This window comes from Lithobates pipiens, unplaced genomic scaffold (assembly GCF_037356315.1).
Source record: "Lithobates pipiens isolate NorthernLeopardFrog02 unplaced genomic scaffold, aLitPip1_a1.2 Scaffold_22, whole genome shotgun sequence".
Classification (NCBI taxonomy): Eukaryota; Metazoa; Chordata; class Amphibia; order Anura; family Ranidae; genus Lithobates; species Lithobates pipiens.
This window is the reverse complement of record NW_027507784.1, coordinates 325,571,102-325,642,700: the sequence shown is the minus strand read 5'-3', so window position 1 is coordinate 325,642,700 and position 71,599 is coordinate 325,571,102. Positions and strand designations below refer to the sequence as shown.

The window sequence follows — 71,599 nt, the reverse complement described above, 5'->3', positions numbered from 1 at the left end:
CTATTGTAATTCTCGTGCCTAAGAGGATGAAGAAGATCAGCGCTTGAGAATATTTGGAAATGCCTTCAATTTTGGGGTTTAATAATGCAACATCTGGCGTTTGGGGGATCTGGGCACGTGTAAGTTTGCGTAGCAGAGCAAAGGTCTTATTCCAAAGGCCCCTCAAGCGTGGGCATGACCACCAGGTGTGGAGTAGGGTACCAATATGATTACATTGACGAAAACATGACGGAGATGCGTCAGGATAAATTTTTGCAATAAGGTAGGGAACTCTGTACCATCTAAGAAGAATTTTGAGACTAGCTTCAATCAGAGACACATTCATAATGCCCTTATAGGACCGTTGGAGGCAGGAGAACCCTTTGTCGCTCTCCCATTGCAAGTCTAGATCCTTCTCCCAAGCCTGGGCATAAGAAGGTTTCGACATAGCCGAGGCCAAGGATGAATAGATAATGGATATTCCTCCCCTCTGATCAACTACATCCGAACACCATGTTTCATAATTTGTAACTTTAAGGGGGATTGATTTATCCGGCCATAAAGAATGGAGGAAGTGTGAGATCTGTGAAAAGCGGAACCTCTCCTCATTTGGCATTTCCAGTTTTTTGCGGCAGTAGGAAAGGGAGAAGGGACCTGAGGGGGTGAAATAATTCCCTATTCTAAATAAGCCTTTATTGAGCCACCATTTGAAAGCAAAAATATTCAATCCAGGAGGGAATTTAGGGTTATGAAAGATATGCGTCAGTGGGCGCCATGGAAAGATCAGGGCTGAATTTTTATACAAAAGGTCACACAGGGACAAGGAGTGAGAGAGAGTGGGGGCTAAAATTGGAGGTCTCATTTTGGTTGGAACTCCGATGAGATAGTCTAACGTGTGTCTAGGGACTGCTTGTCTCTCCATAGCAACCCAGTCAGGTTTGGTACCCCTAGTATAGACAATGGAAAACTGGGCTAGCCTCGCTGCTTGATAGTACCACCATATATTAGGTAGGGCAAGTCCCCCTTGAGATTTAAGACGATATAAGATATGTTTAGAGCATCTCCTACCTTTGGAGCCCCAGATAAATTGTAATATGCTGGATTGGATTTTATGTAACTGCGATTTGCGAATTGGGATAGGGAGAGCCCTAAATAGGTATAGGATACGTGGGAGGAAAGTCATTTTTATAGAATTAATGCGTCCTAGCCAAGAAAGCTCGAATTCGGACCAGGAGGACAGGTCAGCAGTAAGTGATTTAAAGGCAGCTGGGAAGTTCGCAGAGAAAAGGGTTTCGAATTTCGGCGTGAGGTTAATTCCTAGGTATGGGAAATGTGACGTGCACCAATGAATTGGAAAGTGATTCTGAATATTCTGTAGTAACTCAGGAGGAACCGTGATATTTAAGGCTATGGATTTGGAGACATTAACATGGAGACCTGAAATTCTACTAAACTGGTCAAGCAGGGAAAGTATATTGGGCGTAGAGATTAGTGGGGACGTAACCAACATGAGGATATCATCCGCAAATAGTGCGCATTTGTGTTCTTGTCCTCCGCAAAGGACACCTTTAATGTTAGGGTTATGCCTGATCGCTATGGCCAATGTCTCAATGGCGATAGCGAAAAGGATGGGGGAAAGTGGGCAACCTTGTCTTGTCCCTTTTTCAATGGGGAAAGGGTCGGAATAACAGCCTTGCAAACGAACCCGGGCAAGGGGGTTCGAGTACAAAGCTCGCAAGATCCCCAAAAATCGTGGGCCAAAACCCCAGTGCTCCAGGACCTTAAAAAGATAGGGCCAGGTTACTGTGTCGAATGCCTTTTGTAGGTCAATGGAGAGGAGGTAGCCTGCTTGCTGAGGGCCACCGTCCCATTGTGAATTGAGGAGGGAAATAATATCAATTGCTCTCCGAATTTGGTCTGGTCCCTGTCTCCCCGGGATGAAGCCCACCTGGTCTTTGTGGATGTAAAGTGCTATATAAGAAGAGAGCCTATTGGCTAAAACTTTCGTCAAGATTTTGAGATCGTTATTTATTAAAGAGATCGGGCGATAATTAGATACTAAAGATGCATCTTTGCCCGGTTTGGGAATGACTGAGACATAGGCCAGGTTCAGGGCTCCATCCAGGGGAGATTCGGATCTAATATGGTTGAAAAATCGGACCATATATGGGATGAGTTGAGTTGAAAATTTTTTATAGTATGCTACCGAGAAGCCATCAGGGCCTGGAGCTGATTGTGTTTTAAGCTGTTTAATAACCTGAATAACTTCCGCCTCCGTAACCGGGCTATCCATGATATCAGAGTGTTCCTTAGAGAGTTTCGGAAGAGGAAGATTACTCAGAAAATCAACTATGTGAGTAGGAGAGTCAATAGTGTCATTTTTATAAAGTGAGGTGTAGTATTCCTGAAATGCTTTCATAATCTTGCACGGGTTTTGGGTGAGATCTCCAGTTGGCATGCGTATCCTAGGGAAGTGAACAGATCGAGGTTTAGGAGACAATTTCGCCGCCAGTTTAGTACCAATCTTATCTTTTTGGAAATAAAAACGGGCACCAGACCAGCGAAGCTGTTTTTCAGCCTCCGTGGTTAAAGCCAGATTTAAGGCTACTCGAGTGGATTCAAGGGATTCCAAACCTTGGTGGGGTTTCGTTTATGAGATTTACTGAGTGCTTGAAATGACCTTTGGAGGTCGGAAATAACCGCTGCCCTCTCTCTCTTTAGTCGTGAGGTGATCTGAATAATTTTCCCCCTAATCACCGCCTTATGGGCGGCCCAGAGGGTGTCTGGGGATATAGATGCAGTATTATTGATGCGGAAATATTCTAAAATTTCGTGCGCAAGGATTTCACATTGTGCCGGATCACTTAAAATGCTTTCATTAAGCCTCCAGGTGAAATGCTTGGGATAGTTATGAGAACGGAGTAGAAAAAGAACAACTAGGGAGTGATCGGAAAGGGAGGTGTCCCTGATGACTGCTTTCTGAGCCTCAGGAATGTTTTGTGATTGAATAAATATATGATCTATCCTAGAATAGAGGCGATGAGGGGCAGAGTAGTGTGTATAATCTTTAGATCTTGGGTTTAATTCCCTCCAAATGTCCACCAGGCCCAGGGCCCGAAGAGAAGAGGCTATTTTGGTACTTTGCTTTGGGGGCCTCCGTGTATTAGGGCTGCCAGAGCCTGATTTATCCAGAGAGTGATCGAAAGGAATATTCGTGTCACCACCCATAATAACTTTACCTTCCAGCTGAGGGCCGATGGAGGACATCATGGAGGCAAAAAAGGAAGCCTGGCCTTTATTAGGGGTGTAGTAAGAAACTACGGAGTAGTGTACGCCGTCTATCGTGCCTTTAACCAAAATATATCTGCCTAATTGATCCCTCACCACTTCTGAAGGGGAAAATTTTAGATGTTTTCTGAAACAGATGGCTACTCCCTTCGTCTTATTCTGTGCATTGGATAAAAAAAACTGAGGGTATGAGCCATGCATGAAGGGAGGGTTATAAGAAGATGGGAAATGGGTTTCCTGTAGAAGGAGTATGTCAAGTCCCTGGGAACTGTAGTGGTTGAACAATTTGCGCCGTTTCACAGGCGAGTTCATCCCTTGGACATTATGAGAGGCAATCTTTAGTGGGACCAGATTAGTAGTGTCAGAATGCATCGATCAGAAGGGGAGCAACACGCAACATCAACGTTATAGACCTTACCGAAACTAATAGTAGGGAACGGGAGAGCTCAAAAGGTGCAGACCTCGGGTGAACAGGGAACATCTGGTGGTCAGCAACCACAGTGCAGGGTGTCCCACCGACACGAAAGAAGAAGGAGAAGAGGAAGGAAAAAGAAACTATAAGAGAAAAAAAACATAGGTTAGTATTGACAGTCTGGTCATTCAAACAAATAGTAGAACAATGAAATCCTGCGAGAACAAGCATCGGGTATGAGTAACTCATTTCTGGATTAGCAAAAAAGTGAAAAAAGAGAAAAAAGAAAATCACAAAATTATGTGAAGCAAACAACAATAAAAGTAAATTAAATAGATGAAAAGATAAAAGAAAAGCAATAAGCACCAAAAATAAAAAAGGGTGCGGCTTAGGTGTTAACCAAGATCTCATGTGGGGTAGGACAGCCGCCGTCCTAGCCCCTAGGATCTCCCTGCCCTGGGGTCTACCCAAGGGAGGGTCAAAAGTGGTCTCCAGGTGGGCCCAGGAAAACAATCAGGGGCTCACTCTGAAGCACAGGGAGGCGAAGTGCAGCCGCTCCAGCCATTCCGCCTAAAACAGGGGGATATTGGAAGAGAGGGCCCTAAAACATGTTGAGAAAAAAAAACACACAAAATACAGAAACAAAAAGAAAATTCTGAGGATACTTAAATGAACCACCGGAAGAACTAGGGCTGAAAAATGAGTACGCCCTTTCATTAAAATCAAAAAGAAGAGTTTTTGAGTTCGCTTTAGGGTGGACGACCGTCTTTAGAGCGTTTTGCTTGCTGCTTTTGCCATAGAGGTTGGATGGGGCTAGAAGGAGGAGGACGTTTGGCCGACGTCGGGTTCCTTGTATCAGGTGTCGAAGCGGGAGAATGGGATATGAGGCCCAGTCGAAGAAAGAGGCGTTCCCCTTCCACTAAGTTGGAGAAGCTGTAAGGTTTGTTCTGAAATGAGAAGTTCAGGCGCAATGGAAAGGACCATCTGTAAGTAATTGATTTTTGCATCAGGACTTGTAAGAGGGGCTTGAGTGATCTCCGTTGCTGTATTGTGTACGGTGAAAGATCAGCAAAAAGTTGTATCGGATGACCCTGGATGGAAAGGTTTTCGGTGACTCTGGCTTTGCGCATGACCTCCTCCTTTACACCAAAAAAAATTTCACCACAATGTCCCTAGGAAGGCCATCTTGTCGTGGGGATTGAAGAGCCCGATGGGCTCGGTCCAGCTCCAGGCGGTGGTCAGGAATGTCAGGGATCAGAGTTTTGATGAACTCACGAACAGTCTTGTCTGTGTCTTTAAATGATTCCGGGAGGCCTCTGAGCCTAAAATTGTATCTGCGAGATCTATTCTCGAGGTCATCTATTTTTGAGTATGCAAAGTCCAGTTGTTCATGTAGGTCCTGAATCCTGTCAGTATTTTGATTAGCCACAGCTGCCATTTGGTCTGTTTTAAATTCAATAGCTTCAATTCTGGTTCCCAAATGGAGAAGATCAGCCTGAATGGTGGATGTAATTTGAGCAGCAGTTTGGGCCAATCCTCTGGCTAACATCTCAGAAAAGGTGTTCATCAGAGAAGATAGATCATGAGGGGAATGCTGGGCAGTATTAGGGCGAGTACTATGGTGATCAGGGGTATTGATGATGTCCTCCATGGGGGAGGTGGGGGGCCCATCCAGCACTCTACTCAAAAGCAACTCTGTGGACGCAGGGGACAGAAATGGCTGAGCCAGATTATCACTCACAGTCTGAGGATGATGTCCCTCCGTTAGTGTGTCCCAACCTTGCATCTCCGCGGCGGATTGGCCTGGATTCTGAGGTAGGCCTCGCGGGGAAATGGCGGCCGCCATCTTGGCACGTTCTGAGGCCTGAGCTCCGGGGTCGAGTTGACGGGATAAATCCCGTCTGGCGGAGCCGCCGGGCATACGATCGGGATCCCCGGAGCTTCGTGTGGACGGTGGAGCGATCCGGCCGGTTTTCTTCCGCTAATGTTCGCTCTGGCGGGCGTATCAGGCTGGAGCGGAGCGGAGCTCTCAGGGGAAGCGTCCGTCCATCGAGCTGCCGCGCATGCGCCTTCCTTCCCCATTTTTAATTAATTTTTAATCGGTCTTATAGGTTTTAGTATTTTTTCCTGGTACCTATTCGATTTTTAGTATGGTGGCCTATTCAGGCCTCCCATGCATTGTATATATATATATATATATATATATATATATATATATATATACGTTGAAAGAATTGATTTCTATATATATATACATCATCTTTATTTTTATATTTGTCTTTTTTTATATTTGTCCTTTTCATTCGGTTCATAGAATCTTACTCTATTTCTTGGATTATGAGATCTAAATTAATAAAGTGAATCAATAGCAACGAGACAAGCCTATGTATAAATACGTTAAAAGATGCCCACTATTGAAAAAATGGTTGTATCCATCATTGACGACGATCCTATGCCTTAGTATATGAACAGATCTCTACCACCAAAGTAATGGCTGCCCCCGAGATAGACCTGTAGTCTCCAAGAAAATGGCCGCCGGCGTAGTCCTGTACTTTAATCTATAGGGCCTGCCTCTATCTATGATGGGAGAGCATATACCAAATGGCGTGATGTTGGGTAAATAGTCTCTGTTGCAATTTCTACTATTATGGACTTGGCATCTCTGTTTGCCCATCGTTTTTATAGTAAGTTTATTTATTTAATTTTTTCTCCGTTTTCGCCCGCCCTGTCTACAACAAGCCTTGAGCGCGGCGTGATAGGTAAACAGAAGGCGGGACATATCCGCCTGGCCCTATTGGTCCGTTCACTCCCTCTGAAACATGCCCCGAACGCGACGTAATATGCTAATGAAGGGTGGAACATGCCCGCCCAGTGCTCTCAAAAACAGCTTCCGGCCGCCTTAGAAACATCCCAGTCGAAGTGATTGTGTGACGTAACGCGTAGGAAACCGGAAGTGACGTTTACACCCGAGCGAGACGCTCGTCGGTCTACTGTTAGCTGTGCGCTCTATCTGTATCCACTTGTGAGTAGATAATTATCTGTTTAAATAAAGTTGATGGTTTTACATACTACACTATGGTGGATGTTATTTATCTATCCCTTGAGTGCATACGCTGGTAACATTCACAAGGAAATCGGATGATTTGTGGTATCGTTAGAAGTTCCTCTCTCCAGTCATCCCCTTGCTTCAAGTGCTTCTTGCAAAAGGCTATTTCTTTGCTGCATACCTTGCAGCAGTGAGGTAATTATCTAGTGTGATCAGCACTTACATGAAAAATCACTGGAATGGAAGAGAGCTGGCTTGGCACATTGCACCTTACTATTTTGTGATATTGCATTCTAATATTTACGATTGGACTATGTATGGGACACTTTAATTAGACTCACTTGTTCGCTGCTATTGTTAAAAAAAACATTTTTTTTTGCTGCTGCTATTTTTTATATTTTATATTCTAGCTGTTACATGCACTCTATGTATAATAATTTCTACTATATGCACCTTATTTTGCCTATCGCAGTATCACTGTTGTTGACACTGGAGTTATGCACAGATGCACTTTGAATTATTTGATTTTATGCTATGCACAGATGCACTTTGGATGCAATTTTTGATTGTTTGATTAAGCACGATTGCGCCTCTTTGTTTTGACACTATTGATTAATTTCTATTTTTGCTAGCTTATTTGAATTTAGGAAGCGCAACACACCCCCCCTTTCTTTCATTTTCACATTATTGAGAGCCAACTCATAAAGTGTTTGCTGCTCCTGTCAGAATAGAATTGTGCCTTTTAATTAATTTTACACATAGCGCAGGAGCCCTTACATACATATCCAATTTATCAGTTAAACCACTTCAGCTCCGGAAGGTTTTACCCACTTCCTGACCAGGCCACAATTGCGCGGTCGTGCGACATTGTATCCAAATAAAATTGATGTTCTTTTTTTTTCCCCACAAATGGATCTCTCTTTTGGTGGCATTTGATCCTTCCAGCCACAGCGGTCACATGATTGGAATGCTCGTTTCCCCCTCCCAGCATTTATAACCTCTTAAAGGACTGGGAGGCGGCGGCAGAAAGGGGTTAAACAAGTTAAGATGTTCTGTAAATTACATTTTTTTTTGTGAAATATCTACTTCCTTCCCCAAACAAAAAGGTTTAACTTTTTATTTTTATTTCATAAATGGATAGGAGGATCTCCGTAAATAATATTGAGTGGTGGCACTGGATCTAACACAATGGCTGGAGTTCTCAATATATGATTTCCGGGATGGCTGAAAGGCACACCAGGAGGTCATAATGGTCTTGATGTGGTATCAGACACAGAAATACACCTGTGTCAAACAAAACATGAAATCCTCTTATCCGAGTATAACAAATCCTATCATGTACAATGAATACACGCCTTAAATCACTATGACCAGTCCAAGGTGATACTCCCAAGAGTACTCTCCTATTCCTCTGGACAAAGACTTTATACAGGTGTGTCAGACCGAGCTAAAGTTATTTAATTTAGGTCTGGACATAAAGATGTGTCTGCGTACAGAGAAACAGGACTATCACTTAGGATCGGTGATGGACATAGTGGGTTCTAAAGCCTAAACAATTCCCCCCCCCCGTACTTACCTTAACCCACATTTGATCCTGAACTGTGCACGTCTGCAGATCTTCTCTCCCCTCACTTCTGGGTCTTTCTGGCTTTGCTGAGGCACCAAGAGCCATTGGTCAATCAAAGCCATTGATGAGGGAGGTGGGGGGGGTGTTCAAGTCACGCTGTCTGTGTCAATGGATGCAGCAGATGGGCTCAGAAGTAAGCACGCACAAGTGCCCCTCATCCAGTCAGAGGATGGCATGTTACTCCAAAATATGTTTGGGAAGATCAGTAATGGGGTCTACAGGTCAGGCCAAAGTGGAGTATCAATAGGGTAAGTCACAATCAGGCAACACTTTTTATCATTCTTTATATGAAGGGTCACAAACGGCCACATCAATACCATACCATCAACAATAGAATGTTCACTGTGCTAACTGATGTAACCCTATTTTTTTTTTTTAATCCAGCATACCCAAGAGCTGATATATTCCTTACGTCACCCCCCACTGCCACCACCCAACAACTTGCTTACTGCTCAACAGATTCGTAAGGAGATATCCAACATTCAACTTCCTCCCCTACCCAACACATCAGGTCCAACACCACACTCAATACTCTCCTCCTTCTGCCCAGTTACCACCAATGAAGATGATAAACTCCTCTCCATGGCCCACCTCACCACCTGTGCCCTGGACCCTGTCCCCTCACAATTACTGCGACCACCTTCCCACTCTATCCTAACTCCCTAGCCCACATTTTCAACCTCTCCCTCTCCTCCGGCACTTTTGCTTCCCAGCTCAAACATGCACTGGTTACCCCCATACTTAAAAAACCTTCACTAGACCCCACCTGTTTGAATAACCTAAGAACTTAATAACTGAGGACCCATCTCCCTGCTCCCATTTGCCTCCAAGCTCATCTAATGCCTTGTCCATGACCGAAGGAGTTGATACCTCACGGACAACAAACTTCTCGAACCCGTAGAGTCTGGCTTCCGTCCACAACATTCTACTGAAACTGCTCTACTAAAACTCACCAATCACCTACTAACTGCTAAAACCAAAGGCCATTACTTCATGCTCATACTCTTAGACCTCTCTGTTGAGGAAGAGCAGGTGGTCAAATGTGTCAAAGGCAGCAAACTACACTCCCTTGGCCTCTGTGATTCTGCTTTATCCTGGTTCTCCTCCTACCTATCTCAGCGCACTTTCAGCGTCACTTATAACTCCATCTCCTCTACTCCTCTTCCTCTCTCTGTTGTGGTAACCCAAGGCTCTGTCCTTGGGCCCCATCTAGTCTTGCTCTATACTTCCTCCCTGGGCCAGTTGATAACCTCCCATGGCTTCCAATACCACCTCTACACTGATGACACCCAGATCTATCTCTCCACTTCTCAATTCACTCCCTCGATCTCCTCACGGATCTCAAACTTACTGAATGACATCTCGGTATGGATGTCACACCACTTTCTCAAACTCAATCTTTCTTAAACTGAGCTTGTTATATTTCCTCCTTCCCGGTTGCCCCCCCCCCCCCCCCCCCCCATGACTACCATTAAGATCAACAGCACAACCATTGGTCTCTCCACACATGTCAGGGTGCTGGGTGTGTAATCCTTGACTCTGACCTCTCCTTCAGCCCCCACATCAAATCACTGATTAAATCCTGCCGCCTTAACCTCCACAACATCTCCAGAATTCGACCCTTCCTGACTAATGACACCACAAAGCAACTCGTTCACTCCTTGATTATTTCCCACCTTGACTACTACAACTCTCTCCTTAATGGCCTACCCTTACGCAGGCTATCCCCCCTTCACTCTATTATGAATGCTGCTGCTAGACTAATACATCTCACTAACCGATCCACAACTGCTGCTCCTCTCTGCCAATCCCTTCACTGGCTTCCCCTACCCCACAGTGTAAAATTCAAAATGCTAACCACAACATACAAGACCATCCACAACATTGCCCCCAGGTACATCATGCTCGCTTTCGGGACTTCTCCAGAGCCTCGTCCATCCTCTGGAACTCCCTACCCCAGTATATCCGATCAGCCCCTAACCTGCCCACCTTTAGGAGATCCCTGAAAACTCACTTATTCAAGGAAGCCTATCCCACACCCACCTAACAACCCAATCAAAATCATTCCCGCATCTATTACCTTTTGTACCACAACCCCCTTCCTTTAGAATGTAAATTCTATGAGCAGGGCTCTCCTGTCCCTTCTGTATTGTACTGTAATTGTGCTGTCCCCCCTCTACATTGTAAAGCACTGCATAAACTGTTGGCACTATATAAATCGTGAATAATAATAATATGTTGGCACAATGGCACAGCTGGGCAAATGGGCGTATAGGTATGCCCCCTCTAAATTGCGGCATTGTGGGCGCACGAGCGTCGCATACTCCATGACTATGCCTGCGGGTTCCACTGACTCGATGTCCGCCAGGGGACCGCGATCATGTCATGGAGCAGCAGAATGGGGAGATGCCATTGTAAACAAGGCATTTCCCTGTTCTGCCTAACAACATGACAGAGATCTACTGCTCCCTATCATCGGGAGCAGTGATCGCTGTCATGTCAGTGTTAGCCAAACCCCCATTAGAACCACTCCCTAGGACACACTTAACCCCTTAATCGCCCCATAGTGTTTAACCCCTTCCCTGCCAGTGTCATTAACACAGTAATCAGTGCATTTTTATAGCACTGATGGCTGTATAAATGACAATGGTCCCAGAATAGTGTCAAAAGTGTCCGATGTGTCCGCCATAATATCGCAGTCACGAAAAAAATTGCAGATCGCTGCCATTACTAGTAAAAAAATAAAGAAAAAGTTTCAATAAAAATGCCATAAAACTATCCCCTATTTTGTAAACGCTATAACTTTTGTGCAAACCAATCAATATACGCTTATTGCAATTTTTTTTAACCAAAAATATGTAGAAGAATACATATCAACCTAAACTGAGGAAAAAAATAGTTTTTTTACATATTTTGTGGGGGATATTTACTATAGCAAAAAGTGACACATTTTTTAAACTCTTTTTTTTGTTTATAGCGCAAAAAATAAAAACTGCAGAGGTGATCAAATATCACCAAACGAAAGCTCTATTTATGGGAAAAAAAGGATGTCAATTTTGTTTGGGTGCAACGTCACACGACCGCGCAATTGTCAGTTAAAGTAACGCAATTGTGTGTAAAGTGCCGTGTCGCAAAAAGAGCTCTGGTTAGGAAGGGGGTAAATTCTTCCGGGGCTGAAGTGTTTAAAGATGGTGCAGCCATAAGCCCAAACAGAACAAAACATTACAGCTATAGCGCTAAAAATAGCAACTGCAAAGCGCCCTGAATGAGTCGCTCAATTCACTCAAATGTGAAAGCCAGAGGGAGCGGTGCGCTTGCAGGACGGTAAAAAAAAGTCCTACAAGCCACACCTTTGCAGCGCTATAGGAGCAATTCACCGCTCCTAAAGCTCCCCTTCCCATTGAAAACAATAGGGCAGCGCTGCAAACACGTCGGCAAAGCCACGCTTTGTGCGCGGGTTTAACCCTTTTTCGGCTGATAGTGGCCAAATAGCGCCGCTAAAACAACGGTAAGGCGGCGCCCTCCCGCCCCAGTGTGAAAGTAGCCTAACTCCTGCAAGGCTATTTATGGGATTTAGTCACGCTATATAGTGCTTAAGCCCACTTCTTTGTCTATCGTATGGTAATAATAGGCAAATCATTGCCTATTATTAGTGTCCACCTGTGTTATAGGTGGAGTCCTTTAGTTCTCTCATATAGCCATATGGTGTGACTAAATCCCCATATTTTTTGAAAATGTTCAGCTGTATTAAATAATGAGAATATAGGGGGAAAATACTGCACTAAACCCAAAGAACAAAACAATAATCAAATGTGAGCAACCAACACACAAACAAAGTTCAAACAATATGTGGAAAAAATAAGTGTAGGACAAAGATAAAGTACAAAAAAAGTACTAAATATATAGCACTGCGTGAAAAAATGCAAATCAAGCACAATAATAGAGGACAAAGGCCATGTGTGGAGTGTGTAGAAGAAAGAACAGTTCTAAATTCCATTTCCAAATGGAATCATTGGTGTAGGGTCCTGGTGGGCCGATGAATGTACTCGTAGATACTGCAGGGCAAACACACGAAAGAGGTGAGGTACTATTACCAGCTGTGATGAACCCACCTACCATATGGCAGTTGGTCGAATGAACTTACAAAGTATCCTTCTCAAAGTATCGATCGATGATCCCAGGGCCAGACAAAATCAACAACTGGCAGCCAGATGAGTCCACAACCCCTCCCAGGAGGTGAAGGGAAAGCACCAGATCAGCAGTATCAGAGTATAAAATAAAGAAAAAACATGCTCCATTTGGTGCGCATCAACCAAACATTGGTTTATTGGGCAATACAAAAAAACTTACACTGTAGTAAGTAAGATCTATTAAAAGTGATCACAAAATTGGAATAAAATAAGTAAAAGCAATGTGGAGGGCAAAAGCTGAACAATCTCACTACAGAAGTCTTCAACAGGGTCATCAACCTGCGCCCCCACACATTGCTGGATTATTTATAATCTTTACAAAAAATATAGGACCGCCCCCTTACTGGCGGGACGGTAAACGGCCCAGTCAGCATACATCCCAAAATCTATGTCCTAACCTGCAGAACACCCAATAAAACTAGACATAACTGAAGTTGCAGAAATTAAATGTCATTTTTTTCATGTGTGCACTGTAATATTTTGTTCTATTCTGTGTATACATGCACATTATGGCAAGAGCCCCCTTCAGCTGACTCCCATAAGGGAACTGCTGCTCCTTCATTGTATACAGAAAATAAACGATCAAAAAACAGCGCATCAAAGAAACTCGTGGTGTAATATGAAAAAAACACTTAAAAAGTCACTTTGTGACTTTGTGACTTTTTAAGTGTTTTTTCATATTACACCACGAGTTTCTTTGATGCGCTGTTTTTTGATCGTTTATTTTCTGTATTCATTTCCACCAAGTCCAAAGTGGGTTCGCAGCTGCACATGGAGACCAACTACAGGACATCTACCTAAATAACGAGTATCCTATTATATAGATAAGCGTTTTTTTACAAAGGGACCATTCATTTGTGCGCCAATTACCTTTTTTTGATTGATGTTGCTCCTTCATTGTCACTGCCACAGTTTAGTGGTGAGTCAGTAGCCAAGCTGTATTGATTAACAATTGTGGACTATTCTGTCTGGCCTAGGTGACAAAATTAAAAAGTCCAGCTGAACAGAATTACAAATCGCTTGTTGGCTAAGGCAATACCCATATTTAGATTCACTGGGGTTTCACACACTGCAAATATCCAACATTTTTTAATTATATTTAAAAATGATTCATGACACTGCCAGACTTAGTAAAGTATTAGAAGATCTTAGAGTCTTAGAACATCTTAAAACCTCTCAACATTTTTTTACGTTAACAAACTTTATTAAGGCTCTTTTGATTTCCCTGTTTGGTAGACTGTATATAAGAGGGTTTAGTACCGGTACAACGGTTGTAAACAAAACACTTAGCGCTTGTTCCAGCCCAACAAGGTGACTTGCTTGTGGCATCATGTACATCGACAAAACTGTCCCATAAAAAACACTGATGACGGAGAGATGAGATGAACATGTGTTTAAGGTTTTCCATCTTCCTTCCTTAGACTTTATGTGTAAGATGACGCGGATAATTTTCATGTAAGATATGACAGTGCATGAGAATGGACAAATACCAAATACAAATAATTCGATACACATCACTATATAAAACAATTCAGTGCCCGTACAGGCTATCTTTAGGAGAGCTTTGGGATCACAGAAGAATTGTTCAACTTTGGTTGACTCACAAAAGGACATTTGTGAGGCAGTTATCGTGAACAATAAGGAATTAAAGTATCCAGAAACCCAAATGGCAATTATGATCTTAATGCAGTTTTCTCCACTGAACACATAGTGATAATGTAAGGGCTTGCAAATAGCAACATATCGATCGTACGCCATTGTGAAGAGAAGGATATCTTCTGTGCTGGCACACCCCCCGTAGAAGTACAGCTGGGTGAAGCACTGGTTGAAGGACACTGTATTATGGTCAAATAGTAGCATGTCAAGAAGTTTGGGGACATTGACAGTGGTGTACAAAATATCGATAGTAGACAAGTTACAGAGAAATATATACAAAGGAGAGTGTAGGTGCTGGCTGTAATATATAACAATAATAATAGTACAATTCATCAAGACACCAGTAAGGTATAAAAGAGAAAACACAATGAAAAGCAAAAGTCTTTTTCCAGATACGAAGGGGAAAAAAAGAAGATGAAATTCTGAAGACGATGTATAGTTTTCCATTGGCCTTTTTTTCTTTTATTCCAAGAAAAAAAATTGTGATGTATTACATAAAGGTTTTTACAAAATTTAAACATTGGCAAGTAAATAGCAAAAGTGCTTTAAAACAAAAAAAGTAATGCTTTATACCTGAGCTGGAGTAATAGCCCTTGTACACACGGTCGGAGATTCCGACAGAATGTGTCCTATTGGACCGTTTTGTCGGATAATCCGACTGTGTGTGGTCTCCATCGGGCTGTTTCCGTCGGGGTATCCGATGGACCAAGTTTTCCAACTTGTCCGTAAAATTTTCAGACAAAATGCTCCGATCGGACATACTCCGATCATGTGTAGCCTACTCCGACGGACAAAGTGCCACGCATGCTCAGATCAAATTCCTAGACCAAAGCTATTGGCTACTAGCCTGAACATAGTCCCGTCGTAACGAAATAACATCATCACGTTATGTACAATCGGATATTCCTACGGATTTGGTTGTCAGAATGTCCGACCATGTGTACAAGGGCATAGAATTAACCCATGTGCATTAACTAGAGTCCATTGGGCAAAGCAGTAATGGAGAAGAATACAAGTTAACAATAAATATGGTCAAAATATTTTTTTTTTTTATATTTCACATTTTATTTTATTTTCCTCTTTTTAGCCAGCAGCTGGAACTCATTTCACATATTTTTTTGAATTGCATGACTGAAAAAAAAAATAGAACCTGTGACAGTGCTAAATAATTGAGGTTTAGATTACAGAAACAGATCTCCTCATATAGGGAAGTATAATTTTAATAATAAAAACAAAGTTAAGAATTAAAATGGAAGTAAACCCTTCCAAACAACTTTGACCTACAGGTAAGCCTAGATTAAGGCTTACCTGTAGGTCCAAGTAATATCTCCTAAACCTATATGGTTTAGGAGATATTTGCCCGAAAATGGGCACCGATGTCTACGGCGCATGCGCCGTAGACAGCGGCGCGCAGGCGCACTAAATGCGGCAAGTCCAAGAATGGATTTGCCAAATTTGTCTACTCCCGTGCGCATGCGCGGGAGTGACGTCATCGCGGCTCCGGCGAATGGCAGCGTCGGAGCTCCGAGACGCGACTCCCGTGCGCATGCGCGGGAGTGACGTCATCGCGGCTTCTCCGCTGTCATTCGTCGGAGCTGCGAGAGACGCCACAACCAAGATGGATGCGGCGGACTACAGGTGACAGCGGCGACTTCGCTGGCTCCTGTGTCAGGTAAGTGACACATAATGAGCTACTATGCGATGCACAGTAGTCCATTATGCTTTACCTTTGCAGGGAAAAAAAGAGGAAGTAAACCCATCAGGGTTTACTTCCTCTTTAAGAAAACAGCTACCATTATTTTTTTTAAACCAAAATCATTGTAACAGCTGTACCCTATATTTAATGTTTATTTGTAAATTATTATTTTTTTTAATTTTTGTAATTTAGGCAACATCATTTTTAAAACTTGTGAACAGAAATAAAATATGATTCTTACCATATCATTGTAGTTTCTCTCCTAATCTCTACTGTTTATGTTAGGCTTGCTGTTATACTACATGCTATACTGCAAGTTCCACATATTATAAAAATTTAATTTATCATTGTTTGGATTCCAAATCATATGCCACTGAAAGCAATGTGATTACTGATAGGTAGGAAAAAGGCTGTATCTGTATCAATTGGGTTGGCTACAAATGGCATGTTTTTTATTTTAATTTAAACTATTGCAAAGCATATGTTATATGTTATTAGTATTCTGTTAATGTTAGACTTTCTAGTTTGTTCTGAAATCTACATATGTAAAATACCGTAGATAAAAAGTTCTTAAAAGAAAATGAAGATTGAAATTCCACTAAACATGATATAAATGACTCTCTGATCGTTTATAATTTCTAATCATAAATGACTTTCTATCATTAATAAAAAAATATGCAACAGTATGATGCATAATATATTCAAAATAAATGAATTCCAAATACAAACAGTAAAGTGTAGGGAAATAGATTATTTTGATCTGTCCAGCAATTCTTACCAGCCATCACTTTTAGAATATTTTATTTATTTCAAATGTTCAAAAAAGTTATCAGGTCACATTATTTCTTACAGGATCAACAGGTATTGTTTCCACTATTTAAACAAAATATAACAAAACTCTTTCAATGGTATATTTAAAGCCCCGTACACACGAGCGGACTTTTCGACATCCAAAGTCTGACGGAATGATTCCGGCAGACCATTCGATCGTGTGTGGGCTGCAACGGACTTTTGATTCGCAAAAGTCTGACAGACTTTAGAAAATGGAACATGCTTCAAATTTTTCCGACGGAACTCCGCCGGACCCAGTTCCTACCGAAAAATTTGCTCGTGTGTATGCTATTCCGACGGACTAAAACCGACGCTAGGGCAGCTATTGGCTACTGGCTATGAACTTCCTTATTCGAGTCCAGTCGTACGTCATCACGTTCGAATCCGTCGGAGTTTGGTGTGATTGTGTGTGGCCAAGTCCGCTCATTCGGAAAGTCCGTCAGAACTCCGTCAGAACTCCGGCAGAACTCCGGCGGAACTCCTTCGGAAGTCTGTCGGACATAAGTCCGCTCGTGTGTACGGGGCTTAACAGAGCAAAAGGGAACGAATATGAGAAGTTCATGCTCTCAGGGGATCCAGGTATTGGACCTCAAAAACAAGGAAAATATACAAACAGCATATGATGGTATTCGCCATCCACCTGCAAGAGGGTGCACCCGGATATGATACCCTTCCTAAACTTTCATATCTAAACATCAAGATGAAATTGTAATATTTTGCACCTTACTGGCCCTTACGTCTGATGGGTGCATTACTTTTCCTTTTTTCAAGCATTTGTTCCTTTTTTGTACCTGGTGATCCTGCCTAGAACACAGTTCTTGTCCTAGGGCAGCGATGGCAAACTTTGGCACTCCAGATGTTTTGGAACTACAATTCCCATAATACTCATCTACACTCCAGAGTGCATGAGCATCATGGGAAATGTAGTTCCAAAACATCTGGGGTGCCAAGGTTCGCCATCACTATCCTAGGGTGACAACACTAGCTCACCGCATGGTGTCTATATGGAGGAAGTCATGGTTGTCACTAGGCTTGTCTTTTGCTTTGGACTACAAACTCATCTTCCTCTCTTCAGTTCCACTGCCTGGTGGGCAGAGTAATTTGATCAGGTTGTTTGAGATCAGCTCACAGGAAGTAACAAAGAAAGTTAACACAGCCACCACATCTAAGGACTGGTTATCTGCAATATATTACATTTTTATTCTTGGGTTTAGATATGTTTTAATAGTAGGTTGCTTAAAGTGAAAATAAACTCTGATGTAAAAACATATATTCTATTCAAGTATGTATTCCTGACTTAGAAAATGCCCTTCTATTGCCCTTAGATTTCTCCAAATCTGCCTTTTTTTTTTTGCTGCTGTGATCCAACTTCCTGTTAGAGGTTGGCTATGTTAATTTTCCATGGTGCCACTGTATGGAGAAATATGGCCACCCTCTCTTGCTCACTCCCAAGATGGACTAAGGACTATGGGATTTGTAGTGTGCATAAGAGCAGTCAATTACATCTTAAGAAAAGGTAACAGCATGTAGAGTGTACGGAAAAAGTATTCATACCCCTTGAAATTTTCCACATTTTATCATGCTACAATCAAAAATATAAATGTATTTTATTGGGATTTTATGTGATAGACCAACACAAAGTGGCTGATAATTGTGAAGTGGAATGTGTTAGAATGGCCCAGTCAAAGCCAAGACTTGAAAATTGCTGTTCACAGACGCTCTCCATCAATCTGACAGAGCTTGAGCTATTTTGCAAAGAAGAATGGGCAAAAATGTCCCTCTCTAGATGTGTAAAGCTGGTAGAGACATCCCCAAAAAGACTTGCAGCTGTAATTGCAGAGAAAGGGGGTTCTAGAAAGTATTGACTCCGGGGGGATGAATATAAACGCACCCCACACTTATCACATATTTATTTGTAAAACGTTTTGAAAACCATTTATAAATTTCTTTCCACTTCATAATGATGTGTCACTTTGTGTTGGTCTATCACATAAAATCCCAATAAAATACATTTACGTTTTTGGTTGTAACATGACAAAATGAGGAAACATTTAAGGGATATGAATACTTTTTCAAGACACTATACATTGCCCATGACTATAATGGTACATATCTCATCATGTATCTATGTAAAAAAAATGCACATGTATAAACGGGGCCTTTCTGTTAATCCCTCGATAGAAATCGGCGTGGTCTGAAAATATTAACATTTAAAAATGTAATTTCAAAAAGCTAAAATAAAATGAGAGGATGCTGTGATAAATTCTACCTCTATTTTGTTTTTAAGTCTAGATTGACAGCAGATTATAAAACGGAAAGAGATTTAAATCAGTTCCGATTTGAAATAATTTCAACTTACCAGGCAGAAAATTACCTTCACTGGGAAAAAAACTATAATTTAAAAAGTCAAGGGAAATAAACCTGACTTCCTATTAGCATCCAGATCCTGAATGCACCTATAAACCTTAACCCCTAATTGCTCCCTTACCTCTAATCTTACCATAATTCTTCAAAAACCCACCTACAAGACCCCCGGAGCATCCCCTCTTCCTTTTCTCTCTCCCTCTTCCCTACCCATTCCACTTTTTCTATATAATATCCAATTTTCGTGACAGACATCTCCTATATACCTCACTTATAATCCTATAATAATTTACATTCTGTTATAATATTGTAACAAGTTGCACACTAAACACTGGTTGACAACTACTACTATAATTTCCTTACCAATGGTAATTCTATATTTGCTGTTCCTTTATTGTTTAAATGTTACTCCATTAAAATTATAATGTAAAATGTATTTTAATGAAATAATGTATTTATAATGAAATAATGTAATTTCTAACCTGTAGGCAGCTCAAATTGTTGATAGGGAAGGATAAGTGATTGTAGTGATAGGGATCAGAAATTGGCATATACAATACAGTAGTGGAGATCTGTGTTCACTCTGAATACCCAATCATGTACAGGAGAATTAAACAATAAACCTAAAAAAATAAAAAAACAACGATCTTTGCCTCTCATTGGTTGACACAATGTCTGTTTCTTGCAAAATGACACTTGTGTTTCTTTATTTGCTGTTACTATAGCTGAGGCATATGCCACAAACCTGCGTTCTTCAGTTAATTTTAGTGTTTGTCCATCTGGCAAAGACAAATTACTTTCCTTCGCCTGTATAAAACCTCCTGTCTGACCTATGATCTGTTATGACTACAGAGATGAGCTAACAGGAGGGCAGCAGACAACGGAGTGTTACGTTGCAGTGTATGTGAATACAGTTGTGAGCACGAGATTTTATACTGCTCAAACCTCTAAGCCATTGTAATCTAACTAATTAAAACGTCGCCCTGGGGGAAATATAATTCCCTCACCTAACCATTTCAGCTAAAAATGCATCAGATAATATACAGTGCTCCTTTGTTCCTTATCTTGTTTAATATTATACAATGTATTGATTGTCTGATATTTCTGATATGTTGTATTCTTGGCTTTTAAAGTCTACTGTACTGAATATAAGAATATAAGAAATGATCCCAAAAGAGGTAAACCTAAACGTCAGGTATATATCAAACACCAATTTATACAGTTATTTTCCATCTTAAAAAGGAAATATATTTTAAGAACAACTAGTGGAAGTACCTAAAAACTGTTCTGCAGTTCCACAAAGGTCCTTCTAAGGACTGGTAAGGTATAGTGTACTACAGTATATAGGGTTGAGTGAGGTACAGTCTGCTAATCCTTAATGACTGGTATAGGTCCACAATATATAGGGTTGAGGTGCACTACTGCTGACTGCTGCCCTATTCTGCAGCAGTCCTTTATCAGTAAAGGGACTGAGGTACAATCTGCTAATCACAACCTACTAGTTCCACAAAGGTCCTTATAAGGACTGGTAAGGTATAGTGTACTACAGTATATAGGGTTGAGTGAGGTACAGTCTGCTAATCCTTAAGGACTGGTATAGGTCCACAATATATAGGGTTGAGGTGCACTACTGCTGACTGCTGCCCAATTCTGCAGCAGTCCTTTATCAGTATAGGGACTGAGGTACAGTCTGCTAATCACAACCTACCAGTTCCACAAAGGTCCTTCTAAGGACTGGTAAGGTATAGTGTACTACAGTACATATGGTTGAGTGAGGTACAGTCTGCTAATCCTTAAGGACTGGTATAGGTCCACAATATATAGGGTTGAGGTGCACTACTGCTGACTGTACCTCAATCCCTATACTGATAAAGGACTGCTGCAGAATAGGGCAGCAGTCTGCTAATCACAACCTACTAGTCCCACAAAGGTCCTTATAAGGACTGGTAAGGTATAGTGTACTACAGTATATAGGGTTGAGTGAGGTACAGTCTGCTATTCCTTAAGGACTGGTATAGGTCCACAATATATAGGGTTGAGGTGCACTACTGCTGACTGCTGCCCTATTCTGCAGCAGTCCTTTATCAGTATAGGGACTGAGAGTTTTGTCACAGGGTCATTTAAAAAATGACAGGCAGAGGAAGAGGCAGGCCCTTCCGCAGGGGTGGTAGGGGTAGGGCAGGAGCAACAGGCTTGAGCCAAAGTGGGAAATTGCAGAAGGTGCGTGCGATTACGTCAAAGGAAGCACCAGAATTGGTTGACTGGCTCACTCAGCCTTACTCTTCTGCACCCTCCTCATCCTCTCGATCTGCACCCTCTTCTTCACTCTCTGCTATGTGCACCCCCAAAGACACTACCACAAACAACACCACCACCGCAACTAATGCGTTGACTGCAAAGATTGCAGATGGCAACCCTATTGTCAGCAGCGGACACGTTAAAAAAGCCCACACTGCGGAGCCATGTGCCGGCGTCCTGGGAGCACCAGATGTGACAATACATGGTCGATGACTCGCTCCTGATACATTAGCAGTCTGCTTTGTCCCCCCTGTGCAATGTAAGTTATTCCTGCTTCTCCTCCCTTTCTGCTGGTCCATATCTCCCTCTGAACTCCCCTCCTCTTCCTCTCTTGTGGGCACCCACGTGACATCACTAGACACATCATCGACATCACCTTCCCCACCGCTATAAGTAGAGATCTCGGAGTAGGCAGCAACACCAGGGACCAACCTCCTCCTTGGGCTGATCTGGGTACTGTCGTCAGACTGCTGAGTGGCGGTTGTTGCTACCTCCTCTTCCTGATCCAATGCCGAGAGTGGCTACGCATCAGAAATGTCTTGATATGGATCGGAAAATAATTCCTGTGACTCAAGCGGAAGGTATGTGGTGGGGGTGGTGGTGAGCCCAACACTCACCTAGGGATGACCGCCTTAAGAAGGCACATGAGCTGCCATCACCGAGCCCAGTGGGAGCAACGGAACACACAAAGCCACACTCCAGGCTCTCACCGTCCAGCCTCGTCTTCTACTTCTCCTTCTCCTCTCTCCTCACAATTGTCCTCCACTCCACCTTCCATCACGCCAAGCTCACATTTTTCTGCAAAAAGGCAGGCTTCCGTGGGCCTAATGTTCAAGCGTAAAAAATGATGCCGCCGGATAACCCTCTTGCCCAACGGTTGATGGCTGGCTTGTCAGAACTGATAGCCCGCCAACTACTGCCATATAAACTGGTGGACTCGGAGGCCTTTCGAAAATTTGTGGCCATTGGATCACCACAATGGAAGGTCCCAGGAAGGAAGTATTTCTCAGAGAAGGGCATCCCAGAGCTATATGGCCATGTTCAGCGGCAAGTGAATGTATCTCTGGCACACAGTGTCGGTGCCAAGATACATCTGACCACAGACACGTGGTCTAGCAAACACGGGCAGGGAAGGTATATCACTTTTACTGCCCACTGGGTGAACCTTCTGACGGCCGTCAAGCATGTAACCTGTGGCACCCGTGTAAATTTGGTTTTACCGCCACGGATTGCATGCAGGCCTGTCTCTTCTTCTCCTCCTCCTCCTACTCCACCCTCCTCCCTCTCCTCCTCGGCTGACTCCTCCTTTTCCGCTGCGCCGCCCAAGCTCCCCAGAACCTATTCGACATGCCAGGTGAGACGTTGCCATGCCATGCTGCGTCTGTTGTGCCTGGAAGCCAAGAGCCACACTGGCCCGGCACTCCTTTCAGCTTTGCATTCACAGGCAGATCAGTGGCTAACACCGCTCAATTTGACAGTTGGTAAAGTGGTGTGTGACAACGGTGCCAATCTGCTTAGCGCATTGAAACAGGGCAAAATTACGCACGTGCCATGCATGGCACACGTCTTAAACTTGGTCGTGCAGCGATTCGTTGTCAAATACCCTGGGGTCCAGGACATCTTGCGGCAGGCAAGGAAAATCTCGGCCCATTTCAGAAGATCTTACACGGACATGGCTCGCCTTGCTGACATTCAGCGGCGACACAATCTGCCGGTCAGGCGTCTTATTTGAGATTGCCCAACGCGATGGAACTCAACCTTCTATATGCTTGATAGGCTGCTCCAGCAGAAACGTGCAGTTAACGTCTACCTGCATGAACTCTGTAGCAGAACAGGTTCTGGGGAGCTGGGTTTTTTTTCACCGTGCCAGTGGCTGCTCATGCGCGACTCATGCAGACTTCTGCGGCCATTTGAGGAGATCACCAAACTGGTCAGTCGCAGCCATGGTGCCATCAGTGACATGGTACCTTATGCCTTCTTTATGGAGCGTGCATTGCGTCATGTCATTGATAAAGCTGTGGAGGAGCAGGAGCGGGAAGATGAGGAAGTCGCAATGCTGGATGAATTCCCAGGGGGGCTACTCTATCTGAAACAAGTGAACAACAGGAGTCTGAGAGTCAGAGGAGGATGGTGCCGGGGCGGATGAGGAGGAGCAAGAAGAGCATGCTTTAAACCTTTCTGGGATCCCTGTTGTTGTGCGTGGATGGGGAGAGGAGAATGAAGAGGACGATATTATCCTGGATGATGAGCAGGAGCCAGGCCACCACACCGCTTCCAGTTTAGTGCAAATGGGGGCCTACATGCTCCAGTGTTTTAATAGGGACCCCCGTATAAAAAGCATAAGGGTCAAGGACCAGTACTGGGTGGCAACGTACTTAGACCCCAGGTACAAACACAAAATGGCGGAAATGTTACCGCTGTCACAGAGGGCTGTCAGAATGGAGCACTTCCAGGCCTTGCTTCGAGAAATGCTGCATTCTGCTTTTGCGTGCGCTGGCAGAGGAGCAATTCCCACTCCCAGAGAAAGAGTTGTGGGTACCATTCCAACAGCGCCTGCAAGAAGAGGCCGGTTTGAAGATGTGTTGGTGACTTCTGATATGAGGTCATTCTTTCAGCCGACCCATCGACAGGTGTCATCCGGATCCAGCATCAGGGAACGCCTAGACCGTCAGGTGTCCGACTACATCTGGTTAACGGCCGATGTGGACGCTCTGAGGAGTGATGAACCCCTGGACTACTGGGTGGGCAGGCTTGACCTCTGGCCAGAGCTTGTCCAATTTGCAATTGAACTGTTGGCTTGCCCCTCGTCCAGTGTCCTGTCCGAAAGGACGTTCAGCGCAGCAGGGGAGATCGTGACCGATAAGCGTACTCGCCTAGCTCACGACAGTGTTAACTACCTCACATTTCTAAAAATGAATGAGGCATGGATCTCGGAGGAATTCAACACATGTGACCAGTAGACCATGTATATGTCTAGAAACAATTTTTTTAATCGAGCACACAGACCTTATTTCTTCATTTGGCTCACTTCCTTGTCCAAAAAAAGCACACTGTACTATATGCCCGTACCCTCCTGTTTGAAGAGGTTGAGCGGTGTCATATTTCTACTGGGGCTGCTTATTATGAGGGGCTCCCACCATCCCTGTGCTGTGCTGACTTCCTCCTGGGGCTGCTTATTATGAGGGGCTCCCACCATCCCTGTGCTGTGCTGACTTCCTCCTGGGGCTGTACCTCTGCTGTGCATATTATGAGGGGCTCCCACCATCTCTGTGCTATGCTCATTATGAGGGGCTCCCACCATCCCTGTGCTATGCTCATTATGAGGGGCTCCCACCATCTCTGTGCTATGCTGACATCCTCCTGGGGCTGCTTTTTATGAGGGGCTCCCACCATCCCTGTGCTGACTTCCTCCTGGGGCTGCTTATTATGAGGGGCTCCCACCATCCGTGTGCTATGCTGACATCCTCCTGGGACTGCTTATTATGAGGGGCTCCCACCATCCCTGTGCTGTGCTGACTTCCTCCTGGGGCTGTACCTCTGCTGTGCATATTATGAGGGGCTCCCACCATCCCTGTGCTATGCTCATTATGAGGGGCTCCCACCATGCCTGTGCTATGCTCATTATGAGGGGCTCCCACCATCCCTGTGCTGTGCTGACTTCATCCTGGGGCTGCTTATTATGAGGGGCTCCCACCATCCCTGTGCTATGCTGACATCCTCCTGGGGCTGCTTATTATGAGGGGCTCCCACCATCCCTGTGCTGTGCTGACTTCCTCCTTGGGCTGTACCTCTGCTGTGCATATTATGAGGGGCTCCCACCATCCCTGTGCTATGCTCATTATGAGGGGCTCCCACCATCCCTGTGCTATGCTGACTTCCTCCTGGGGCTGCTTATTATGAGGGGCTCACACCATCCCTGTGCTATGCTGACTTACTCCTGGGGCTGTACCTCTGCTGTGCATATTATGAGGGGTTCCCAACATCCCTGTGCTATGCTCATTATGAGGGGCTCCCACCATCCCTGTGCTATGCTGACTTCCTCCTGGGGCTGCTTATTATGAGGGGCTCCCACCATCCCTGTGCTATGCTGACTTACTCCTGGGGCTGTACCTCTGCTGTGCATATTATGAGGGGCTCCCACCATCCCTGTGCTATGCTCATTATGAGGGGCTCCCACCATCCCTGTGCTATGCTGACTTGCTCCTGGGGCTGCTTATTATGAGGGGCTCCCACCATCCCTGTGCTATGCTGACTTACTCCTGGGGCTGTACCTCTGCTGTGCATATTATGAGGGGCTCCCACCATCCCTGTGCTATGCTCATTATGAGGGGCTCCCACCATCCCTGTGCTATGCTGACTTGCTCCTGGGGCTGCTTATTATGAGGGGCTCCCACCATCCCTGTGCTATGCTGACTTACTCCTGGGGCTGTACCTCTGCTGTGCATATTATGAGGGGCTCCCACCATCCCTGTGCTATGCTCATTATGAGGGGCTCCCACCATCCCTGTGCTATGCTGACTTCCTCCTGGGGCTGCTTATTATGAGGGGCTCCCACCATCCCTGTGCTATGCTCATTATGAAGGGCTCCCACCATCCCTGTGCTATGCTTACTTACTCCTGGGGCTGCTTACGGTGCAGGTGTCAGTGCTGTATATCACGGGGCTGGTGTCAGTGCTGTATATCACGGTGCTGGTGTCAGTGCTTTATGTAACGCTGCTGATGTCAGTGCTCTCTATCACGATGCTGGTGTCAGATCACTCTATCATGGTGCAGGTGTCATTGCTGTATGGCACGCTGCTGATGTCAGTGCTCTCTATCATGGTGCGGTTGATCATCTCCTGCACCCTCTTCTTTGCCTACCCTGACCTTCCCTCTCCTCCATTGCCTTTATGCGCTCCACAGTCCTGAATTGTCACAATTTCACATATAAAAAAAGAATGCTTGTAGTTGTCGATGCCAGATTCCCCTCATACATGTGTTATGTCATTGGCCATGTGGTGGGACTATGTTTGCACAGCTAGTAATTATTTTGTGGCTGCAAATTTGACCTGTAGGTTTGCGAAGTTCGCCTCCCATTGAAGTCAATGGGGCCCACCGCGAACGTTACGGCTCGCGAACTATCGGCCGAACTCGGGAGAACTCTTTCTTTCTTTGACGAACCACTGTGATTCCCTAAAAAGGTTCTGCTCTATCTCTTATTTATTTATGTTATTTATATATTTGTGTATTTATTACATGTAAATATATAGCATTGACAATTTACAACGTGCTTCACAGGTATATCTTACATTAACATCGTCCCTGCCCTCGAAGAGCTTACAATCTAAGGTCCCTAACTCACATTGCTACATGCCAACTTAGACAGAAACCAATTTACCAACTTAACGAAATATAAGTTATGAATACAGTGAATTATTACATTTAAAGGGTAAGTAGACCTTTACAGAAAAATCTGTAAGGTGAACTTACACATGACCCCTCACCTCGCCCAACCCCCCCCCCCCCCCAGTCCCGATGACCTGCATGGCTGTGATCGCTGTGCTGAGCCCCGGTATAGCCATCTAATGGCTCCGGAGCTTAGAAATCCCCGGAGCTTAATCTCTTAGGCCGCGTACACACAGGCGGATTGTCTGTCCAACTTAGTCCGCTGAACAGTGTTTCAGCGGACAATCCACTCGTGTGTGGGCTTCAGCGGACTTTTTCAGCGGACAGTCTGACGAACAAAGTCTTACGGAATTTCCGTAAGACAGTCCGTTCAAACTTGGTTTTGTCCGTCCAAACTTGGTTTCAGCGGACAGTCCGCTCGTGTGTAGGCAAGTTGGACGGACTAAGTATGGCGCATGCTCAGAAAGGGTTTACACGGCCGAAGGTTGCATTGCAGTGTATAGGACGTTGTTTTTCTAGTCCCGTCGTACGTGCTATACACGTCATCACGCGCGCTTTCAGCGGACTGTCTGCTCATCGTGTGTGGTCAAGTCCGTTCATGCAAATTTTGAACGGACTGTCTGTCGGATTGTCTGCCGAACTTAGTTGGGCAGACAATCTGCCCGTGTGTACGCGGCCTTAAACGTACCCCGTCAGTTGGTTCTCCCAAGCCAGGGATAGCCAATTCATGGTGGAGGATCTTCCTAAACAGCTATCCTCCCTGTATTCACTACTCTCTCCCTTATGCACACCTAGGATTGTCTCTCTTTATGACAAGTGGCACTCTGATCACAAATCTCTTTCAAAAGAGATTGCCTTTAGGATGATTGCCTTTTGCAATATGTCCGACCATGATTTCTGCTCAGGATCGATTCATTCAATTCAAATTTATTAATTAGGGTATATTATACCCTGCAATGGCTAGCTGCAATTTATCCTGGTAGATCTGATGTCTGTCGATGTGATTTTGACATTGGTTTCTATACCCATATGTTCTGGACCTGCCCTAGGCTCAAGCAATTTGGACAGGGGTTTTGACTACTACTAATGCAGTCAGTAAATGGACCCTTTAATTTTGTTGCTGTGTCTTATTGATCTAGAGGACACCACTAAATATGCACTGTGACAGCTGACAGCAGCCACTGATAGTAATTTTTGGGATCGTGGAATAAGATGTGTATATGTGAATACTGCTTTTCATTACGGTGAGCTGATCCATTAAAAGGAGGAGTATTCTGAGGAGATTGAGGATATATTTACAACGCTTTAATTAAGCTTCCATCTGGTAAGCGCACTCACTATAAGGTGACGGGCACTTGTGCGCATTTTCGAGTGTGTGTAACCACCGTGGTGTTTTTACATAGGATCGCAACTGTGGATTATCTATGGACTCTTTCATGAACTCTCTAATTATGAATTCATATTAATTGTAATTTTTTATCTATAAGTTTTGAATATATCAACTATTTATAATCTTCATTTTATTTTTTATTTTTATTTTATTTTGAATAGTTAACGTATAGATTATTTTCTTGTTGGCGCAGCTTTTTGTATTTCCTTACCACTAAATATACCAATTCGTTTTTTTTCTCCTTCTATTAAACGAGTGAAGAAATAACAGTCTACAGCATGACTTTGGAGGGTTGAGGCTTGCAAGAGTGGACCTTTCCAGAAGGTCAGCCCTAAAAGGCCACTTTTTAGTAGCTAGCAACAATTAGGAATTATGCCCTGTGAAAAAATGCACACAGTCCGTTATCACTGTAGTGCATGCGGACAAAGATAGGCTATAAGGTGGCTGGAGGACATTAGCAAATGCCAAATTCTTAAAGATACGTAGCAGTTTGGTAGCTGCTGGACATTAGGTAAGGATTTACATCTACCATGCCAGTAATAACTACAGGCTCCACATTTATCTTTCCTTGTGCACTTTCCCAATATCAGCAGCACTTCCTACGCTTTACCGATCACAACTAAAGCACATAGCCAATATGGCTGTCATGAGTCCACCCTTTTATTATTAGAGAGATGGCTTATCCAAAAGCCTCCTTATTGGTCAGCAGTAGACATGTGCATTCGTTTTCGTCCGAATGCATTTTCGTCCGAATTTCAGCTATTTTCGTTTTCGTTTTGACAAACGATAACGAAAGCACAAAATCCGAAAAACGAAAGATCCGACATAAATAAATGCTTTATTTTCGTTTTCATTGTTACAACAGTTCGATATAGATTAGGAGATTCGACATGACTCTGACAACAATCTGTGTCTATAGAACCTGTGTTCGAATGTGCCTAACCTTACCTCTATTAGTCCAAGATTATATAGAGAAAATATTCGACAGAGAAAAAAGATTTGACAGAGAGAAAAGATTCTGCAAGATACTGTCCTAAAAAGTGTTTGGGGACCCGGGTCCTGCCCCAGGGGACATGGATCAATGCAAAAAAAAGTTTTAAAAACGGCCGTTTTTCGGGAGCAGTGATTTTAATAATGATTAAAGTGAAACAATAAAAGTGTAATATTCCTTTAAATTTCGTAGGGGGGGGTTGTCTATAGTATGCCTGTGAAGGGGCGCATGTTTCTGGGGCTTAGAATTGTCCCTGCACAAAGTGTCATTTATGCAGGAAAAAAAGTCCTTTAAAATCACTCGCAGCTATAATGAATTGTCGGCTCCCGTAATACAGAGACCACTCATTGAAAGTCATTGATAGAAAAATAAATAAATAAATAAAAAAAAAAAAGCGTGGGGGTCCCCCAAATTCAATTACCAGGCCCTTCAGGTCTGGTATGGATATTAAGGGGAACCCTGCCTCAAATTTAAGAAAAAATTTGACGTGGGGTTCCCCCTAAATATCCATAACCAGACCCTTCAGGTCTGGTATGGATATTAAGGGGAACCCCGCGTCAAATTTAAAAAAAAATTGACGTGGGGTTCCCCCTAAAAATCCATACCAGACTCTTTATCCGAGCACGCAACCTGGCAGGCAGCAGGAAAAGAGGGGGGGACGAGAGAGTGGCCCCCCCTCCCTCCTGAACCGTACCAGGCCACATGCCCTCAACATTGGGAGGATGCTTTGGGGGTCTGTGACCCCTCAAAGCACCTTGTCCCCATGTTGATGAGGACAAGGGCCTCATCCCCACAACCCTGGCCGGTGGTTGTGGAGGTCTGCGGGCGGGGGGCTTATCAGAATCTGGAAGTCCCCTTTAACAAGGGGACCCCCAGATCCCGGCCCCCCCCCTGTTTGAAATGGTAAGGGGGTACAAAAGTACCCCTGCCATTTCACAAAGAAAGTGTAAAAAATTGTTAAATAAAACAAACACACTTTTGAAAAATTCCTTTATTAAAAATAAAAAAATAAAAAAAAGATTCCAGCGGCGGTAATCCACTCTTGCTATCCAGCGACGGACGGTCATCTCTCCAGCGATGTCTCATCTCATCCAGCGCAGCGAATCCATCCTTCTTCTGTCTCCGTGTAGGAGACACTGCAGGCATTCCGGCGGCTGACGTTTCTTATATACAGAGGGCGGGGCCACCCGTCACCTGACCCCGCCCCCCTTTGACGCAAGGGGAAACCCGGGGTTCCCTGTGACGTATGGGTGACCCCGCACCCCTCTGATGTAACACAGGCAGGTTTCCATTACATCAGAGGGGGGCGGGGTCACCTATACGTCACGGGGAACCCCGGGTTTCCCCTTGCGTCAGAGGGGGGCGGGGTCAGGTGACGGGTGGCCCCGCCATCCGTATATAAGAAACGTCAGCCGCCGGAATCCTTGCAGTGTCTCCTCCACGGAGACAGAAGAAGGATGGATCGCTGCGCTGGATGAGATGAGACATCGCTGGAGAGACGATTGTCCGTCGCTGGATAGCAAGAGTGGATTACCGCCGCTGGAATCTTTTTTTTATTTTTTTATTTTTAATAAAGGAATTTTTCAAAAGTGTGTTTGTTTTATTTAACCATTTTTCACACTTTCTTTGTGAAATGGTAGGGGTACTTTTGTACCCCCTTACCATTTCAAACAGGGGGGGGGCCGGGATCTGGGGATCCCCTTGTTAAAGGGGGCTTCCAGATTCTGATAAGCCCCCCGCCCGCAGACCTCCACAACCACCGGCCAGGGTTGTGGGGATGAGGCCCTTGTCCTCATCAACATGGGGACAAGGTGCTTTGAGGGGTCACAGACCCCCAAAGCATCCTCCCAATGTTGAGGGCATGTGGCCTGGTACGGTTCAGGAGGGAGGGGGGGCCGCTCTCTCGTCCCCCCCTCTTTTCCTGCGGCCTGCCAGGTTGCGTGCTCGGATAAAGGGTCTGGTATGGATTTTTAGGGGGAACCCCACGTCAATTTTTTTTTAAAATTTGACGCGGGGTTCCCCTTAATATCCATACCAGACCTGAAGGGTCTGGTTATGGATATTTAGGGGGAACCCCACGTCAAATTTTTTCTTAAATTTGAGGCAGGGTTCCCCTTAATATCCATACCAGACCTGAAGGGCCTGGTAATTGAATTTGGGGGACCCCCACGCTTTTTTATTTATTTATTTATTTATTTTTTTATCAATGACTTTCAATGAGTGTTCTCTGTATTACGGGAGCCGACAATTCATAATAGCTGCGAGTGATTTTAAAGGACTTTTTTTCCTGCATAAATGACACTTTGTGCAGGGACAGTTCTAAGCACGGGAAACATGCGCCCCTTCACAGGCATACTATAGACAACCCCCCCCTACGAAATTTAAAGGAATATTACACTTTTATTGTTTCACTTTAATCATTATTAAAATCACTGCTCCCGAAAAAACGGCCGTTTTTAAAACTTTTTTTTGCATTGATCCATGTCCCCTGGGGCAGGACCCAGGTCCCCAAACACTTTTTAGGACAGTAACTTGCAAATTAGCCTTTAAAATGAGCACTTTAGATTTTGAACGTTGGAGTCCCATAGACTTTAATAGGGTTCTAAAGTATGCTATATACTAGCTCCGTCGAATCTTCTTTATACATTCGACAGACACCATAAGCCTTCAAAGACCGATTCGACCGTGATTCATGTGGATTTTCGGACGAATGCAATTTTTGAACGAAAAACGAAATAAATAAAAACGAATTTCGGGAGTAACTAAATAAATTAAGTTTTCAGACGAAAACGAAATTCCGAAACGAAATATTTTACTCTGCACATGTCTAGTCAGCAGACCAAAGTTTAAAGGCCAGGCAGTGCATTATGGTTAGTATAAAGGATAAGGGATTTCTGCATTCATTTACTTTGTCCGTGGACCCATGTTAATAGCAAACCCAACTCTCATCTCTACTGTTAACTTTTTCAAAGCCCTTTTGACTTCTTTGTTTGGTAAACTGTATATTAAAGGGTTTATCACTGGTACAACTGCTGTAAACAAAACACTTAATCCTTGTTCTACATCAACAAGGTGGCTTGCTTGTGGCATCATGTACATTGACAAAGCTGTCCCATAAAAGACACTGATAACAGTGAGATGAGATGAGCATGTGTTGAAGGCTTTCCTTCTTCCATCCTTGGAGTTCATGCGTAAGATGACACGGATAATTTTTATGTAAGATATGACGGTACATAGAAATGGGCCAAGACAAAATACTAACAAATCTATACATATCATGAAGTAAAACAATTCAGTGCCCCCACGGGATATCTTTAGGAGAGCTTTGGCATCACAAAAGTATTGCTCAATTGTGCTTGACTTGCAAAAAGACATTTTTGAGGCAGCTATGATGACCAATAATGAGTTGAAGCATCCAGAAATCCAAATAGAAATGATAAGTTTTATGCAGTTTTTCCGACTGAACACAGAATGATAATGTAAGGGGTTACAAATAGCAACGTATCGATCGTACGCCATTGTGAAGAGAAGAATGTCTTCTGTGCTGGCACACCCCCAGTAGAAATAAAGTTGGGTGAAGCACTGTTTAAAGGACATGGTGTTATGGTCAAAAAGTAACATGTCAAGAAGTTTAGGGATGTTGACAGTGGTGTACAAGATATCTATGATAGACAGATTACAGAGAAATAGATATAAAGGAGAGTGAAGGTGTGGACTGTAGTATATAACAAAAATAATAGTACAATTTACCAGAACGCCGGTGATGTATAGAAAGGAAAACACAATAAAAAACATTACTCTGTTCTCAGATACCGAGGGAAAAAAAAGAAGATAGAATTGTACAGATGATGTATAGTTTTCCATTGGCTGGTGGCCTTTTGTCTAAGAAATAAAACAAAAAACAAAAAGCAAGCAGTTTTTTTAAATACAAAACTGGGCCAATTCTGGTAATTCTCATATATACATAGAAAAAACTTCTAGAAAATGACTTTGCTTTCAGAAAATATATAATGTTTTGGAATTCTAAGGCTATGGGAGAGAAAATGGTCATTGTTGCAATTTAGCAAATGCATATTTTCAGGAAACCATGCAGTTAATTCTACTTTTGTTTTTAATTTATTTATTGGAATTTTGTACATTTTTACAGTTAACAGCTCAGAGGCAGAACATAAGAGTGTCCATCAAAAGCAGAAAGTTGCACATAGAGGTCTATTACACGAGAGGTAAAGGAACACATGGCAAATGTCCAAATTCCAACTAGACATGTACCAGTAGATTATTGCTCCCAATACTCACAACGAGATAAGGGTCATGGTAAATTTTAATGAATTTTAGTGCACACGAACACAATATAAAACACTTATTTTTGGTAAAAATATAAAAGATAATGTTACGCCAAGTAAATTGATACCTAACATGTCATGCTTTAGAACAGTAGATTCAATTATCCATAGGTGATGGTTGAAAGGCCTTATAGGTTACCAGTTTAGTTAAATAGGAGGTGTGCCATTATTGGTCTTCACTAGCTGGTGATGGCCAGTACAGTATACAAATAACTGAAACCAGAAGTGACGAAATCTCCAACACTTCCAGTTTCAGACATAATTGAGAAGATCAGGGAATAGATGTTCCTCCTTCTTCTCTATGATCAGCTAGTGCCCCCAGTGGCCCCTGGCTTTTCTGTCCCACCAGAGAAATGGTGGCGCTGGCTGGAGGGGGGGACCACTTGCGTTACTTGTGTAAGTGATTGGGTGGCTGTATAGCCACTGGATCACTTTTATAAAGATAGAATTGTCGTGTGTTACAAATTACACCAGGATCATGGCTGCAGCTGTATCCATGATCCTGGTATAACTACTTCAACCCTCGACCTTTTATATACAGCCAAAGGGAGTGAAGTGATTACAAAGATATGCACAATGCAGTTTACTGTGCAGTGCATGTACATGTAGACCTACTAGACATAGTTTTTTTTTAGATAAGTGATAAGATAACTGCTACTTTGGATGTTTTCAAAAAGTTAACTGATTTTTTAATGGAGCTGGGAAATGTGTCCAATTACTGTAATTCAAAGTGAATAAAATAAAGGGGTTTTAAAGCTTAGTTTTTTATTTTCTAAATAGGTTCCTTTAAGCTAGTGCATTGTTGGTTCACTTACTTTTTCCTTCGATTTCCCTTCTAAATGTTTTTTTTCTTTGTCTGAATTTCTCAATTCCTGTTTCTCCTCAGTAAACTTCACACCATCATCCGAGCGGTGTTTAGTCAGCCAAATCAGCTTACTGAACAGCTTACTGAGGAGGAACAGGAAGTGAGACATTCAGACAAAGAAAACAAAGAAAAAAAAAATAGAAGGGAAATCGAAGGAAAAGGTAAGTGAACCAACAATGCACTAGCTTAAAGGAACCTATTTAGAAATTGAAAAATGAACCTTTTGTAGCCTTATGAGTTTATGTGAAATCTCCATTAATACCTGTACAACATTGTAATTAGAAATATATTTCCATTAGATTTAAATATATATTTAAAGTATTGAGTGTTTGTGTTGGTGTTACTGTAATTGGTTCAACTTCAAAGCTTGGCCTTTTGTTTTCCCTGATAACATCTCACCTGGGAAGTAAACAACAGCTTTTGTTGACTCATCCAATCAGGCTGTTCCCAATATACATTGACTAGGTACAGTGACCAATTAGGGAAAATTAGATTAGCCACACTACAGGAAGTAGGGGGGGATATAATGCTTTGTGAGCAAGCCAAGTCACGCTGGTGTGGGAGCACACGGCAGTCACCATGGGCTGACCTGAAGTTAACAGGTAATCTAACTCTGAACTTGCACCTTATATTGTATTGTAAATATGATTCTGTGAGTAATTTGTAAATATCATGTAAGCCAGGGGACCTACACTGTATATTGTGATGTAAATACTGTCTGGTGTGTAATTTGTATATATTATGTAACCCTATAAATAAATGTGTATTGCTGATTGAACTATCTCTTTTGTACAAGATCTCTCAGATCTAGATATGTATATGTCCATACTACTACAATGATTGAGGGGTATGCACATAATCATAAATGAGAGTCAACAAATGGCGACCGACGAAGGGACAGGAAAAATTGGTGGTCTCTTTCAGCAATATCTCAAGGGGTTGAAATATCTACAAAAGGCACACTATGAAAGGGTTTTTCATCTGAATGCTAAAAAGTAACATTGGGTGCTCTATGTGCTCAATATAGAAATAGGCTATAAAAATATAGCTGTGTTGTATCGTGTGTGATCATTAGGAAGCCTACTATTAGTATACTAAGGAACACATCACTTATGTTAAAAGCTAAATATAATATAGAATTTGTACATGAAGAGTCCAGATACATTAGAAGGAGATGAAAACAGCTGTTGCCCAATGTTTCTATGCATGAAGATTCAGTCGATTAAAAAAAAAAAAAAAAAAAGTTTGAAAGATGGTTTCTGCAGTGAATGAAGTGCATGTAACAGGAATTGAGAGTACAGCACAAAAGATGGATAGGGAGGACAGACAGTCTTTAGAAAATGTGCTACTTGTAGCTAACAATATTGGCAAACTATTGCCAGGAGTGCACATAACATTTCATGCAGATAATGTCTTGCAACGATGTAAATTGCTGGGAGTTGCCAACTCCAGAGATCAGGTTAAAGTTTTACTATTAACAGTTAACTTAGACACATGGTCTTCCTTACCAGACCATGTTAAAGAAGGAAGAGCAGATTACAATGAAACTGTAGATGAACTGCTAAAAATATTATATCCCTTTGACCTAGGCTTAATAGCAGCGTTTAGAACAAAACAGGAAAATAATGAGAATCCACTTCTTTATGCAAACAGGCTATGGTCAGCTTACTATGTAGGCAAACAGAGAAATGTAAACAGAGAGGACCCAGAGTACAAAACCCTCCTAATATCTAATGCCCATCCAAAATTTAAAATTCAATGTGGATTTTTTATAAATCCTCTTAAAGATTCATATCAAAGTATCATGGATTGTATGCACAATTATTTTCATGTAGCCAGAAGGTCTAATTCTGTGAAATCAAAGATTTATCACCAGCGTACAAACAAAAATACCTATTTAGCAAGTCACACTACAGGAGAATTGGCCACCTTTTCAAACAGAAAGAGACATCATTACAATTACAATGCCTCCAAAGATAAGATCTATAGGCATGGTTCCACAGTTACTAGTCAAAGGCAAATAGCCTCATGCTCCCCTTTGAATGTAAATACCATGGAAAGCGATCTCAGATTACAGCACAGAAGATCAGTTCTGAAAGAACTTACGTTAATAACCACAATTAAGTCTCTTGAAAATGAGATTGAGCTACTGAAGTCGCATATTCATAATTGGGAAAATACCAATAAAATAATGGAAACATCACAACATGTTCTTAAGGAAAAATATGAAGCATGCCATGCAGATGTGGTACAGTGTAATAAAGGACTGAAAGAAATAAAACAATCTTTTGATCAAATTGTTAAGACCCCACAGAAAACCGTCTATTCCATTCAAACAGAAAATACAGGAGGGAGGCCCAATCTATCTATATTATCTGCTAGGACTTCCTCTTACAGGGAACAAAACTTAAATATAAGCAATGTAGAAACAGTGAAAGAAGTACCAGATCTAATGTGTCATTCAGATGTCTATGATCTGAGTAATTTATTTTCACCAGATCCAAGTGCGGATGTCAGTGTCTATTTACCAATGTACACATAAGAATGATGTATTTTTTATTTTATTTTTATTTTTTGTTTTGCTTTAAATAGGTTAAATAAATAAAAAGGGGGAAAGATTAATAACTGTCTTCTACAAAGTAATTTTTTTTCAGGTTTAAGTGAGTTCAGGAAAGTATATGTCCATACAAATTAGCTGTACATATGCGTAAGAACACGCCTAACAAGGGTAAGGTATAACAGTCCATTGTTTTTTGTTTTTTTCTCTCTTCCTCTCACTTTCCTTTGTATTCTCCCAGAGGCCAGAAACGCCTAACAATTCATTTGCAAATACCAAAGTGCTATCCAGGATGTATGGGATGCAATCGAAATGAATGTGTATGTGTGAGTGATGGAATGCATGGGTATGAACTGTCCATGTGTAAACAAAGATTTTTTTTTTTCTCTTAGGGGGTGTACTCAACATTGCTTTATGGCCATAAATAAGTGTGATCACACTAATGCGCATGCGTTGTACTGTTTATGATTATTTTATAATTTTTTTTTTCATTGGAAATGAGCTCAATACTGGTACCAGTTTAAATTTATAATTTTTTTTACAAGTTCAAATGTACTTGCGAATAAATAACCTGTGGGAAATGTAGGGATGTTGTGTATATCATTGTTTTCTCCTTTCCTGTGCCTTAGAGTGAAAGTTCTTTCACTCTGACACTCGGAAACTAAATGATACATTACTTTGCACCTTGTGACATCTTATGGATTCAGTAGGTCTTATGTTTTGTTTTGTTTTTCCTTCCAAATTAATTCATGTGATGCTAACATGTGTGAAGGTTATAGATCTACATGTTGTCATGTTAGAATGTAAGTATTTACAAACCCTCCCAGTTTTTCCATATTTGGTCTGTCAAAGTATAGACTCATTACCTTGGCTGGAAGTCTGTTCCAAGCATCCACTACTATTGTAGACCATTATGAACCTCTCAGAGAGGTACAGTGAGGTGTTATTAATGATTTTTAAGTTTTGTATTTTAGGGTAATTGCCCAAACAAGGATGGATGATCGGACGCAGACGGGGCATAGTATTGTGAAAGACAGATGAGGACCTTAAAACAATTTTATGTTGGTTTTAAGGAGAAGCCTTGAATGGAATTAATTACAGTCAGGCCTTACTAAATTCTAACTTCTTTAGGGCGGTCTGTTTCAATAAACAGAGGTCCTGCTCTCTCTAATACAAATTTTTGTGGCCTGCTTGACTTGCAAATTGTTTTGCACTGAGAGTCAATTAATATGTTAATCACCACCGAGAGAGGGTGTTGCGCAATGTTTGAAAGCAGATTCAATCATTTTGTTTAACACAATTACAGATTCAAGGCTCTTTAACAAATTAAAGGTTGAGGCAGCATTCAATCTGAATAGTTTTTTTCTTTATTGTTTTTTTTCTCCTTCAACTTTTTCTCTTAAAGAAAACTATTTTTTTTTTCTTTACTTCCTATATCACCTTATTTTAATTTTTTTGGTGATTCTTCAGTTCGGCTTGCCTATGGTGAAATAAAAAAAAAAAAAAAAAAAGAGGGGAGTATGGGGAACATTATATGGAGAACATTTAAAGCAATTACAAATGTTGATACAGAATATTAAAAGCTTCCCTTTAGCATTTTGGGGATGGGTCGAGTATCCAACAGTTTTTGTTTTTCTCTTATGACATTGGATAATTGTTTTATATAATTTTAGGTCATTGTAGCTATTATCATGACAATAGTAACATAAGGCTTTAGCAACAGCCATGTGACTATTTTCTGTGTATATGTGACATACAATCCTCTCTACAGTTCTAATGTTGGGCAGTCATCAGATGTGGTCATTGATATATTTTTTTTTTTAATGTTCATTTCTTTCTTTTTGTGCCATAATAAGTTCAAAGAGCATTGCGTCAATATCATATAGATATACTGGGACTGGTGAGACTCATAGTGATTGGCAAATAGCAGGGAGTATAGTACATTTGTACTTAAGAGTATTTTATTTAGATTTTTCCTGAAGCCACTAGTGACTGGTGACATCACACCTATCTGTATTCTGAAATCCAGTCATGTTTGTCTGCGTAGGCGACACTGCCTAATCTGCAATGAGAACTCTTAAAGTGATGACCTCTTCCGTAGCCTGCTAAAGGCAGGGCTCGTGCAGTAGCTACACATGGTAGCCAAGGACGGTGCCCAATGTTTGGGACCAGCACTGAACATAGCTTCAGTAACAGGAGTTAGTGGTGAGTTGCGATGGCAACAAGAACCCCCTGCACACTTGAAGGGCCATACACAGACACACAGTGGTATACAGCAGAAGTTACTTGCAGGCATATGACCACGGAGGAAGAAAGATGGGGGATGGAAATCAGACACCTGGCTGAAGGGCGTAACCAAATTGTTACACATGTCACTGAGAAAGGGGTCGCGGTAGTATGTCGCAGTATATCTATGGTAATTCTAATAAAAGGTCCTAACTGCTCAGACTTACCAGACGAGCATTAATTTGAATGCATGTGTCTCAAATGTACTTGTGGTGTTCTTTCTCTACCTCTGTCCACATTAACAAAGTATAATCTTAGCCGGGAAAGCTGATCCAAAGGCCATTACTGTATGCGGTATCCAACGGGAATCACCATGGAAGGCTGTCCCAGAAGCAAGGGCAACATGACCAGATTGACATTATTGACTTTCGCACTAACATTATTGGACGGTTGAGAACAAGGATCCTCATGTTTTTTTTTTATCCCTCTTGTTTTTTTTTATTGTATTTTGTATCCTATGATTTTTATTATGGACTTATTACCTTCAGAACAAGTGAGGACTACCGATACTAGGATCCAGAAATGTGAACTGTAGAGATGGGGATTTTAAAAGTTTTTTTTCTTCTCAAAGAATTTTATTTCATTTCAGAGGGCAAAGCCAAACGTTCAAAATATTAAAGAAGATTGCACATAAACCATTATTCTATGTGTGGCCGAGTCTCATATTCTCAACTGGCCACAAGGGGCCATCTGTAGCCTTATGAGTTTATGTGAAATCTCCATTAATACCTGTACAACATTGTAATTAGAAATATATTTCCATTAGATTTAAATATATATTTAAAGTATTGAGTGTTTGTGTTGGTGTTACTGTAATTGGTTCAACTTCAAAGCTTGGCCTTTTGTTTTCCCTGATAACATCTCACCTGGGAAGTAAACAACAGCTTTTGTTGACTCATCCAATCAGGCTGTTCCCAATATACATTGACTAGGTACAGTGACCAATTAGGGAAAATTAGATTAGCCACACTACAGGAAGTAGGGGGGGATATAATGCTTTGTGAGCAAGCCAAGTCACGCTGGTGTGGGAGCACACGGCAGTCACCATGGGCTGACCTGAAGTTAACAGGTAATCTAACTCTGAACTTGCACCTTATATTGTATTGTAAATATGATTCTGTGAGTAATTTGTAAATATCATGTAAGCCAGGGGACCTACACTGTATATTGTGATGTAAATACTGTCTGGTGTGTAATTTGTATATATTATGTAACCCTATAAATAAATGTGTATTGCTGATTGAACTATCTCTTTTGTACAAGATCTCTCAGATCTAGATATGTATATGTCCATACTACTACAATGATTGAGGGGTATGCACATAATCATAAATGAGAGTCAACACTTTACAACCCCTTTAAGCTTTGGCAAAAAAAAAAAAAAAAATGGAAGCTGATTTTGATGGTTTCTTTGTAGAGCTGCACCAAATTTTGCATGCTCCAGTTTTATTTTATTAACTGCAAATAGGTTAACATTCTCTACTCATTTATTTAGCATGGTATTAAATCCAAAAACAATTTTATTATATTGTCGTTTACCAGTTCTTAAATGTGGTGGCTGCATACATTTCTTCTTTATTTTTATCTGGTTATCCTGCTTATAAGTCTGTTACTTTTCAACGTCCTTTAAAATACTAAGCTGTCCAGCAAAAGTGGCAGTTATAGGGTTGAGGAAAACCATTTATCACTAACAGAGGTGATTACAATGTTCAGCTTTTATTTATTTATGTAAAACCTTTATTTGAAAAAGTAAAAAAAAAAAAGCTGTTGCTGTAACTGCTTAACCACTTTCAGACCGGACCATTTTGCTGGTCAAAGACCAGACCACTTTTTGCGATTCGGCACTGCGTCACTTTAACTGACAATTGCGCGGTCGTGAGACATGGCTCCCAAACAAAATTGACGTCCTTTTTTTCCCACAAATAGAGCTTTCTTTTGGTGGTATTTGATCACCCCTGTGGTTTTTATTTTTTGCGCTATAAACAAAAATAGAGCGACAATTTTGAAAAAAACGCATTATTTTTAACTTTTTGTTATAATAAATATCCCCCAAAAATATATAAAAAAACATTTTTTTCCCTCAGTTTAGGCCGATACGTATTCTTCTACATATTTTTGGTAAAAAAAATCGCAATAAGCGATTATTGATTGGTTTGCGCAAAAGTTATAGCGTTTACAAAATAGGGATAGTTTTATAGCATTTTTATTAATAATTTTTTATTATTTTTTTTTTTACTAGTAATGGTGGCGATCAGCGATTTTTATTGTGACTGCGACATTGTGGGGGACCCATCGGACATTTTTGACACATTTTTGGGACCATTGTCATTTATACAGTAATCACTGCTATAATCACATGGAGCAGAGATCAGCATCACTAGTTGCAAGGCAGAATGGAGAAATGTTGTTTACAATGGCATTTCTTCATTCGGCCGCTCCATGAGACGATCGCGGGTATGGCCGCGGCGATCGTGTCCGCGGGTCCCGCGACCGGACTCACGGGTGTCCCGACCAGCACGGGAGCGCGCCGCCGGCGGCACGCTCTCGATGGCAGGGCGGCAAATTTAAAGGGACGTACATGTACGCCCATTTGCCTGCCCGTGCCATTCTGTCGACGTACATCGTCGTGCGCTGGTGGGCAAGTGGTTAAAAAAATGTTAGCCAGATTTCAAAACTGTTTAAACTGCCAGAGTGCATTAATGGTGAATATGCTAGGTCTAAGGCCATCTGAAAAGCACTGTCAGTATTTAAGGTGACAAGGATAGGTATGGGGAGACAGAGGGGAATTGGCGAGCAGGTTATGTGACAGGGGTAGTCCTCAAGATGTTTCTCCTGCTGGCCATCATTGGGGCCCTTTAAGAGGCATTGGCGCACTTAACTCACAGGTTTAATTAGATGAGTTCAGTATGTGGTGAAATTGGCAGTCCTGGAGTCTCATAAATGTCTTCCGTTTGTAGCCTGGGGCACTGGTGTGATCTTACAGGGATCCAGAGAATGCTGGGAACCAGGAGGCAGGAAACAAGAAGCAGGCTGACTTCACAGGAACAGGATATGTGATTATTCACAGTGGCAAGGAATGGTAATGCATTTCCACCAGTTATTCTCTCTACATTGATCAATTCCTCCAACCTCTAGCGCAGGCCCTCCCCTCGTATATCTGGGATGGTACCCATCTCCTAGAGTTATTACAACCGTATACTTGGGAACCAACATATCTGTGGGTATCATTGGATGTGTGTTCATTGTACACCTCGATCCCGCATGAGGTTGGACTAGAGGCGGTTTTGCATTTTTTTATCTGAGGACAGTGACATCAATTCCAGAATGTCACAGTTTATTCTGAAAGTGACCAGATTCTGCCTGGAACATAATTACTTCAATTTTGAGGATGATTATTACCAGAATACTGGGACTGCTATGGGGGAAAATGTTGCCCTCAGTTATGCAAATCTCACCATGGGCCTATGGGAGACCAGGTGCATATGGGAACATAACCCATTCGCAGCACACCTGGTCTTCTATGGGCACTACATCGATGATATTATTATCATAACTCCAACACCTTTGGTCTTTCTTTTACCTCGGAAATAAATGTCACCTCTTTGTTTTTTGGACTTGGAACTCAGTCACCAAGTGTCCACAATTATAGCTAAAAGTTACACCAAGCCCACATCAGGGAACTCTTTTTTTACATTTCACCAGCTGTCACCATCCGAGATGGGTTAAAAATGTCCCCAAAAGTCAATTTTGCCGGTTACAGCACAATTGCACTAGGTTGGAGGATTATAATGCACTAAGTGTTCAGAAATTTATAGAGAAATGCTACCCCCAAACCTCATTGATCAGGCTCATATGGTTTACAATACCAATTACATTCCAAAATCAAAACAGTGATCACAAGAAAATGTAGGAACAAGATTCATAACTCAATTCTACAACAAACGCTGTAGTATAGACCAGTGTTTTTTAAAAACGCTCTCCATTTTCCAGTAAGACCCACACTTAAAAACCGCTATGCCTACAGTGCCACAATTTGCCTATAGGAAGGCTCCAAATATGAAAGAGAAAGTCGCTCCTAAAAAAATTAAATCTGCCCAATCTATATCCAATAACATTCAACTAACACTCATTCCTCTGGTGGGCATGTTTTAGTGTAAGAAATTCCTGTGCCTGACTTGTGCTCTTATTCAACATGGTCAAAAATCCTTTGCTCATAAGGGTAAGACATACACATTCAACACCTTCCATAACTGTTCTCCCATGTTTGTGGTTTACTGTCTACCTTTCCCTTGTGGCATGCTATATGTGGGCTGTACAATCAGGGCCCTTAGAGCTAGATTTGGGGAACATCGCAGATTTGTCGATGCTGGTCTCCCTAAACATAGTGTCCCCCGCCACTTTCTAGAATATCATAAACGATCATACAAAGATCTAAAAGTTTGGGTCCTTGAATCAATTCCAGATAAATATCCCCCTGCAGAACGTTTCAAAAGGCTGTGTCGTCAGGAAACGTATTGGGTTTTCACTTTGGATACCATGTCGCCTAGAGGAATAAATGAGGAGATCGAAATCAGCACTGTTATTTAACAGGTACTGGTGTGATTTCCCCTTGGTCATGCCTCAGTGGGTCGCTCGGTTACTAGTGAGTGGATACCCAGTTTTCTCCACTAAACAGCTCATATTGGACAAACACAAATTTGCCACCGCCCCCCTTCTTTACACATGTACATGTTTACAACTGCACATACGTGCACGTATGTGGGTATGTATATGCATGAACTGTTATTGTATTTGTGTATATGTATGATTATATGTGTGCACGCATATATACACAGTAGGTATCACCATCATTACCCAGTAATCATTTATTATGTGAAGATTTGATTTTATCCTTTTGAGAAGTATTTTTGGTCATGATATAACTTAGAACCTTAATATTATATCTAGCATAGAGTGCTTTCCTTCCTCCATTCTCACCATTTTATTAACTCATTATAATATATAATAATCGATTGATTGCCAATTGCTAATCATTTTCTTAATTCATTTTTCAGTTAATTTATTTGTAAAAATTTATTCATTTTAAATCTGAGTTATATTTATACATTTATATTTATGTATTTAATCAATTAATTATTTGATCGTTTTCTTCAAACGTCATAAAATTATCATCATCTACTATTAATAAGCAAGCTTTTTACTCATATTTACATTCACTTCGGTCTCCAACCGTCTACCTCTTTAAATCTGTCTATTTGATTGACGGGCTGGCCAGCCCATCAGATCTCTCTGTTTCTATTTCCTCTGTATTTAACCACTTGCCGACCGCCGCACGACGATGTACGTCGACAGAATGGCACGGGCAGGCATATGGGCGTACGTGTACGTCCCTGCCTTCCCGCGGGTGGGGGGCCCGATCGGGCCCCCCCCCCCCGGTGCCAGCGGCGGTCGGTTTTCGTTCAGAAGCGATCCGGGATGAGGGGGCGGCCATTCATTCATGGCTACCCCCTCTCGATCGCTCCTGATGAATGGAAGTGAGGCGTGACATCACTTCCTCTCCTGTAATGTAAACACAGGAGAGGAAGTGATGTAATCTCTCCTCCGTGTCGGTATTTTTCGTTCCGACACCGAGGAGAGAGGATCGGTGAGTTGCACCAACACGACACTTCACAGTAGAACATGCCAGGCACACTCACACCCCCCCTTCACCCCCCGATCACCCCCCCAATCACCCCTGCCCCCCCAGTCACAGTGACACCAATAGCATTTTTTTTTTTTGCATTGGTGTCATTTGTGACTGTAATAACTGTTAGGGCAGTTAGGGTTAGCCCCCTTTAGCTCTAGGGTACCCCCCTAACCCCCCCAATAAAGGTTTAACCCCGTTATCACCCCCCGTCGCCAGTGTCACTAAGGCTGGGTTCACATTGCAGCGGTTTATGAGAACGGATGTGATTCGCACCGCACTGCAGTGCAAATCACATCCGATCTCTGTGCGATTCGAGTTCAGCCATACTGAATTCGCGCCGCACCCGCCGCAAATTCGCACGGGACCCTTTTTTTGGTCCGCAGCAGAATCGGATCGCATGGGTGTTCACACCATGCAATCCGAGTTTGCAGATCGCACTGCGATATGCGAACTGATCTGGGGGTGTCATTAACATTTCACTGACACTCCCAGCAGTTCGCATAGGGCAGTGTGAACTGCCGCCGGGAGGCATACGATGCGGGAACCCGCCGTGGATTCGTGGCGTTCCCGCATCGCTCCAGTGTGAACCCAGCCTAATAAGCGATCGTTTTTCTGATCGCTGTATTAGTGTGACAGGTGACGCTAGTTAGGCAGGTAGGTATTTAGGTTCGCCGCAGCTTTTTATAGTGCCAGGGACCCCCATATACTATCGCATAAAGCCCCCTGATTGCCCCCTAGTTAACCCTTTCACCAGTGATCACCATATAACTGTTACAGGTGACGCTGGTTGGTTAGTTATTTTTTTATAGTTTCAGGGCACCCGCCATTTATTACCTAGTCTCACTAGTGTACCCCTAAATTTAGGGGTGTCTACTTTCCAAAATGGGGTCATTTGGGGGGGTTTGTGCCATCTTGGCATTTTATGGCCTTCAAAACTGTAACGCCCTTAGAAAGCCTGAAGGCGGTGCTTGGTTTTCGGGGCCCCGTAAGCGGCTAGACTCCCAAAAAGTCCCACATATGTGGTATCCTCGTACTCAGGAGAAGCAGCAGAATTTATTTTGGGGTGTCATTTCACATATGCCCATGGCATGCGTGAGCAATATATCATTTAGTGACAACTTTGTGAAAAAAAAAAATTAAAAAAAAAAGTTTGTAATTTTCCCGCAACTTGTGGCAAAATATAAAATATTCCATGGACTCAACATGCCTCTCAGCAAATAGCTTGGGGTGTCTACTTTCTAAAATGGGGTCATTTGTGGGGGTTTTGTGCCATCTTGGCATTTTATGGCCTTCAAAACTGTAATAGGTAGTGAGAAGTGAAATCAAAAATTTACGCCCTTAGAAAACCTGAAGGCGGTTCTTGGCTTTCGGGGCCCCGTACGCGGCTAGGCTCCCCAAAAATCCCACACATGTGGTATCCCCGTACTCAGGAGAAGCAGCAGAATTTATTTTGGGGTGTCATTTCACATATGCCCATAGCATGTGTGAGCAATATATCATTTAGTGACAACTTTGTGTAAAAAAAAAAAAAAAAATTTTTTTTGTCATTATTCAATCGCTTGAGGCAAAAAAAAAAATATTCAATGGGCTCAACATGCCACTTATCAATTTCCTTAGGGGGTCTACTTTCCAAAATGGGGTCATTTGGGGGGGTTTTGTACTGCCCTGCCATTTTAGCACCTCAAGAAATGAGATAGGCAGTCGTAAACTAAAAGCTGCGTAAATTCCAGAAAACGTACCTTAGTTTGTAGATGTGACAACTTTTGCGCAAACCAATAAATATACAGTTATTGACTTTTTTTTTACCAAAGACATGTGGCTGAATACATTTTGGCCTAAATGTATGACTAAAATTGAGTTTATTGGATTTTTCTAATAACAAAAAGTAGAAAATATAATTTTTTTTCAAAATTTGCGGTCTTTTTACGTTTATATCGCAAAAAATAAAAATCGCAGAGGCAATCAAATACCATCAAAAGAAAGCTCTATTTGTGGGAAGAAAAGGACGCAAATTTTGTTTGGATACAACATTGCATGACCGCGCAATTACCAGTTAAAGCAGCGCAGTGCCAAATTGTAAAAAGACCTCTGGTCATTGACCAGCAAAATGGTCCGGTCTGAAAGTGGTTAAAGAGGAGGGCCGTTTAAAAAAAAAAAAAATTTAAGTCAGCAGCTGCAAACACTGCAGCTGCTGACTTAATAAGCACACTTACCTGTCCAGGGCGCCCGCGATGTCGGCCGCCCGAGGTCGACCCGTCCCTCGGCTCTCAGGTCCCGGCGCCGCCATTCCTTCTAAGGGAAACAGGCAGTGGAGCCTTACGGCTTCACTGCTTGTTTCCTACTCCGCATGCGCGAGTCGCACAGCGCTTTGTGAATGGGACGCGCTGTGTTCTGGAACACACAGTTCCCAGAACACAGCACGACCCATTACCCAGAAGACAACGTGAGGAGGAGAGAAGAAAGAAGATCTCAGCAGAGGAGGAAGAGGAAGATTAGGATTATGTGCCTAGCAACAGGAATTTCTGGTAAGTAAAAAAAAAAAAATGTTTTTAATTTTTTTTTTTTTTTTAGATTTTTTTGTAATTTTTTATATATTTTTTTTCAGGGTGGGCCTCCACTTTAATACTGCCAGGTTTGCCAGCCAATCATGGTCTGATGAAGAAGCTGTAGCTTTGAAATGTGATTATTCACAGTGGCAAGGAATGGTAATGCATTTCCTGTTCCTGTGAAGTCACGATCAGCTGCTTCTTGTTTCCTGCCTCCTGGTTCCCAGCATTCTCTGGATCCCTGTAAGATCACACCAGTGCCCCAGGCTGCAAATGGAAGACATTTATGAGACTCCAGGACTGGCGATTTTCACCACATACTGAACTCATCTAATTTAACTTGTGAGTTACTACTTGTTTTTATTAAATATATGATTTCTATTGCACTTACACACATTTCTACACAGAGCCCATCGCTTCCTTCTAAGGGAGCTGCCTCCAGGTGCTAATCATACAAGATCTTGGATCATTTATGGACATTATGTTTTAAACAAATGTTTTAATATTATGTGTGTGTGTAGTGCCGGGCTCCTAAAGAGCAAGTGCTATGCTTTGTAAATTTAGTTTTTTCCTAAGACAATAGTTGGTTCTTAGGGTTAATTTCAGTAAATTATGGTCTTGGCATCAGTTTGGCTGGACTGCATTATGTTCTACCTGGTCATAGGTGTAGGTAACACCTTTGACAGGCATTGGAACGCAGTCTGGTTGGACGCATTGAGTACCAATCTCTCTCTCTGAGCCTATCAGTGGGTGCATTGTCTCGCTATGTATTCCGGGAGAGGGTACTTAAGGTGCTGAAGTCACGTGGTTATGGGTTCCGGTCCAGAAGTATGTTCTGACTCCAGGGTACTGGTCCTCCTGACTGCCCCCAGAGGCCCTCATGGCCTGGGGTGCGGATCCATCCATTTCCGAGTCTCGGGACTGGCTAGTCTGAGGCACAGTAACTGGAAGGAGGATTTCAAGGTGGTCCGGTGCCATCTCGGGTTTGGAGAGGCCCAGCAACTCAAAACGCAACCAGGGGAGGACTCTTCAGAAGAGGGCCATGCACGAGGCTGGCTACTCAGTAAGAGCCTGGAAGTTAAGCTGAAAGGACACCAAATAAATCCACATTCTTATGGTATCGCCGGACCGGCTGCAAGATGCTGGTACTGTAAGAAAGTTCCTAATTTCATCCTTCAGTTACACCTAAGGTTCTGTGCTAATTTAAAGTTCTACAATCAAGTCTGTGGCAGAGACTTTTTTCATTTAAAGTTCTATGACCAAGTCTGTGGCAGAGACTTTGCTAAGCTTAAATCACCTGTCGGCTGCTAAATCCACAAACAGGGATTTATCCGGTAGTTGAAATATATAGTTGCGAATGGCTATTCCCTGGATCATCTAGAGAGAGACATTTCAAGTGTCAGCAGTTCCAAAAGTACCTGAGCTTTACTACCCATACCCTCTATTCCCAACTGAGAGACTGTGTTCTGTTCAACGTTTTATGCAAATAAAAATTCCCAAAGGGATTCAAGTGTCGGTCTCTGCAGTTTATTGGGCCATCAACCTTGGGAACCCCTAGACAAGAATGAGGCGGAGAAGGTAAGCGGTAAGCCCAGCAAAACCAGCCGCTCCTTCGGGGGTCAGTGCTACATGTGCTTATTCACACACACATTTTATGTATACCTATATTCCAGTTGCAATATATTTTTATGTTATCACCATATCTAGAGCTGTTCACCCCTGTTTTTATTGGTGCACTTAACGACAGTCCTGAAGAACCTGCATGCAGTTAATGTATACTATAGGGGTAGTATAGTCTTTGCACAGACGCAGAGTGGTTGCAGGTCTGAAACAATGACATTTCAATATATGGTAACAGTGGTATAGGGTTGGTATGGATGCAATATGGGTTTGGTAGAGCAGGTACTGAGCAGTTAGGTGCTCTAGTGCAGATGTGGTATGTGAGGGGTGCAGTTGAAGTCTGGCCCTCAGCAACTGAGTCTCTGCTAGAAGTGTCATTAATGTGCAGATAGCCCTCTCACCAATTCCCAGGATTCAGCTGCAGACATCCACAGTGGAAGGGGTCCCCTCAGTCTCTCATCAAAGCCTCTGATGAACAGTGGTGTGAGCAGATGGTGGATGGATGCTCCAGCCTCTCTCTATAGAAACTGTGCTGGTGCTGTTGGTGTGGCTAATGCTGCGCTGCAACAGTTGTCCTCACTCCCCTTCACTGGATCAGGTCTCCTCCGGCCGAGTTTCCACTGGGCAGGAGGGCGTACAGACAGCGGTCCCTCTCTCCAGAGCCCCTTGGTGCCAAGAGCCCTCAAACTTATCCTGGCAGTGTTGGAAAAACCTGTCCCTAACTCCTCTAGGGTCCCATGGATAATTGGGATCCTTAGTTCTTTGCAGCCATCCACACCCTGCAGCAGTTCCTCATGGGACTACATGTCCCAGTGGGCAATACGGTGGCTGTCTCCTCCTCCTTCCGCCTATTAACCCAAGCAGCGGCCACCAGATGGAAGAGCAGGAGTGAGAGAGATCGGGGTGTGCACCCATGCAAACAGCACGCAGCTCTCAACTACTGAGCCGCTCTGACACTGTAAGCGGGTTGGGGGCGAGCGGGGACTATAGTCAGCAGGACCCAGCTACACAAGTCAAGTCCCTCTAAATCTGTTAGTCCATCTTACACTACCCTCTCCTCAAATTGATAATGATGCTGTCCAAAGGTGTCTCTATTGCTCCTCCATCCATATTGGAGACACCCTAAGATAGGAGGTGTGCATAGGCGTGCGCACGGGGTGTGCTGGGTGTGTCTGAGCACACCCTAATCACTGTGTGCGGTGCCGATACCCCATGCTTCCTGGCATCCCCTGTCTCCCTCTGCAGTGCTGCCAGCTTCCCTCCTCTCCTCTACCGCTTGCTGCTGAGGGGGATGTTTCACAATGGATGAATGAATAAATGAACACAGTGAGTGATCTGTACTGATCGCTCCTGTGGTCATTCCTAACAGAAGTATAGTAATCTATTTACTGTGCTTCAGGTTGTGAATGAACAGGAAGCCGCTTAGCACATAGTACTTCCCATTCATTTGCTGTCCTGTGCAGCTGAGGCTGCAGAGGAAGGGAATGGGGAAGCTCTGTCCTCTGTCCCTTTCTCTGTGTTTAGACCCTTCACACTTCACCAAAGCCCCAAACGTCAGAAGAATGGCTTTGCTAGGCGAACCAACATATTGGTACATTGTTCCCTTAAGAGCCACCAGACCCGAACGTACAGGATCACGTGCAGGTACGTGATCCTGCACAGAGAATTCACTTTGCCACCATGGAGTTATAAAGCTTCCTTTTTTTTAAACCATTTCCATACCGGGCCCATTCTGGCACTCCTCTCCTACATGTAAAAATCATAATTTTTTTGCTAGAAAATTACTCAGAACTCCCAAACATTATATAGAGTGGGGAGAACAAGTATTTGATACACTGACGATTTTGCAGGTTTTCCTACTTACAAAGCACGTAGAGGTCTGTAATTTTTATCATAGGTACTCTTCAACTGTGAGAGATGGAATCTAAAACAAAAATCCTGAAAATCACATTGTATGATTTTTAAGTAATTAATTGGCATTTTATTGCATTACATAAGTATTTGATATGTCAGAAAAGCAGAACTTAATATTTAGTACAGAAATCTTTGTTTGCAATTACAGAGATCATACGTTTCCCGTAGTTCTTGACTAGGTTTGCACACAATGCAGCAGGGATTTTGGATCACTCCTCCATACAGACCTTCTCCAGATCCTTCAGGTTTCGGGGCTGTCTCTGGGCAATACAGACTTTCAGCTCCCTGCAAAGATTTTCTATTGGGTTCCGGTCTGTAGACTGGCTAGGCCACTCCAGGACCTTGAGATGCTTCTTACGGAGCCACTGCTTGGTTGCCCTGGCTGTGTGTTTTGGGTCATTGTCATGCTGGAAGAACCAGCTTCAATGCTCTTACTGAGGGAAGGAGGTTGTTGGCCAAGATCTCGCGATACATGGCCCCATCCATCCTCCTCTCAATAGGGTGCAGTCGTCCTGTCCCCTTTGCAGAAAAGCAGCCCCAAAAAATGTTTCCGCCTCCATGCTTCACTGTTGGGATGGTGTCCTTAGGGTTGTACTTGTTCTTCTTAATCCAAACACGGGGAGTGGAGTTTAGGCCTAAAAGCTCTATTTTTTGTCTCATCAGACCACATGACCTTCTCCCATTCCTCCTCTGGATCATTCAGATGGTCATTGGCAAACTTCAGACTGGCCTGGACATGCGCTGGCTTGAGCAGGGGGACCTGCTCAAGCCCCTGATTTTCTTTGAGACTGCCGTCCCAGCTCTCTTCAGGTCATTCGCCAGGTCCTGCTGTGTAGTTCTGGGCTGATCCCTCACCTTCCACATTATCACTGATGCCCCATGAGGTGAGAACTTGCATGGAGCCCCAGATTGAGGGAGATTGACCGTCATCTTAAACTTCTTCCATTTACTAATAATTGCGCCAACAATTGTTGCCTTCTCACCAAGCTGCTTGCCTATTGTCCTGTAGCCCATCCCAGCCTTGTGCAGGTCTACAATTTTATCCCTGATGTCCTTACACAGTTCTCTGGTCCTAGCCATTGTTGGAGTCTGTTTGATTGAGTGTGTGGACAGGTGTCTTTTATACAGGTAACAAGTTCAAACGGGGGCAGTTAATACAGGTAATGAGTGGAGAACAGGAGGGCTTCTTAAAGAAAAAATAACAGATCTGTGAGAGACGGAATTCTTACTGGTTGGTAGGTGATCAAATACCTATATCATGCCTCAAAATGTAAATTACCGTATATACTCGAGTATAAGCCGGGCATTAGGCTGCTTGTCCTGGGGCTGTATTGAACTGTGGCTGCAGTGCTCCCCTCTCTCCCTCCCTTACACAGCAGGAGACCGCTGTGTCTCAGAGCTGACTGAAATATTCGGCCACGCTGTGACAAAAGTCCCGCCCTCCTCCTAGACCAGCTCATGTGATACACGGAACACTGTGTCTATTATATGAGCTGGTCTAGGAGGGCGGGACTTTTGTCACAGCACGGCTGAACATTTCAGACTGAGCTTCGAGATACAGTGGGAGATGCCCGCTGTGCAATACATGTGCTGACTGCTGCTGAGACTGCATAAATAGGCACAGTCACTACTAGTGAGACTGCAATGATGGGCACATTGAGGCTGCAATGATGGGTAAAATGAGGTGGCAATCATGGGCGTGAGACTACAATGACAAGCACAGTGAGGCTACAATGATGGGCATGGTAAGGCTGCAATGATGGGTATGGTGAGGCTGTTATGATGGACACAGTGAGGCTGAGGTGATGGGCACAGTGAGGCTACAGTGATGGGCATAGTAAGGCTGCAATGATGGGCAGTGAGGCTGCATTGATGGGCACAGTGACCCGGTAGCCTCTATGTTGTCCGGGCCGCACCGCATCCTGAAAATTTAGCAGTAGCTTCTGCATTTCCCACCCTAAGCTTATACTCGAGTCAATAAGTTTTCCCAGTTTTTTGTTTTTGCTTCGGCTTATATTCGCGTCGGCTTATACTCGAGTATATACAGTAATTATTTAAAAATCGTACAATGGGATTTTCTGGATGTTTGTTTTAGATTCCGTCTCTCACAGTTGAACAGTACCTATGATAAAAATTACAGACTTCTACATGCTTTGTAAGTAGGAAAACCTGCAAAATTGGCAGTGTATCAAATTCTTGTTCTCCCCACTGTGTTCTTTTTAGCAGAGACTCTAGGGAGTAATATGGTAATCGTTGCAACTTTTTACATCACACGGTATTTGTGCAGGAATTTTTCAAACTTGTTTTCTTTGGGGGAAAAAGTTAAGTTAGCCCAATTTTTTTGTATAATGTGAAATATGATGTTACGCCAAGTAAATACGCGGATGCAGATACGTAGCATGTTTTAAAATTGCGCACACCTGTGGAATGACACCAAACTTTGGTACTTAAAAACCTCTATAGGCGACGCTTTAATTTTTTTTACAGGTTACCAGTTAAGAGTTACAGAGGAGGTCTTGGACTAGAATGGTTGCTCTTGCTCCAACGCAATACCTCACACGTGTGATTTGAGCGCCGTTTACATATGTGGGCCCAACTAACGTATGCGTTCGCTTCTGTGTGCGAGCACACGTGGACGGGAGGGCTTAAAAAATACCATATAAGACAACCTTTTACACTTAAAAAAAATGGGCAAAATGCAGGGGTCGTATTATATGCCAGGTCAGCCCCTCGGATGCCTGCTGAGTGTTCGGTAATACTGTATGTAGCTTCGGCTACATACAGTATATACCGCTGAGCCAATCCCGGTGAGCGATGTATTCAAACGAATACAGAGCCTGCTCGGATTGGAGTAACAACCTCTGCCAATCCGAGCAGGCTACTCTGTAGCCTGCTCAGATTGGCTTTGAGAGTCAGAGAGGCACGGGCTGATGATGTTACAGCCTCTGCCAATCCAAGCAGGCTTTGCATTCATTAATAGAATACATCACTCGCTGTGATTGGCTCCAGCAAAAGCAGGAAGAAATATTAAGAGTCGGAAGCCTCGGAAGGGGGGGTCGTCTTATTTTTTTTAAGCGGTTTTTCCCTGTACTTACCGTATAAGATTAGGGGGTCATCTTATATGCCCGGTCACTTTATACACCGTCATATACGGTATATATATTTTTTAATTGTTTATTTTACCTTTATTTTTACACTTTCTCTTTAAATGTTTTATTTATTTTTTGATCACTTTTATTCCTATTACAAGGGATGTAAACATCCCTTGTAATAGAAATAGTGCATGACAGGTCCTTTTTATCTCCTCCAGGCTGGAAAGACTAAGATAAAAAAAAATATGAACTGTCTTGGCCTTTCCAGCCACGTCCTCAGCATTGTTTACATCCACCAACCCGGATGTAAACAACGTCGTAATGAGGTGCCCGGGCCTCCGAGGGTCATAGGGATTTCTGGTGACCAGGTGGTCTCCAGTCATCTCTATGATCAACTTCTGGCCACGATCGATTCCTTCTCTGGCTCGCCAAACGCACTGGCGAGGCCTGGAGAAGCACCGGAGGGTGGCGGGAGGGGGAGGGGATGTACCCTTCCGCAGTCTAAGAACGATCAAGCATCTGAACTGCTGCTATGATTGTTCTTACGGTGCAGGGAATCGCCAGCTTTAAAAGAAGATATGACTGATGTCTACAGCTGCAGGCATCTTTCAGATATCCCCACTCAAAGTCCAGGACTTCATATGACGTCCTTGCGCTGGAAGTGGTTAAATAACAAACATGTTATACTTACCGCCTCTGTGCAAGAGTATTACGCAGAGCGGCCCAGATCCTCCTCTTCTGGGCCCCCCGCGGTGCTCCTGGCTCCTCCTCTTCTTAAGTGCCCCCAATGGAGAGCTGCTTTCCATGGGGACGCTCATGCGGGCTCACTACCGAGTCCTGCTGCTTCGTCCATTGACACAGACAGCAGGACTCGGCCCTGACTCCCGTGTCACTGGATTTGATTGACAGCTCCTGCTGCTATCAATAAATCCAATGAGGACCAGAGACAGTGGCTGGAGCTGCTGTGCTTGTCCCTGTCACTGGAAAGATCGGGTTCAGGTAAGTTAAAGGGGGGGGGGGGGGTGCTGCAGCACAAAAGGTTTTTGCATAGAGGTCCATTTCAGAAACGTAGAAACACAGAAGATTGACAGTAGGAATAAGACCAGGTACTGAGTCTGACCCATTTATTTATTTATTTATTTATATACAGTATATTTTTATTCTATTTATTCTTCTAGCTTTTTTTGTCTATGTATAGATCTATGTTTAAAAATCAAACAGATGGTGTTGCGCTACCTGAGCTAGATATAAATAAAGAGCCTAATACTGGAAGAAATAAAATCTAACTATAAATCGACTACCCTATCTTAAATACAAATTAAAGTGCCTTGTGCCAAAAACATCATAAATAACTCTAAGTAAAAGGGGAAAATATTCCATAAAGTGAAAGTATCTTATATTAGAACGTGCAATTCATAGTGCATAATTACAAAAAGTTGGTAAAATACAGTCTTTAGTGAAATTAAATAAAGTGCCAGTGATTATTAGTTCCGTACTCTTCTTAATACAAAAAAAAATTAAATATGTGTATAAAACAATCTCTATGTGAGCTGAAATAAGGTGCTCAGTGACTTATTCAGTGCTTCTCAAAAAACAGGTGCCAGCAATCGTGTTGTGATTTCTGTGTCTCCAGTATACACGGCACACCAGGTAGAATGGCCCCTTACCTTACTGCTGTAAGGTAAACAGCAAATCAAGCAACCAAAACAGGGGTCCAGGGATTCTATCCCAATTCCTAGCAGGTGGATATTGGCCCCCTCAGGTAGGTTTTTTTCCTCTCAGATAGTTTCCATATAGATCTTTGGCTTCAGTGTAACTCCCAGAGGTCTCCTCTGCCTCCAGATCCAACAAGGTGTCCTCTACTTCCTCAAGTAAAGTCAACTAGACACAGGAAGTTCCATGTGTTAGAGGACACCTTGTTGGATCTGGAGGCAGAGGAGACCTCTGGGAGTTACACTGAAGCCAAAGATCTATATGGAAACTATCTGAGAGGAAAAAAACCTACCTGAGGGGGCCAATACCCACCTGCTAGGAATTGGGATAGAATCCCTGGACCCCTGTTTTGGTTGCTTGATTTGCTGTTTACCTTACAGCAGTAAGGTAAGGGGCCATTCTACCTGGTGTGCCGTGTATACTGGAGACACAGAAATCACAACACGATTGCTGGCACCTGTTTTTTGAGAAGCACTGAATAAGTCACTGAGCACCTTATTTCAGCTCACATAGAGATTGTTTTATACACATATTTAATTTTTTTTTGTATTAAGAAGAGTACGGAACTAATAATCACTGGCACTTTATTTAATTTCACTAAAGACTGTATTTTACCAACTTTTTGTAATTATGCACTATGAATTGCACGTTCTAATATAAGATACTTTCACTTTATGGAATATTTTCCCCTTTTACTTAGAGTTATTTATGTTGATATATAAACACATGATTTCTGGAATTTATGTTTTATAACACACTTGATATTCTCTGTTTTTTGGATTAACTTGGTGGAGCAAGTTTAAATTGTTTTTTTTTTTTTTTTTTGGCACAAGGCACTTTAATTTGTATTTAAGATAGGGTAGTCGATTTATAGTTAGATTTTATTTCTTCCAGTATTAGGCTCTTTATTTATATCTAGCTCAGGTAGCGCAACACCATCTGTTTGATTTTTAATTTATTATCTAGGGGTTAGGGTTCATACCCCTGTCGGTAGTTTGCTGCAACCTATCCTTTTAAATAGTTTAGGCCCTTGACGACAGCGCGGGGATACCTTAACTCAAATAGATCTATGTTTGTCCCATGCATGTTTGAATCCACTTACTGCTGGCAGACTTAGTACCTTTGCTGGATGTCAGTTCCAAGCATCACCTACTATTTCAGGTAAAAAAAAAAACTGCAAATTTTAGCTTTATACTGATAATTTTATTTTGCTGTTTTAAACACTGCAGTCTGTATGTAGCCGGGATTTATTTCTCTGGAGTTGATAATTAGAAATGTAAAACAATAGCAGTGAAAAGCTATTAGATGATGAATATGACATTGACATATGTAATACAGTAATGAAAATATGGTACAATATGCTTATCACAATGTGCACACGTTACAATACTATATAATTTGTCTGCTTATCTGGTAAGATGATAGCATTTCCCATTAGGTCTTGAAAAGCAGCTAATATAGAACAGTTGCTACACAGCGGTGTAATTCACTGTCATTAAATGTAATTAATTAATTAAATGAATTCAAGTCACGCATCTGTGTACTTTTGGTATAATAGATCTTCTGATCTGACAAAGACAAATCTTTTGACTTCCATATTTCATGCTTCTTCAAATTTCCTGCCTGGCATCATTATACTTACGGTTTCAAATACTGTATTGTGAAATTGTATATTATTATTATACAGGCTTCATATAGCACCAACAGTTTACGCAGTGCTTTACAATATCAAGAGGGACAGTACAATCACAATACAGTTCAATACAGAAGAAATAGGAGGGCCCTATTAGAATTAAGCAGATAGAGGAATTTTAAGCAACCCAAGTACAGGCATACCCCACTTTTAAGTACATAATGGGGTTTTATTTACTAAAGCTGGAAAGAGCAAAATCAGGCTCCCTTCTGCATAGAAACCAATGAGCTTCTAACCCCAGCTTGTTTAATTAAGCTTTGGTAATAAAACCTGGAAGCTCATTGGCTTCTATGCAGAAGTGAGCCTGATTTTGCTCTTTCCAGCTTTAGTAAATAAAACCCCATTGTGTACTTAAAAACGGGGTATGCCTGTAAACATATTAATGGCGGTGACAATGGAGTTGATTTACTAAAACCGGAGAGTGCTAAATCTGGTTTCTATGCAGAGCTGCACCAATCAGCTTCCAGGTTTTAATTGCCAAAGTTTAATTGAACAAGCTGATTGGCTACCATGCAGAGCTGCACCAGATATTGCACTCTCCAGTTTTAGTAAATCAACCCCAACGTATTCTGTAAAACCACAAAAATGATAACATACTGATAATAAAACTCGCCTGTCACTTCTTAACGGTGATTTACAGCAATATTAGTAATGTTTACTCACATCTATTTAATTACAATGACATTTTTGTTTTATCCTATGTGTCCTATATTTTAGATTTGAGGCATAGATCACATACTTGTGTTATTTCCATTAATTTTATATATACAGTCCCATGTGCTATATTGTGACAGCATCGATGACTTACCACGAGGGCAGCTATCAGTAGGGTGTTAAGTAGCAGCATATGTGAACACAGTTATAAGCATTATAATTTATAGTATTCAAACCCCATAGAGATGGTAATTTAGCTATAAAAACATGGCCTCTGGGAAATAGAATGACCTTACATTACCATTTCACATGGAAGTACATCAGAGAATATACTGTAGAGTGGGAATTTCTTTATTCTCTTTAATATATTTGTTATTTTAAAATGTATTGATCTTCTGCTCTCACCAAAAATTCGCATACTTACCCTTTAAAAGGATAATGGTGGCCTGAGCATTTAGGCACAAATCCCCTCTGGTTACAAAAGGGTTAAAACAGTTAGGTATATTTTTAATTGCAACTCGTTCTTGAACTTAGGAATAGTTTGGGTTGGGTTTCATTAAAGTGATTGTAAAGTCTTGTTTAAAAAATAAATAAAACATGCTATACTTGCCTCCTCTGTGCGGCTGGTTTTGCACAGAGCAGCCCAGATCCTCCTCTTCTCAGGTTCCCTTTTGCTGCTCCGAGTCCCTCCCTCCTTTGAATGTCCCTCAGCCAGCAGCTTGCTACAATGGGCACCCAAGCCGAGTCAGAGCTCTGTATATCCATTCAGACACGGAGCCCGACCTGGCCCCACCCCTATCTCCCCTGGTTGGCTGACTGTCTTTGATTGACTGTCACGGGAGCCAATGGCACCGCTGCACTGTCTCAGCCAATCAGGAGGAATGTCCTGGATAGCTGAGGGGATTGTTGACGTTGCTGGAGAGAGAAGGGGCTCAGGTAGGTAATTAGTGGGTGCTGGGGTGGCTGCTAAACACAAAAGTTTTTTTTATGTTAATGAATAGAATGTAGTAAGATTAAAAACCTTCTGCCTTTAATATTTGTTTGTCTCATTTAAAAATTATTAAATTGTAAAACTCCCAAAGCACAGTGGATCTGCTAAAGAAATAGCAGAGGAAACAGCCTGCTTTGTTTTTTGATCAAACACTGCTGTTTCTACTAACAATGGACTTCTTTCACATTGTTGAGAAGGATATCATTATACTCATGTAAAAATTAGACTAAAGCTCCACCTGAATAGAATTGAAAACAACATAATATTCTGCCATAACTCTATATATATATATATTTATGGCTGGAGCCCTATGGCCGATACGTATCTGAACAAAACAAGCTTATCATGAGACACCTTTTATGAAATGGACCTGAAAGTGTGCCCTGGTCTAATGGACGGTATACCAAAATAAGGGGGCATACCCAGTAATCAGAATGAATATGATTGAAGAGAAATGTTTTTTTGATAAATGCCCTAAAAAGGGGATGGGAGGGAGGGTATTGCGCACCGGAAACCGACAACCACCACAGGCGAACGGGCTGGTTAAATACCCCCCGGGCTCCTCCCATAAATTCAGGCCACCATACTGGCCTTCTTACTTATGGCTGGAGCCCTATGGCCGATACGTATCTGAACAAAACAAGCTTATCATGAGACACCTTTTATGAAATGGACCTGAAAGTGTGCCCTGGTCTAATGGACGGTATACCAAAATAAGGGGGCAAAACAGTCAGGTAGGGATAAGAGAGTTTTATTGTTTCCTGGTTAATTTTATTGAGCCAGTTGAGTGAATGCTCGAGACATCTCCACCTGTGGGTTAGGGATGTACCGAGTGAAGCAGGCCGACTTCCACCTGCCCAACCTTTTGATGACGTGGTCCGGGACCCCATGCCGGGATGCGGATGAAGCTGCTCCAATGCGAAAGGAGTGGCCGGAATACTCACTAGGATTGAGGAGCAGGTTGCGGAGGAGAATCCTGATATGCTTAATAAATTGTTGGTTAGTTAGTGGATTCACCGGGAAGGGCAAAAGTGGGCTAGAGTCCGGGAGCTCGGGCAGCCGAGCGAGAAACTGTGTAAGCATCGTGACCGGGCACCAGGCATTGTTGGTTTTGTAGAGGTGGATGTCTACGCCGGTGCCTGTCTGCTGGGTCTTGGTTACCGGGAGGTGGAGGATGAAATGGTCCTGGTGACGGAGCAGATGACATCTGCGGAGGACTGGGCCGTGTAGGCTGTTGTGAGTGAACTCACCGGGCCGAAGGAAGCCATAGAAGGCTAGGTAAATGGCTGCCTGTATGACCAGACTGGGGAGAACACCAAAGGGGTAGCTGTTGAGTATGGTGGACATGTCCCTGAAGATGGCACTGGTGATGGGGAGCCGCTTGACTTTTACTGGCGGCTGTTGCTTTTGGATGCCGCGTAATATGGCTCGGACAGCGTGGGACGAGAAAACAGAGGGTTTGGTAGGATCCTGGATTGAAAGGAAGTGCTGAACACCAGCTAAGTATAAGCGAATGGTGTTAAAAGACAAGGCCAGTTGGTTGTGGCAGTACGAGATGAAGGCTAGAATGTGTCTAGTATCTGTGGGGGTGCCTACTGAGGAGGTGACCAGAAATGCGTTGAAGGTTCTCCAGGCTACCTGGTAGGCTTTGAGAGTATTGTCCGATAACGAACGGTTGATGAGCTGCGTGGCTCCTAGTAAATGCGGCTCTAGTCCAGGGTCAACTGCGACCAATGCGGGATAGGCGCTGATGCGGCATCTGCACTGGGAACCTGTAGAAAGAAGGACCGGAAATTAAAGCGGGAGAGGGCGTCAGCTGCCCGGTTATATTTCCCTGGGATAAACATGCAGATGACGTTAAATTGGTGCTGTAGTGACAGCTGCACCAGCCTGCGTAGGAAGGACATCACGGAGGGGGATTTAGACCTGCCTTTATTGACAATTTCGGCTGTGGCCTGATTGTCGGTGGTGAAGCCTACCGTTTGTCCGGACCAGGTAGGGCCCCAGAGCTGGGCGGCTGCAACCATGGGGTAGAGCTCGAAGAGTGAAGAGGATTGACTAAAGCCCGGGATGCTAAGTATCTGAGAAGGCCAGGGTCCGGCGAACCAATGGTGGCCAAAAATTGCTGCAAACCCTGTAGAGGCCGCGGCGTCTGTGACTACCTGTGGTGAGAGAGGTGAAATGCACGGGATGAAAAGGGAGATGCCATTCCAGTTGGACAGGAACTCATCCCACATTGCCAGGTCTGCTAAAGCTGCGGTGTCTAGGCAAAGGATATGATCCGGGTCTTGAGCCTGAGACAGGTAGACCAACAGTCGTGAGATAAAGGAACGGCCTTGTGGGATAATGCGCATGGCATAATTGAGCATGCCCAACAGTGACTGCAGCTGTCTCCTAGTACATCCCCTGGTCCGAGTGAACTCGTGAAGTGCCGCCCTGATGCGGGTTAGTTTGTCAAGGGGCAGGCTGGCTTTCATGGAGCCGGCGTCTAAAATAACACCCAGGAAGGTGATTGAATGTGCGGGTCCGTCCACCTTATGTTCAGCGATGGGAACATTGAGGTTCCCGAAAACGGTCCTTAACTTGTCAAGATCTCTGGGAGGTGCGCCTGGCCGTTCTATCAATAAAAAATCATCTAAGTAGTGGATAACTTGCTGACAGCCGACCTTGTGTAAGAGAATCCACTCGAGAGATTGGGCAAATATGTCGAACAGCCACGGGCTGCTTTTGGAGCCGAACGTCAACTTCGTGGCGAAGTAGTATTGATCCTTCCACTTAATCCCGTGCCAGCACCAGAGGGACGGGTGGATAGGTAACAGTTTAAAGGCGTCGGATATGTCCGCTTTCGCCAGCCATGCGCCTGTGCCTACTTTAAGGATGGCCTGGATTGCCATGTCCACTGAGGAATATTTTAAGGAGAATTCTTCAGAAGGGATCAATGAGTTTAAGCTAGGGATGTGAGAAAAATGAGGCGCAGACAGGTCATACACTAAACGACTTTTATTGGAAAATTTGCCCTTGACAAGCCCAATAGGGCTAACTCTCCACATATTGAAGGGGGGCTGAGTGAAGGGGCCTATAACGAAGCCTCGATCCACCTCGTTCTGCAGCAGCAGGTCGATGGCCTGTTCGTCAGAGGCTGCTGAGCGGAGGTTTCTGCACTCGTGGGTTTGGTGAGGTAGGGAGATGAGGCCGGTGTGAAAACCTGCGGTGAAGCCGCCTATGAGGAAGGTGGTTAGTGAAGGAGTGGGGTGCGTGTTGAGGTAGAAGCCCAGGCAAAGTATGTCTATACGGCTCAGTCATGAACCTTTGTGCGCTTTGACCTCGCACAAATTCCTGGGGTGCGCCCTGTGGCATATAACGCAGATATGCAGTAGACGGCACTGGCTGTAATTACAAGAACCGTAGTTGAAGTTATTGCAGATGGCCGCACCCCCAATGGTTTGGACCGTGCGTCCAAACTTGTCCACCTGGTTTTTTGGTGCCGAGCCTGATGGGCCTGGGGCTGCGGCAGAGGTGGAGGGAAATTCTACCGGGCGAGTAGCCGGTATGTTGGCGCACCAGGGAGCGGTATGGGTGGAGGACTGGCAGACGGCACACAGGGGTGAACGAAGGCCGGCAAAATGCCGGCAGAATAGTTCCGTGTCCATCAGGCTCCAGTCTGTGAGAGACTGGAACTGTGCCAGTTTGGCGGCTGCTTTCGCTGAGAAGGAACGATGGTAGTCGTAGAATGCAAAGCCACCATATTTGTACCCCAGGTCCACCACCGTGTGGAGATACAAATCTAATTCCACCCTCCTGGCAGGAGAGGCTGAGCAAACGACATCTCTGAGCATGCCGAAGGCTAGGGTAAACTCGGGGATGGATAGCTTCCGGTTTAGCCTGGGGTCCTTAGCTTTGAGAACTACGGATACATCCCCCCAGGTGTAAGCCTTGTTCTCTGCCAGGTCATGCACCGAAATGAGCAAGGAGGCAAGGTTAACATCCTTGCCGTCCAAGATGTCCTTCCTAATGCTGGCCGGCACAAGATGTGCTGGACAGACCACGGGACATGTGCCTTCGGTACCTGTTGGTAGAGGAGACGGGACTGCATCCAGAACAGTGGTGGCTGTAGCTGGAGGTGTTTCTAAGAGGGTCACCCTGGTTTGAACATCCGTGACCGAGCTGGCCAGAGACGACACCATGGTATGCAGTTGACCTATGGCCGAAGAGATGGACTGCAGCGTAGCCTGAGGCGGGGTACTAGGCCCGGCGGTAGCTGGGGGGGCAGAGAGGAGCCTGAACAGCTCTGCCTTCCTAGCTGTGGCTGGGAAGGGAATGCCCCTGCGTCTGAGCTCCGCTGACAGCCTAGGGATAGTCCAGCCCCTGAAAGACTGAATGCTGTCGCCCACTGAAGGCGGGCGAGGTGACAGGGGGGCAGTAAGGTCTTCACTGCTGGTCTGGGACATGGTTCCTGATGGATCGAGCCCCGGGAGTGATGTCCTATCTCTTTTGGGGAAGATAGATGGACGACCGGAACCTATAGAGGATGACAAAGTCAAGACTGTTTCTCTATTTTCCAAGTGAGCCCACCTGTTGCTTGGGTACTAAGGCGGAAGCGAACGCGAATACACATATATACTGACGTTCCTTCGCCTACATACATATGTGTACCGGTCCGTCTTGCTGTCGCCTTTTCCACTCCTAGCCCTTCTTTTTTTTTTTTTTTTTTTTTACCTGGGAGACGACGTCCAAGCTGGTGCAGGGTGGACCTACTAAGCTTTGACTGACCTGGAGAGAGAAACAACAGATGACATTTGTTTGAAGGAGCCTAACAAGGAAAACTGGCATGTGACGTAAGTAGTTGGCTAACACAACTGAAGTGCACCGGTGAGTAGATATTTCTGCGCCATGATTCCTAAACCATCACGCCGTTATTCCCTTATTGTTTCTGTTATCCTTTTGAGATTTCCGTGTTTTTTTTTTTTTTTTTTTTGGCCCAGCGCCAGACAACCTGTGGAAAAAATAAATGAAATGTGGCTGTTCCCTCTGGGGCACGCCGAACCGTATCGATGCATCATAGATGCTACTGGATTCGGATCGGAGCGCTATAAGTGACCATGAAATGAAGCACGATTTGCCGTGACAGAGGCACAAACTGGTCGTGTCGTTAGTACAACTGACAGCAGAACGGACTCTGGAGCACGTACTGAAATGAGGGCAACAACCTGGGGGCGAACCGGAACGAATCGGTGCATCCGATCGTGCGACTGGATTCGAACCGGAGCGCGGAATGTGACAGTGAAATGAATGAAGGACTACTGTCATGACAGAGGCCTGGGATGGCCGGCCCCAAACTGAGGCTGGAACCAACCCGGATTTCTGGAGCATGCACTGAAATGAGGCCGAAAAAGCTACAAAATGTGGGACCGTCCGGGCGAATCGATGCAAACGAAATGCGACCGGATTCGACCCGGGCGAACTAGATGAGGATGAAATGTTTTCCCATGGTAGAGCTGCGACTCGGAGAGGACGCGACTCGCAACCGTCAACGAACGGGCTCTAGCGCATGTACTGAAATGAGGCCAACGACAACTGGGACACGTCGACCAAACCTGTGCGTTTTTTTTTTTTTTTTAAAAAACGACTGGTATTGATTCGAACGTAGTGGTGACGTGAAATGAATCCCATGACAGGGCCCGGGTTGAAATGGTAACGCACGGGCTCTGGAGCATGTACCGAAATGAGGCCAAGCTATTTGGGACACGTTTAATCGAACCTGTGCGTTTTTTTTGTTTTTTTTTTGCAAACGACTGGTATCGATTCGAACGTAGTAGGTGACGTGAAATGAACCCATGACAGAGACCCGGACGGTTGGAACGAGCGGACTCTGGAGCATGTACCGAAATGAGGCCGAATACCTAGGGGCACCCCGGGACGAATCGGCGCATTTAGGTGATGCAACTGGATTCGAATCGGAGCGTAGTAAGTGACAGGTGAAATGAAGAAATGGCCTACGTGAGCCAGTTTGTGGCAGAGGCATGGGTCGTTGTGCCGCAAGACACGACTGACAACGATATGACTGCGGAACATGACGAACAAGATTATGCAACCGGTAGCTAACAAGGTATCACAGACAACCTACCGAACGACGCCCGTGAAATGAAGGGCGTGTGCGGGCAAGTGCGACATGAGTGATAACAACCCGGTATCATCCCGAACGATGTGACATTTTTAGGGTTACGACACTCAAATGAAAATAGAAATGAAATAGAAATGAAGGTCAATCGAGACCCCTACCTGCGGCAGTCGAGCCGGCGAGATTTGTACAAAACCGGACGGAACACGAAAACTACGAGACTTCCAAGAAGGGAGACGTTTGTCTGAATGGTAATCAAATGGTGATCAACACGCGCTGTCGGCCTAGTGACGTGGTATTGCGCACCGGAAACCGACAACCACCACAGGCGAACGGGCTGGTTAAATACCCCCCGGGCTCCTCCCATAAATTCAGGCCACCATACTGGCCTTCTTACATATATATATATATATATATATATATATATATATATATATATATTACATACACAGTGCCTTGCGAAAGTATACGGCCTCCTTAAACTTTTCAACCTTTTGCCACATTTCAGGCTTCAAACATAAAGATATAAAATTTTTATTTTTTGTGAAGAATCACCAACAAGTGGGACACAATTGTGAAGTGGAACGAAATCTATTGGATAATTTTAACTTTTTTAGCAAATAAAAAAACTGAAAAGTGGTGCGTGCAAATTTATTCAGCCCCTTTACTTTCAGTGCAGCAAACTCACTCCAGAAGTTCAGCGAGGATCTCTGAATGATCCAATGTTGTCCTAAATGACTGATGGTGATAAATAGAATCCACTTGTGTGTAATCAAGTCTCTGTATAAATGCACCTGCTCTGTGATAGTCTCAGGGTTCTGTTGAAGGCGCAGAGAGCATCATGAAGACCAAGGAACACACCAGGCAGGTCCGTAATACTGTTGTGGAGAAGTTTAAAGCCGGATTTGGATACAAAAAGATTTCCCAAGCTTTAAACATCCCAAGGAGTACTGTGCAAGCGATCATTTTGAAATGGAAGGAGTATCAGACCACTGCAAATCTACCAAGACCTGGCCGTTCCTCTAAACTTTCAGCTCAGACAAGAAGACTGATCAGAGATGCAGCCAAGAGGCCCATGATCACTCTCGATGAACTGCAGAGAACTACAGCTGAGGTGGGAGAGTCTGTCCATAGGACAACAATCAGTCGTACACTGCACAAATCTGGCCTTTATGGAAGAGTGGCAAGAAGAAAGCCATTTCTCAAAGATATCCATAAAAAGTCTCGTCTAAAGTTTGCCACAAGCCACCTGGGAGACACACCAAACATGTGGAAGAAGGTGCTCTGGTCAGATGAAACCAAAATCGAACTTTTTGCCCACAATGCAAAACGATATATTTTTGCGTAAAAGCAACACAGCTCATCACCCTCAACACACCATCCCTACTGTCAAACATGGTGGTGGCAGCATCATGGTTTGGGCCTGCTTTTCTTCAGCAGGGACAAGGAAGATGGTTAAATCTGAGGGGAAGATGGATGCAGCCAAATACAGGACCATTCTGGATGAAAACCTGTTGGAGTCTGCAAAAGACCTGAAACTGGGACGGAGATTTATCTTCCAACAAGACAACGATCCCAAACATACAGCAAAATCTACAAAGGAATGGTTCACAAATAAACGTATCCAGGTGTTAGAATGGTCAAGTCAAAGTCCAGACCTGAATCCAATCGAGAATCTGTGGAAAAAACTGAAAACTGCTGTTCACAAACGCTCTCCATCCAACCTCACTGAGCTCGAGCTGTTTTGCAAGGAAGAATGGGCAAGAATTTCAGTCTCTCGATGTGCAAAACTGATAGAGACATACCCCAAGCGACTTGCAGCTGTAATCGCAGCAAAAGGTGGCTCTACAAAGTATTAACGCAAGGGGGCCGAATAATTTAGCACGCCCCACTTTTCATTTTTTTAATTAGTTAAAAAAGTTTCAAAAATCCAATAGATTTCGTTCCACTTCACAATTGTGTCCCACTTGTTGGTGATTCTTCACAAAAAATAAAAATTTTATATCTTTATGTTTGAAGCCTGAAATGTGGCAAAAGGTTGAGAAGTTCAAGGGGGCCGAATACTTTCGCAAGGCACTGTGTATATATATATATATATATATATATATATATATATATATATATATATATATATATATATATATATATATATATATAAATTACACACACACACACCTAATACAAAAATACATTTGATTTTTTAGTCCAAGCCAAAATGAACACATAAGGAAAAACAGTATCTACAAAATATTCCCCAGTCAGCTAATTAGTCATGAAAGCACCTACAAAACAATCTGACCTCTTTCATTTATTTTTAAAGCCTAAAGCTTCGTACACATGATCGGACTTTCCAACGGGAAATGTGTGATGACAGGCTGTTGGTGGAAAATCCGACTGTGTGTACGCTACATCGGACAATTGTTGGATTTTCCGCAGACAAATGTTGGCTAGCATGTTTTAAAATCTTCCGCGTATAAATGTCTGTTGTCGGATTTTCCCAGCGTGTGTACACGAGTCAGTTGGAAAAAAGTCCAAAGTACAAACACGCATGCTCGGAAGCAAGGACGAGCCAGAAGCGGTCGGTCTTGTAAACTAGCGTTTGTAATGGAGAATTAACATTTGTGACGTGGCAAATTATGAAATCTTGAAATGCAGAGCACAATTCTCTTCTTCTTTAATGGCACAATAATGAAGCTGCTTTGCTGGTGATTGTGAATGGAATTATTGCAAACAAATTTTCAAAGGCTTTTTTTTCTAGTGATATCAAGATTATTATTATTATTATTATGCTTCTTTTTTTTTTATTTTTTTTGGGCAAGTTACCACAACACCATTATCCCGTAGTTTTTAAGATCAAAGATACAATTATGTTGGGGTCCCTTGTCAATTTTACATTGTATTTTTTTAAATGTAACTGCCTACTCCCAAACTGTCATTTGAAGTAAAACACATAGCCAAGTATTATTCTCCACAATTTTTTTATTGTACATTAAAAAAATAAAAAATAAAATTAGACATGCTATCTGCCAATAGAACTTAACCAAAAAGTGCATTCTATGCATCCAAAAATATAGAAAATATACCAAATTAAATCATTATTCAACCAAAAAAATAATGTGAAAGCAATAACGCCAAGGCCAATAATAAATAACACGTTATCTCCTCCGATTCCACAACATGCCTGGTTGACAAACGGCTGTTCAGAAATGAACTGAAAAGTGACAAATGAAAAGCGCTAAATAAAAAGTGCGTTTTTTAATGGAAATATCACATATGTCTTGTACGTCACTATGTTCGTAATTGTTGGCCAACATTTATGTGACCGTGTGTATGGTTGGAGCCAACAACCTTCGAACAAAAGTCTATGGTTTTGTTGTCAGAAAGTATGATCCTGTGCTGGGCATTAGTCAGGGTGGATCTCCCTGCAGTTTTATTTTTTGGATATCAGAGGATTGGAGGCAGGTTGGTGATCAGAGGGGTTCCTACCACTTACAGGAAATGCGACAAAGAGGGTCTCACACAGCACTTTCTCAAAAGGGCCACATTTTGGGCTCCCTCCAAAAAGGTGGCAGGAGATCAGTCTTTTTATCCTTGTATCAGGGATTTAATAAGGTAACAATCAAATAGTCCCACTTTTTGATGGCCAAATCCCTGCTGTCCTTGCTCAGGCATTTGGACATAAATAACCTTTTAGCTAAAAATTGCCTGCAACAGAGGCAGAGCTGTATGCCCTTGTACACACGGTCGGAGATTCCATCAGAATGTGTCTGATCGGAGCGTTTTGTCGGATATTCCGACTGTGTGTGTGGTATGCATCAGAATGTTTCCGTCTGAATATCCGTCGGACCAAATTTTCCAACTTGCCGGAAATATTTTCCGACAAACTGCTCCGATCGGATATACTCCGATCATGTGTACATATAGTTACATATAGTTAGTCAGGTTGAAAAAAAGACACATGTCCATCAAGTTCAACCACAATTCCGATCGGACAAAGTGCCACGCATGCTCAGATCAAATTCCTACATCAAAGCTATTGGCTACTAGCCTGAACGTAGTCCCATCGTAACGAAATTAGGTCATCACGTTCTGAAAGATCGGATTTTCCGACAACTTTGTCCGACTGTGTGTATGCAACAGTTTCGGACAAGATCCGTCGGACAAAATCCGACGGACTTGGTTGTTAGAATGTCCGACCATGTGTACAAGGGCTAACACTGAAGACAACACTATTAATAATTTCACCACTCACCCACATATTCTACTGAGGGTTTGAGAGGGATGAAACATCCCTCTGGAAGCCTGGCCCATTTTCCCCTCCTCGTCACCAGCACCTCAACCCTCCTCCTTCTCATTTTCCTCCATGGCCTTCTTCTGTCTTCACAGGGATGAAGGCAGTAGGCAAGTCCTTCTCTTCCTCCTGCTGTTGTGCCCTTCATTACCAGTCTGTCTAATCATGCAGGAGGAACCCAAAATGGATTGTAGCACTAATCCCTGCATTTTTGTTGCTCACCATCATTTATTCAAGATGTGCAGCATTTTGGCACATCTTGAATAATGAGCCATTGATGTGATGAGAAGAACTCCAGTTCCCCAGAGCCTGTTTTCATACCATAATTGCAAAGGAAATCATTGATGGCATGCTGCTGCTGGTGCAGGACTTCCTGGAAGTCTGGATACTTCATGCTGAACTTCTACACTACCCAGGTTTACCCAGGTGAAGGCTGGCCAAAAGGTTAGTGCACCTATCGCACACCACCATACCTGGCTGAAGATGTAAAATAGTAAAAAAAAAGGAGGACAGATCATATTGGCCCATAAAGAATGATGAAGGGATTCTGGTTACAAAGGATGGTGAGATGGTGAAGGTTTTGAATGTATTCTTCTCCTCGGTCTTTAAAGGGGGAAACAGGGGGCTTCAGTAACCAAAATTGCAATGTTTATCCTCATGACACGTCACAGGAAGCACCCCCATAGTTAACAGAAGATAAAATCAGAAACAGACTTGAAAAACTTAACATAAATAAGTCACCAGGACCAGATGGCTGACACCCGAGGGTCCATAAGGAATCAGTCAAGAATTTGCCAGACCGTTGTTCCTAATTTTTATGAACAGTCTACTGACTGGTATGGTAGCAGCTGATTGGAGAAAAGCCAATGTAGCACCAATATTTAAAAAAGGAGCAATATATATCCCTGGGAACTGCAGACCAGTTAGCCTAACATCAATAGTATGCAAGCTCTTGGAAGGGATGATAAGGGACTATGTACAAGATTTTAGTAATGCAAACAGTATCATTAGCAGTAATCAGCATGGATTAATGAAAAATCCTTCTTGCCAAACAAATCTATTAAAGTGTAACTCCACTTTTGTTGAGAAAAAAAACATTCACCTCTGGGTGATCTATGTACATTACAAGGATTATAACAACTGTTGCCTATTCTCTGTGATCGTGTGCATACACCTCAATCCTTGTAGTAGTATGGACATTTACATATCTAGATCTGAGAGATCTTACACAAAAGAGGTAGTTCCATCCGCAATACACATTTAATGATAAGGTTGCATAATATATACAAATTACGCACCAGACAGTATTTACAAAACAATGTACAGTGTAGGTCCCCTGGCTTACATGATATTTACAATTCAATATAAGATGCAAGTATAGTGTTGTACCTAGCAAATGAATTTTGGGCACAGCCTGATTGGATGAGTCAAAGAAGGCTGTTGTTTACTACCCAGGTGACATGTGATCAGGGAAAACAAAAGGCCAACCTTTGAAGTGGAACTAATTACCGTAACACCAACACAACACTCAATACTTTAAATATATTTCAATTAGAATGAAATATATTTAAATTGCAATATTATTTACAGATTTCACACAAACCCCTTATGCAACACAACCTTTGATGTAGATTGCTACCTTTTGTTATTCTGGAGAAATCCATGTGTGTCTGTCTGTGCCTCAGTGGGTCTAATGGGAGTGGTTTAATAATTATCAGTCAGCTATGAAAGCTGCAGGGCACTCATGAGGAAAGCTGATGGGCCTGCATCCCTTTAGACGCGTTCCTATTGGATGTATCTCACCAAAAATGCAATTTTTGTGGCAGGGGATGCCTGAAATCTGACTTGTATCTTAAGTACACACGGTCGAATTTTCCGAAATGTTCGATGTGAGCTTGTTGTTGGAAAGTCTGACCTTGTGTATGCTCCATTGAACATTTCCTGTCGGAATTTCCGCACACAAATGTTTGAGAGCAGGTTCTCAAATTTTCCGACAATAAGAGTGGTAAGAATGTGGAATTCTCTTCCACAAGTAGTGGTTTCAGCAGGGAGCATAGATAATAAAAAAAAAAACTAT

General features: G+C 43.0%; 2 protein-coding genes across 2 annotated transcripts; both read right to left on the bottom strand.

The window, feature by feature from the left end:
- Nucleotides 1-13,262: 13,262 nt before the first annotated feature.
- LOC143925551 (olfactory receptor 1-like) lies at nucleotides 13,263-19,977 on the bottom strand. Its single transcript, XM_077450030.1, has 2 exons — nucleotides 19,572-19,977; nucleotides 13,263-14,657 (listed from the first exon to the last, which is right to left on the bottom strand). The coding sequence occupies exons 1-2, from the start codon at nucleotides 19,638-19,640 to the stop codon at nucleotides 13,719-13,721; spliced, it is 1,008 nt and encodes a 335-aa protein (XP_077306156.1). The 5' UTR covers nucleotides 19,641-19,977; the 3' UTR covers nucleotides 13,263-13,718.
- Nucleotides 19,978-31,989: 12,012 nt separating this feature from the next.
- LOC143925550 (olfactory receptor 1468-like) lies at nucleotides 31,990-33,152 on the bottom strand. Its single transcript, XM_077450029.1, has one exon. The coding sequence runs from the start codon at nucleotides 33,015-33,017 to the stop codon at nucleotides 32,058-32,060; it is 960 nt and encodes a 319-aa protein (XP_077306155.1). The 5' UTR covers nucleotides 33,018-33,152; the 3' UTR covers nucleotides 31,990-32,057.
- Nucleotides 33,153-71,599: the final 38,447 nt, after the last annotated feature.

What these genes read in the sequence shown, in the direction of transcription:
- LOC143925551 (XM_077450030.1), bottom strand. Translation starts at nt 19,640, where the DNA reads ATGCCAATTTCTGATCCCTATCACTACAATCACTTATCCTTCCCTATC. An exon ending in ACAATTTGAGCTGCCTACAG is followed by an intron (nt 14,658 to 19,571) that starts GTTAGAAATTAC and finishes TTGGAATAAAAG; the next exon opens with AAAAAAAGGCCAATGGAAAA.
- LOC143925550 (XM_077450029.1), bottom strand. Translation starts at nt 33,017, where the DNA reads ATGGAAAACTATACATCATCTGTACAATTCTATCTTCTTTTTTTTCCC.